A 61,602-nucleotide genomic window follows, 5' to 3' on the forward strand; every position below is an offset into this window, starting at 1 on the left:
ATCGGTGAGAATATTTGCAGAATGTCGGCCAAAATCCATCTCGTTCCATCTTTTCCCACTGCCGGCCAGTGGGCTTCCTCTCACTACCATATTTGGTATATTTGGTAGCGAGTGGAAACGCCATGCGGATGCTTCACATTTAAACATCCAGTGAATATCTGCCTCATTGTTCTATCTTAGCCCCCGGCCCTAAACCCTCAGCCCTTGAATGACGTTTTACATCGTCACATCCGAGTCTACCTTATTAAATGTCCCTTGCCCAAGGGAGGGAGAATGATGATCAGAGAGGAAACATCCTTGTAAACCTTGAAGTTGAGTTTAAAAACAACCAACCTAAAGCTATTAATGTACCTAGCAAGCTAAGATAGTTAGCCAGCTATGGGTAACTGTAGCTATCTAGATTCATAGTTTGGTCATTTATTCCAATACATTTTATAATTCCCCCCAAAAATGTATGAAGCTAGTTACGTTTTATAGGCTCCTCACTACGAGACTAAGCCAATTTGCCAACTCTAAAATCAATGTAATTTATATTTTTTAGCAAGCTAGCATTATAATTTTAACTGACATGCCGAAAATGCAGCCCTGTTGATTAAATTTAACACTTCGTGTCCACCGGAGTTTGACACGTGACTAGAGTTTGCGTTGAATTGTGGGTCATATCAACCCCACAAGTGATCAAAGTTCTTCATTCGCTCCTTCAAGCTAAATCAAGGGTCGAGGGGGCAATGTTTTTGAATTGGAACTCCACTTAAAATGGTAATCAAACTGCATCCAATTCGATGGGGATTCCCCTGAGAGAAAGTGGCTAGGGCTGAGGGGGTCAAAATAACGTTTTTGTACTGTAGCCCAAGGATGTCCACTAGTTACCACAGCCACAAAGTCAAAATTGTCTATATCTTTAAACATTTACGAAACCTAACATTTGTTTTTCAGTCTTAATTTAAGTTTAGGCATAAGTTTAGGATTGTTGTTAAGGTTATGTTTAAAATCACATGCTGAGATGATAAATTGTAGGGTTGGGGAGTACATGTAAAGGATTACAAAAACCAGTAACTGTAATCCGTTACTTTACCAACAAAAATATTGTAATCCGATTACAGATACTTTTGAGAAACTAGATGATTACTTCTATGATTACTTTTACATTCAGAAAGTATGTTTGCGAAAAAAAAATCTTTGACACTTCTCTGTTTTCTCAATGACATTCAAATCAGCATTGAAAAAAGTTTAAAGTTTGTTCCAACTGAGCGAGTCTGACCACATGTCAGAGATCACTATGATGACACACTGAATGTGTAATGGGAAAATATTATGAAAAGGCTTTTGTAGGCTACAGTCCAAGCTATGTCTTCTAATGGTCCGACCGCTGTCGGCATCCAAAGATTATCCAATTTGAATAAATGCTTGGAGGTAAGGATGACAGCAGTTGTGTAGTCTCTACGGCGGTACGGATATCACTTATAATTGATATCTACATAGCGCATTGATGATGTGTATCACACTGCTGCTCTCTCATTCATCTATTTGCGCCTACGGATTGTGGTTGTTGTGGATGGCTGTTAACAAATATAAATGTGTATTTGAACCCAATAATGGTTGAATTCAAGAAGTTTAAGCTGCTTATCAATCATTGTTTTTGAAACCAGTTGAGATGCCTGTGAAACATGCCCTCTTGCAACAGCTGCAAAATGCGGATCCCAGCCTATGGAATAAAAGTGGGGCTTTTATTTCTCAATCTAATTCATGTTGATTAAAAAAAAAAAATCCATAGGCCTAATGGTCACATGCTCAATCTCGCACACTTTAGATAGACTTAAAAGGGCAATCTGTAGTTGCTACATCCATTTTTGGATTTATATATATCTATCCATTGATTCTTGAAGAATATAACTTATAAATGCCTCATGAACTTAGTTCAATTGGCCCACTCCATGAGAACCCAAAATATAAACTAGTTTTACTCCAATGTTTGTAAACATTGTGAATGTAAACAAACACTGTACAGCCTCATCATGGATGGTCAGTACATAGCTCTGCCTATTAATCCCATTTCTCCAGGCCCATCCCTCAGCTTTTTACCAAAACAGAGGCGGGGCAACCGTTTTGTTATTGTTTCATCTGTTATTGTTTCATTGTTTTATCTGTGGATTTGCTCCTGAGTGGCGCAGCGGACTAAGGCACTGCATCTCAGTGCTAGAGGCGTCACTACAGACACTGGTTTGATTCCAGGCTGTATCACAACCGTCTGTGATGTGGACTCCCAAATAAAGGTTAAATAATAAAATGTATATTATCAAGATATCAAGTTGTCACCAACAAAAAGGTAAACAATAGGCCTATAGCAAATGCAGCACATGGCATTCATTTTCCTCATGTAAATATCACTTTTCAGTATTGCTCAAAGCATGCCTTTCCATTAGCGCAGCATTTATTTTTCAACATGAATCAATGAGCCCAATCAGTCCTCGGGCTCCTGATTGGCACAGTGGTCTAAGACACTGCATCTCAGTGCAAGAGGTGTCACTGCAGTACCTGGTTCGAATCACATCTGGCCATGATTGGGAGTCCCATAGGGTGGCGCACAATTGGCCCAGTGTCGTCTGGGGTAGGCTGTCATTGTAAATAAGAATTTGTTCTTAACTGACATCCCTAGTTAAATAAAGGTTCAATAAAAAAAATGACAACAAAGTCATAAACAACAGAGTTAAGTCCTTAGTTTTGGGGTCATGCTCAGGTAAAACAATTTGGCTAATCTATACTTCCATATTTCCAGTCCTAATCTTGAAGATCAAGGGGTATAAGATTTATTGGAATGACTGGAATTCTGATAGACTTTGGTTTTTCAGTAGTAGAAGTCGATAGGTTAGAAGAAGCCTACATACATACCCATAAAGTATAATTTAACATCCATATGGCCAGCTATGTAAACTTTAACATTGATTTATCCTGCAATGATGTCGTTCAATTGGTAACATACATTTTTTGCTTCTTCTAATGCCTCTTAAGGAGAAAGTAATCTAAAAGTAACAAGATGTAATCGGATTATGTTACTGAGTTTGGGTAATCCAAAAGTTACATTACCGATTACAGTTTTGGACAGGTAACTAGTAACCGTAATGGATTGCAACATTTTCTGCAATGTTGCAAACTAGCGTATGGAACAAATCGCTGCAAAATGTGTCCTACCCGGTCTGAAAACAGTGATGAACACACACAGCACGCAAGGGTTTCCACTAATCACCACAGCCACAACTTCAAAATTGTCTATATCATAAAAGTTCATGAAAAAAAAAGAAATGCTTTTTGGTCTTAATTTAGGGTTAGGCATATGGTTAGCAGTGTGGTTAAAGTTTCTTGAAATGTAACATCCAATAAGCGGTACATTCAAACCTTTTTGGTAATACAACTCCAAGGAGGCGTGATGTGATTTTGGCTATGACTGTTAGACATGACTTTGTAAACCTATAATGTTAGCCAACTAGCTAGCTAGAGGTGCAAGATAGCTGATCTGTTATATGTACGTGTTTACGGATGAGATACCGTGACAGACAGAACATCTTTGGTGTCGAGGTGGTGGAATGGGAATGCGCCTCAACCAATGAAAACGTGTGATGGGCAGGGCCGACTACGCCAGGTTCTGTGTGCGTGGGGTGCATGGAGACATTTCTCGCTGTCCAGGACAGACAGGAAAATATGGACGCATATTTTCTCCCTCCAACAAATTGAAATTATGTCCAATTAATTAAATAGAAGGTTTGGATGGCCGAAGCGACAGTAAATTTGTAACGTCATAGATCAACAGAGAAATGTCATTTGTAATACAACAAACAAATGCTTGTAAATTGCGCATTCATGAAAATCCATCATGGGAAATGACAGACTACAATTTTTATTTTTATTTAAGTAGGCAAGTCACTTAAGAACAAATTCTTATTTACAACGACGGCCTACTAGGGGACAGTGGGTTAACTGCCTTGTTATGGGGCAGAACGACAGATTTTTACCGTGTCAGCTCTGGGATTCAAACCAGCAACCTTTTGGTTACTGGCCCAATACTCTAACCATAAGGCAGTTAACCTGCCACCCCAAAAACTACTGACAAAGATACATTATGCCCCATATCCTTCCGCAATTGTTTATTTTGTAGAACTAAAATAAGTCAATAGTTGATTCATTTGATAAGACAATAACAAATATATGAGTGCTTTCTGTGTCCTTCACAACATGGAGGGTGTTGGAGCAGTGAGGTATATTAAGTGCTGGAGAGACAGTTCGCTCGGTCCGTTGCTGGGGGTCGGAGGTGTCGGGTGCGAGAGAAGCAGGTTGATGTGGCCAGGGTCAGAGTAGTGTAGAAGATGTCGCATGCTGAGGAAGTGAAGGAAGTAGAGGAAGGTGGGTCAAGGGTGAGGGATTCTGAGAGGAGCCCTGTGAATAGTAGATCTGTGACAGAGCAGAGGGATAGGCCAATGAATGATATATGTTTCAGTAAGGTTGGCTTCTTAGTGTTCCTAGTAATGGTTATCAACTGTACCACAGAGATGGAACCTAAATGACAGAAAATATATGTTGTGGTGGCAGCTGCAGAGAAGTACTTGGGGGTATGAGATTTGACTTTAGAAGAGTTACATGGTGTGTTGAGTGGTAGTGTCCTGTCCTCTCAGGTCGTTGGCCTGGGGTAGGTTCAGATAGGGTAAAGTAGTGGAATAAGGTGGTGGGTTTTAATGAGTGTAGGGTTAGTTGGTAGGGTAATTAAAAATACATTTATTTAATTTTTTTCCATTTCCCCATTTGTATCACAAAGTGTAATGGATTTATACTATTAATGCAACATTGGATGCCAACGGCCGTTAAACTCCACCGAAGAAGAAGAAGAAGAACAAATCGTTCGGTCCTACCCCTACTTCTGGTCCCTTTTCCTGCCTTGATTCAACATGCTGAGTTGTCCTTGAAAAACAACTCACATTGTCAAATGTACAGTTCCCCCCTATTGACATCCATTCAGTTTATGTTCTGAAGTGTAAAATTTTTTATTAATTAAGTTTATGCAATTAACTATTGCACAACTCTGGACCAACTAACTAGCTACCTACCTGTTCTGGCAAAGACCACTGGACTGCTAGGAAACGCTCAGGCAGGAAATGTAAATATGAACGCATTTTATGTAGGCTGAATAATGCTTGAGGCTGCTTGAAACATGGGTTTTGTCTTTTGGTTTTGGTTTCTCAAGAGAGAGTCGGTACATTGCAGGTTGGTTATTTTTCTGCACTCTAGGTTTGTGTGTAACAAAGTATTTTATACTGAGATTACTGACACAGCACTTAAGTGAAATTGGAGTACCTAATTGACTAGAATGAACCTGCACACACAGTGGGGTCACCAGGACTGGAGTTGAAAAACCCTTGTGAATAATTTGACAGTGAGCCTCTGTGCTCATGTTTCAAGACATCCATTGTGCCTTTGTTTAGACTAAGAAGAGAAGGAACTGCGGTCGTGCCCAGAAGGGCCGTGGGCATGTGCAGCCCATCCGCTGCAGCAACTGTGCTCGCCGTATGCCCAAGGACAAGGCCATCAAAAAGTTTGTCATCAGGAACATTGTTGAGGCTGCTGCTGTCAGGGACATCTCCGAGGCTAGCTTGTTTGATTGTGAGTAGATTGGTCTGAGGGTAACTCATCATATATATATATATACACACACACACACACACACACACACACACACACACACACACACACACACACACACACACACACACACACACACACACACAGTACCAGTCAAAAGTTTGGACACACCAACTCATTCAAGGCTTTTTCTTTATTTTTACTATTTTCTACATTGTAGAATAATAGTGAAGACATCAAAACTATGAAATAACACATTATTAAGTAGTAACCAAAAAAGCATTAAACAAATCAAAATATCTTTTATATTCTTCAAAGTAGCCACCCTTTGATGACAGCGTTGCACACTCTTGGCATTCTCTTAACCAGCTTCACCTGGAATGCTTTTCCAAAAGTCTTGAAGGAGTTCCCACATGAGCTGTGCACATGTTGGCTGCATTTCCTTCCCTCTGCGGTCCAACTCATCCTAAACCATCTCAATTGGGTTGAGGTCGGGTGATTGTGGAGGCCAAATCATCTGATGCAGCACTCCATCACTCTCCTTCTTGGTCAAATAGCCCTTAAACAGCCTGGAGGTGTGTTGGGTCATTGTCCTGTTGAAAAACAAATGATAGTCCCAAAAAGCGCAAACCATATGGGATGGCGTATCAATGCAAAATGCTGTGGTAGCCATGCTGGTTAAGTGTGCCTTGAATTCTAAATAAAGCAGCGACAGTGTCACCAGCAAAGCACCATCACACCTTCTCCTCCATGCTTCACGGTGGGAACCACAAATGCTGAGATCATCCATTCACCTACTCAGCATCTCACAAAGACACAGCAGTTGGAACCAACAATCTCACATTTGGACTCATCAAACCAAAGGACAGATTTCCACCGGTCTAATTTCCATTGCTCGTGTTTCTTGGTCCAAGCAAGTCTCTTCTTCCTATTGGTGTTCTTTAGTAGTGGTTTCTTTGCAGCAATTCGACCATGAAGGCCTGATTCAAGCAGTCTCCTCTGAACAGTTGATGTTGAGATGTCTGTTACTTGAACTCTGTGAAGCGTTTATTTGGACTGCAATTTCTGAGGCTGGTAACTCTTATTAACATATCCTCTGCAGCAGAGGTAACTCTGGGTCTTCCTTTCCTGTGGCAGTCCTCATGAAAGCCAGTTTCATCATAGCGCTTGATAGCTTTTGCGACTGCACTTGAAGAAACTTTAAAAGTTTTTAGTTTTCCGGATTGATTGACCTTCATGTCTTTAAGTAATGATGGACTGTCGTTTCTCTTCGTTTATTTGAGCTGTTCTTGCCATAATATGGACTTGGTCTTTTACCAAATAGGGCTATCTTCTGTATACCCCCCTACACTGTCACAACACAACTGATTGGCTCAAACGCATTAAGGAAAGAAATTCCACAAATTCACAAGGCACACCTGTTATTTGAAAAACATTCCAGGTGACTACCTCATGAATCTGTTTGAGAGAATGCCAAGACACTCAGCAAAGCTGTCATCAAGGCAAAGGGTGGCTACTTTTAAGAATCTCAAATATATAATATTTAGATTTATTTAACACTTTGGTTACTTACATGTGTTTTTTCATAGTTTGTCTTCACTATTATTCTACAATGTAGAACATAGTAAAAATAAAGAACCCTTGAATGAATTGCCAAACTTGACTGGTACTGTATATATTTTTATTTTACCTTTATTTAAATAGGAAAGTCAGTTAAGAACAAATTCTTACTTTCAATGACGGTCTAGGAACAGTGGGTTAACTGCCTTGTTCGGGGGCAGAATGTCAGATTTTTACCTTGTCAGCTCGGGGATTCGATCTTGCAACCTTTCGGTTACTAGTCCAACTCTCTAACCACTAGGCTACCTGCCGCCTACACGTTCTTGTTCTGAACTTCTAACACGAGTGGGAGGGTGTGGTTTTGTGACAATGATCAAGAGCAGCTGCGCACCGATTTCACAGTTAACGCATTTACACCTCAGACGCCGCCAAGACATCAGCAATGCGGGTGTTGGCTATCGCGGGTTAACTCTTGATCTGCTTGAAACTAGGCCTTAAGTACAAGGGAGGAGTGAAAACCCGCAGACACTGCCCTCCATGGGATGAGTTTGACATCTGTGACCTGGACAAAGCCTTCTGTCAGGCTATCTGCATGCATTTAAGAGAATACTCAACCAAATCCAGAAATTAACATTGCCATTCCTGTTTTTCCTCTGTTGGCTGTTATTACATGGTGTGATTGTGGACTACTGTTCTGATGGCATATGTTATCTTTTTACAGGGTGGCCCACCCAGAACTCCTCCTCCTCTTTATAAATATCTGACTCTTATTTAGCAATGTAGGAAATATCAGCCAGCCAAGTAAAGTTTATTTATTTGGAATAGACTCTCCAATACAGTACAAAACTTACAGTAGTTTTAATCTTGATTACACATACTTAATTACATTATGGTACATGTAAAAAGGCTCTGCAGTAGTTAAAGCGAATCCACACCATTCACAGGGGCAGGAGGAGAAAAGGTGACAGAGCAGATAGTCAAGTCAAAGGGAACACAAACACAGTGCAATAGAGAAACCTTGAAAAATAAAACATTCAAACAAGGGCAAAATGCAACCACAAAAACAAGAGCACATCAGTAATAAAATGTTCTCTCTGAAGCTGGGGTGGCTGTTAAGGAGAAATACAAAATAAGCTTGAGTCATTTATCCTCAAGACTATTTGGAGAAAGCTGAGTAAGGAAAGGTTGCAAACAGCATTGTTACCTCATGCACCAGATTTTAAAAGCATAACTGTAATCCAAATAATCAAATCCAGGATTACCTTTTCAGGGATTTTCTGCTGAACTTCTGGTCTAAGTGGATTTCATGTGAAAGAAATGGCACTGGTCACAGCCAGGGCAAGTATGAAATACATACTGTCCAATTACCCTTGTCGAGTTAGGTTAACTGAATTTGCCTTTTCACACTATTACCAAAGCCCAGACATATCTGCTATAAATTCAGCTAAACTCTTTAATATAGCTCTGTTCAAAAACTGTACATGCCATTTGGTTTACAGAACAAAGATGTTTTTGCATCATAATTCACAGATCTGAGTAAAGTCCTAGGCACATTTTAAATTAAAGCTAAAACTGTGAGATGAGTCAATTACAAGCTACAGAGTTCTGTGCTGTGCCATCAGCCTGATTTGTCGAATGACAGTCAATGAGGGAGTGTTATTACGCTGGCCCGGGTGCATCGTACATCTCTTTTGCAAAAAATAAATATTTGAATTTTCAAACTAGTTCATTGGTAAGGCGGACAAAGCGTTATCAAAAGCAATCACTTTCGCATGTGAAAACATAGAATCCTACTCGTTAATTACGTAACTTTTGTTTTGAGCCGACTTTGCCGTCGGACCGGTCGGGACACCTGGCTCATGCCCGAGAGGCAGCCCGGTTCCAAATCGAATGCAGTCAACTTTCAGCCGGTGCAAAACATGACTGCACAGGCACAATTCATCGAACCCCCCCATTGTCACTGGGAGAACCTCAATTGCATACTCCTTGCGTTCCCTCCCCTCTGACCTCCTCCAATGAATTTTGAGGACGGGAGAGGTATGCAATTATGATTCTCCCGTAGGCTGCGTTTACACAGGCAGCCCTATTCTGATCTTTTCACTAATTGGCCTTTTGATTGGTTTGATTGGGCTGCCTGTGTAGCTAGTTGTCAGATCGGTGACTGATGTGAAATGGCTAGAACTAACACTGATAATTAAAAAACAAAAAATTCCAAATGTATCTAACCACGTTTCCATCCAGTTATTATATGAGTAAATCATACAGTATAAAGAAAAATCACAACAGCTGTGATGGAAACAAGTTTCAGTACAATTTTATAAATGGCGAAAGAATTTGTTCTTTTGACATGGTGGGATCTTTTTGTGTTGGTAAAATGTAGTATGCGAAAAATGGCGGTGGAAACACCTTTTATGCGCAAATATTGATATAACTATCATATGGAAGTAAACTTGGGAGTCACGTGATGACATGGTGTGTGGTCCTCCCACTACGACTCTGGAAACCATGCAGTTTTGGCTACAGTTGAAATAAGTTCTGAACTTCACAGGGTGGTGGAAGTGAGCCTTCGGGTCTTATTCTGGTGACATGATCGATGCTTGACTGCCGTTTGACAAACACAAATATTGTAACTCTTAATCATAATAATCTCATGTTTGTAGACTAACCTACCTGAACTGTATCGGCAAGCTGTTGGCTAGGGCGCACGTGCTAAAACCAGAATAAGCACATTAGCTATTTAATGCAACAGTTTGTGATAAAACTATCAGTAGAATTGAAAATGCGATGGAAACACATTGAACATTGGATTTTTATTCGGTACATAAACTTAAGCGAAAAAGTACATTGTGCACTACGTCATCACGCACTGATTTTTATCTGCAATAAGTCAGTTTGGTGGAAACGCACCACTGGCGGGTAAATTCACATTTTCTTTATGCGGATTTTTGAATATTCACATTAAAATCTTTCACCAATTTGATGGAAACCTAGCATATGACATCAATTTGTGTTGCCGTTTATTGAGCTTTCAAGACCCATGGCCAAGCGTTCTGTCCTCAGATCTGATGTAGCCAACATCAAACAGTGAAAACCTAAGGGGGGGGGGGGGGCGGAAAAGGCACAATAGCAAGAGTTACACACAGAAACGTATCTGGAGACACCTAAACCTGCTCTTCCAAGAACTGCCGTCAAACGATCAATGCAGAACTTCCACGTCAATTCAATAATCCAACCATTTCGGATTACATTAGATATATAATTTCTCTACTTTGAACAGTAATTACATATCCGTTCATAAGGCATTACGTTTAGAACAGCATTACCGATTAAATTTAATGCAACTGATTAAGTGCAACTATGCCCTGTAATTCAGTACAATTTCAGTGCTATGTAATTGTTTTAGAAGATTGTGTCTTTTCTGACATTGGGATGAGGCATTTTCTTGTATACAACCCACTTCAAAGCACATTCCTTTTTTTGTAAGATTAATTAAATATTAAATGAAGTGAAGATACAGGGCTGCCAAAACCAACTTAAAAACTTTCAAATTAACCACAGAAAAATTCAATCACCAAACCCATACTCCCGACAGAGGCAATTATCATTTGAGGTAAAGAGTTTCACATTTATTTAAAAAAATAAATCCCATAGCCACAGCAGATATTCCTGTCTCTCATACTTAATCTGTGTCATGAGTAGGGCCAGGAGTTTTGCTTGACCATGGGAAACTCTGGGCCCTAATCAAGAACTATAAATCCTACAGGCTTCCGAGTTCATTCAATGTGAAGACTAAGAGATTGGGTAAAAGAGTAGGACCACAACTGCCCAAACTGTTTCTTTTCATTCACAAAGTGTGTATTCATCACGTTCCCTTGATCAAAGCATTGTTAAGTCAAAGTTGCCTGAAGGGATCTGAATGCTTCATGATTCCAAGGAAAATGTTTACCAACGTCAGTGCGCTCTACAAAAACAACAATTACAAGTCCGATGAGAAAGAAAGAAAATCATTGAACGAAAATAAGCATTTCAAACTTCTGAAGAATCACCTTCTCAATCTTAACCACCGACAACTGTGGTCAACCACACACACACACACACACACATTCATGCCTTAGCAGCAGGTCACAAACAATCTCATGCACATGTACTTATTTCTAAACCTTTCATAAATGAAAAGTTCTTCTCTTTTTAACATGTCTTTGTCTCTTTCCTTTTGGGACGATGTTATACAATTTATATCTACATTAGGCCACTTCAAAAATTAGTGACTTCAAATTAAAATGTGTGATTAGTAGAGGGAAATGTAGGATTCAGTGTGGGCATTTAGCAGAGCCAGCTGGGATATTTCATGTAATGTCAAAGATATCTTTATGGATGGAAAAATGTATGTTGGCAAGAATTGTCAGCAAGGTCAATGTCATGAAAGGCACAATACAATGAATATACAACAATTGTTTTAGGTCTCAAATAAATAATATTGGTTTTGGTTTGTTTCATAGTAAGCAACACATTGGGATATCAGGGACCTTCTAAAATTGCCAACAATCTCCACCCTTTGTTGAAGTCAACTCCAAAATAGTGGCAGTAGCTCTCCTTTTGTGGAGTTGAGTTTAAAAAAAAACAACAATTCTTTCAACACACTCCACAGAGAAATGTGCAGGCCATAAATAACCTCTTCTATAAAATAGTTTAATATAATTATATCTCAGTGCAACAAAAGCAATCAAATGAAACAAAAACAAACATACTGTACCCCATTCCACCCCACAACATTCACACTGATAAAAGCCTTCAACTCGATCTCTCTCATTTAATTTACTAAACTTCCAAAAGAACCAACACACACACACAAACTGAAATTGGAAAGTGCACTCATTTGAGGCCAACCCCTCAAATCCTTCTTACTATTTGACTTGGGATCCTGGGCCTGGCCTGCACCGCAACTGTTATTAAAATACATTACCTACTATACATCAAATACACAATCTTACACAACACTGTCTGCCACACCCCTAGGGACTAAGCATGTTAGGGAATGGAATGGATTTTTTAAAAGTGCTTTTCAAAATAGGGCTTTGTTAAACGGACAAATTCCTAGGAAGCCTAATGGCATCTAAAGACGACGACTACTGATGTCTGACTGCAGCTTGCAAGCGCAACGAAGTGCACATTGACAACTGTTTGTTTGTTTTCTTGCATTATAAATTTTAGTTAAAATCTTGATTAAAGTGCAGTAGAGGAAAACAAAGTCAGATATAAATCACATTGTCTTGCTAGTAGCATCACTTTTTGTGCGCCCGGTTTTTTTACCCGGATAAGAGAGGAAAGGTAGACAGACCACACCAGAGAAAGGCACTTCTGAGGATAGAAAAGTGCATTTACTCTTCATCTTAGCATTTTCTGGCAAGAATTCATACATTTTGAAAAGTGTATTCAGAGTAGTGAGGATTCTCCCCTTTTTTTTTTTTGTGACGCAATTGAGCTAATCTAATGTGCCTATTTGAAGTTGAGGTTTATGTGATATCAGTATCAATGCTTGTGTACAAATCATTTACAAAAAGCAGTTTTTTTTTTTTACTACCCTTCCCCTTCTACCCCCTCTTGTGATGCAGTGCAGACCAAACCCAAGCAGGCCCTTCTCTCAGAGTAAAAACAGCCCTAAGTACAGAGGCCCATCCAGCCAGCCTCAGCCTGGCAGGTGCTCTCCGCGGACAATGTGGGAAGAGAACTCATAGCGGTCCTGGCTGCGATGGCCACAGATGTTGCACTCGAAGGGCTGGCGGAAGCCGTGGCAGCCCATGTGGATGGTGAACATAACGTGGTCCAGGAAGAGCACACGGCAGTGCTCACAGCGGAAAGAGCGCACTGTGTGCCCCTCTCCGTCCACCACCCGAAACATCTGCCTTGAGGTGGGGGAGCCTGGGGCCAGTGCAGAGGGTGGGGGGAAAGCAGGGTGGCCACCCTCCTCCCTGTCCCTCTCTCCATCCCTGTCTTTGGCATGGCTTGGGCTGTCCATGCCCCTGTGGTGCAGTAGGGGTGGAGGGGGAGGGTGGTGGTTGGAGTGGAGCTGGTGGAGGTTGAGGTGATTGTTGTTGTTGTGGAGCGGCAGGGCAGGCGCTACACCGCTAAACACTTCATCCGGCATGCTCTCTGTGTCCGTGGAGTCCTGGCAACCGTTGCAAGGTGACGGGCCGTGGCTGCGGCCAGGGGGCAGGTCCTCGTGGCCCTCTGCAGCCTCCCTGCCCCCCACACCTGTGGACCCTAGGCCAGCCCCGGCCCCAGTGCAGTCTAGCCTCGGCCCCAGCGTAGCCATGGGGGTGTGAGCCGAGCTGATGACCGGCCGGAGCTCCGACAGGCAGGAGGGGTGAGGGAGAGGCAAGCGTAGGGGTCGGAGGCCTTCAGATCCACCACCACTTCCAACTCCCTGTCCCCCCAGGTACCCTCCTCCCAGGCTAGTGTAGTGTGGCTGCTCCAGACCACCGTGGTGCGTAACCCCGTCCTTGTCGAAGGCGGTTCTGAGCTCGTAAGGCGTGTCGGCCAGACTGAGGCGCATGTGCTTCTGTCCTGCAGGGCAGATAGGCATGGAATCACACTGTACCACAATTCATTGGGAGGAACTAGTGATGTGCAGGTCTTCATTTTTAAACTGACACCTGATCTCATTAATGATCTTGTACCCTTTTTGTGTTACCTGTGTGTGAGCGGTGTCTTTGCTCACCTCCCCATAAAGAAATTCCAATTAACTGCTTACCTACAAATTTCTGTGGTGTGGATCTCTTGCGTTTGGTGATGCTGTGGGCTAGCCGATCGATGAACGCCATCTTGTCTGAGGAAGGTTGCAGCAGGTTGTCAGGCATGAACTCCAGGTCCCTCAGCTCCTCTTCTATAAAATATATAATCACACCATAGATAGAAGCAGTAACATGCAGTGTGTGAGTATGTGTATGTGTTATTTCTCCACTACCTTGAGTCTGAGCGCTGGCTGGCTGCTGTGTCTCCAGGCTCTGCAAGTAGCTGTGGCAGCGTTCACGGTGCTCTTCCAGGGTGCTCTGCTGCTTGTAGCTGCGGCCACAGTAACTACACTTATAGGGCTTCCCCACTGTGGGAGACGACACTGGGGACAAAGTCAACATACCTTGAATACATACAGAACTCTAGGTCTGTGTCTTTTGCTCAGGAACTGACATGCTCAACTCAGACCCTCTTTTCCTCACCCAAGTGTGTGTGTGTACAGTATGTATATCCCTCTCACCCGAGTGAGTGCGGAGGTGGCCTGTAAGAGCGTCCCGTCTGCGGCATGCGTAGCTGCAGAAGGGACATTTAAAAGGCTTCTCCCCAGAGTGCAGCTTAATGTGACGCAGCAGGTTCCCCTTCTGGGTGAAAGAGGCCCCACACTGATTACACTGGAATGGCCGCTCACCTGGAGGAGGCACATACCAGTTTACACACCCGACTCCGTACAAACCAGTTTGAAATCAGTTTCACTCCCAGTCACGTGCCCAAATTACAATGTCAACCTGGTTTCGGGCAGATCTGCGCAACAAACTAACCTCATCTTTTTGTATAAAGGACTAATCAATCAATCACTCAATCAATTGATCAGTCACCTGTGTGGCTGCGTTTGTGCACCATGAGGACGTTGGGCCCGATGCAGATCATCCCACAGATGTCACACTTGAGTTTTCCGTTGGGCAGCCGGATGGCACCTCCTGGTGACATGGGCTCTGGACTGGCCTGCTCCCTGTAGCCCCCTCCTCCGGCCTCTCCTCCCTGCTCAGAACCCCCCTCCTCCACCCTGTCCCCTCTCTCATCCTCTGGCCCCGTGCCGCGGCCCGGCTCCTCATCACTGTACAGCTCCACTTTGATGGAGTTGGCTGGAGAGAGACAGGGTTTAGACCAGGAGAGGGACATATGATGTGAGCAGAGACACGGATGTGCTGGCTAAAGTAAAATAAAAACATCTGAGCCATAAAACCAACTACCATACTCTCCCTTGGAATAATAAAGTTCAGTACTTGTAAGTCAAAGACAAAAGAATTGACAAATTGGAACTGACCACTAAGAGAGCGGCTGGGAGAAGTGTGCTGGCTGTTGGGGGTGCTCACTGTGGGGCCTCCAAGGGCCCCTGAAAACTCCCTCTCCATCGAAGAGTCTCCACTGCCTGCTGTCCACACACAAAATTATGTAGACCTACTGACAGTTCATTCAGCCATCTCGATAATGTCACAACCATAAGGTCAGTAAGTCAGCTAATAAACTCAGCAAAAAAAGAAACGTCCTCACTGTCAACTGCATTTATTTTCAGCAAACTTAACATGTGTAAATATTTGTATGAACATAAGATTCAACAACAGACAAACTGAACAAGTTCCACAGACATGTGACTAACAGAAATTGAATAATGTGTCCCTCAACAAAGGGGATGTGGGGGGGTCAAAATCAAAAGTAGCAGTCCGTATCTGGTGTGGCCACCAGCTGCATTAAGTACTGCAGTGCATCTCCTCCTCATGGACTGCACCAGATTGCCAGTTCTTGCTGTGAGATGTTACCCCACTCTTCCACCAAGGCACCTGCAAGTTCCCAGACATTTCTGGGGGAAATGGCCCTAGCCCTCACCCTCTGATCCAACAGGTCCCAGACATGCTCAATGGGATTGAGCTCTGGGCTCTTCGCTGGCCATGGCAGAACACTGACGTTCCTGTCTTGCAGGAAATCACGCACAGAATGAGCAGTATGGCTGGTGGCATTGTCATGCTGGAGGGTCATGTCAGGATGAGCCTGCAGGAAGGGTACCACATGAGGGAGGAGGATGTCTTCCCTGTAACGCACAGCGTTGAGATTGCCTGCAATGACAACAAGCTCAGTCCAATGATGCTGTGACACACCGCCCCAGACCACGATGGACCCTCCACCTCGATCCCGCTCCAGAGTACAGGCCTCGGTGTAACGCTCATTCCCTCGACGATAAACGTGAATCCGACCATCACCCCTGGTGAGACAAAACCGCGACTCGTCAGAGAAGAGCACTTTTTGCCAGTCCTATCTGGTCCAGCAATGGTGAGTTTGTGCCCATAGGCAACGTTGTTGCCGGTGATGTCTGGTGAGGACCTGCCTTACAACAGGCCTACAAGCCCTCAGTCCAGCCTCTCTCAGCCTATTGCGGACAGTCTGAGCACTGATGGAGGGATTGTGCGTTCCTGGTGTAACTCGGGAAGTTGTTGTTGCCATCCTGTATCTGTCCCGCAGTTGTGATGTTCGGATGTACCGATCCTGTGCAGGTGTTGTTACACGTTGTCTGCCACTACGAGGACGATCAGCTGTCCGTCCTGTCTCCCTGTAGCGCTGTCTTAGGCGTCTCACAGTACGGACATTGCAATTTATTGCCCTGGCAACATCTGCAGTCCTCATGCCTCCTTGCAGCATGCCTAGGGCACGTTCACGCAGAGGAGCAGGGACCCTGGGCATCTTTCTTTTGGTGTTTTTCAGAGTCAGTAGAAAGGACACTGAAGAGGCCTACGTTTTCATACCTCTGACCTTAATTGCCTACCGTCTGTAAGCTGTTAGTGTCTTAACGACCGTTCCACAGGTGCATGTTCATTAATTGTTTATGGTTCATTGAACAAGCATGGGAAACAGTGTTTAAACCCTTTACAATGAAGATCTGTGAAGTTATTTGGATTTTTACAAATTATCTTTGAAAGACAAGGTCCTGAAAAAGCAGCGTTTCTTTTTTTGCTGAGTTTACAAAGGACTGTCCATGCCCTGCCCTCCGTACACTTACCTGACATGTAGGGACGGCCATTGCAGTCGTCATCCATTCTAACACCAGTTAACTGAAGGAAAAACAAACAGGTAGAGGAGAGCCTCTTTAAAAATCTCAGTTCTTCACTCTGTAAACACAACGACACAGTTCCAGGAAATGCATAGTAGCTTAAAATTCATGAAGTGCAACTGACCCTCATTGAGCGAAGTCCAGCAATTTCAGCAGACGGGTATCAAATTGAGTTAGAAAACCCATGATGCATCTGCAACTATCATTCTGAAGACAAAGATGCCTAGTTTATGGCACAGTGGCTTATTTAAAAATATATATTTTACATTTCCGGCTGAATTTTTTACATTTTCACCCCAAATTCACATTACCGAAATGCATCCAGATTAGGTCATTTTATCCAATTTTACTTGAGGTTTTTCTAACTTATTTGAATAAAACACAGTTTGTCCATAAATCATAAAAATGGTATACTAGAAGTTTACATTAAACTATATTTATTACATAAAAACAGTATGTGGACGTGTTTCTTATTACTGCATCACTTTTTAAAGTTGCTGTAAAAACGCCAATAATTTAAGTAAAGTTTTATTCACCCATGATGCACTGTCTAGAGGAGTAATCCTTAGATGAGCACAAGTTCATTTAATTTCTTAATTTATATGCCTTCAGAATGAGGATCTTATTCTCAAACAACGCCTGACCTTCTCATTACCGAAATGGCTAAAAAAGCTCAAAATGGGAGAAACGTAGCGTTCCATTAATTACCTAAATGGAGGCCTGAATGGACTTTAGTGATGTGGTCAATTATTTGCTGACTTATAATGGCTGTCTCCGATTACTTGCAGGCTGAGCTAAGGGGCTCTCATTACCAAAACACAAATTTCTCATTACCGCATAATTTTTAGGTCTGTTTTGGTCATGAGACCCTTCATTTAGGTATTGATAATAAGCTAATTTTAATGTAGTCAATGAGTGTGCTAGTAACTTTAATTACTTACTAGGACCACTGCTTACACCTATTATATCGATTTTTTGTAAAACATTAGTTATTTGATTAAGTAGGAGTTGTCAAGAAATTTGTGTATAAACCACATTTAATTTACATAAAGCCACAATCTGGAATTTGTGTTTCAGCAAAGAGCAACCCCACCACTTAAAAATGAGGAAATCCACCATTTTGATGTGTACCTGTTTTAGCACATACAGTGCCTTGCAAAAGTATTCATCCTATTTTGTTTTCTAACGTATTTTTCCTATTTTGTTGCATTACAACCTGTAATTTAAAGTTATTTTTATTTGGACTTCATGTAATGGACATACACAAAAGTCCAAATTGGTGAAGTGAAATGAAAAAAATTACTTGTTTAAAAAAATAAATTAAAAAAACAGTAAAGTGGTGCGTGCATATGTATTCACCACCTTTGCTATGAAGCCCCTGAATAAGATATGGTGCAACCAATTACCTTCAGAAGTCACATAATTAGTTAAATAAAGTACACCTGTGTGCAATTTAAGTGTCACATGATCTCATAGATATAAATTAAAACTCATTTTTCAAACACAAATTTCTTGTTAACAAAGTATAATTTTGGCAATTTGGTTAGCACATTACTTTGTGCATGACACAAGTCATTTTTCCAACTATTGTTTACAGACTGATTATTTCACTTATTCACTGTATCACAATTCCAGTGGGTCAGAAGTTTACATACACTAATAGGCTGACCGCGTCGCGTATGCAAGCTTGCAAAATAAATGTAGCAATATATGTTATTCAATTATTGCACCCACACTGCTCGCGCGCCATCGAGCATCTGCGTTGCCAAGGGCTAAAATAGCAGTAATTCCTATTTCTGACGCAGATCGCGCTGCAAGTCCTGCCTCTCCCATCTCCTCATTGGTTTATAGAAGCAGGTACTATCTCATTGGTTATACCCACGTGGGTGATTGAAAGACGAACTGTTTTGCCGGTTGTCGTGGTAATACTATGAAAGTGTAGATAACAATCACCATATAAGTTCAAACAAGAAAAAGCCTGGAAGGAGGAGAGATGACTAGAAACGATTCAGTTGACCGTTTTATGTGTGGATTAATTGTCGGAATAGAAGACCTTGTGCATTTCAGATAAAATAACAACTCAATGTTTATATCCCAGGACAAATTAGCTAGCAACAGCAAGCTAGCTAAATAGGACAAAGTAGCTAGCAAGTGCAAGCTAACTAGCTAAATTGCCATATATGTTGAATGCTTTTCGACCTGTCCCCAAATTAATGTCATTGGTTCAGAGTTTGTTTTGATATATTAACCTGCGTGTCGTGATCGCGGTTGGTGTAGGGGGACAAAATAAATGTATGCACGATAGAGCACGCGTGCAGCCGGTTTGGGTTCCATGTAAGTTGATTGTGCCTTTAAAAAGCTTGGAAAATTCCAGAAAATTATGTTATGGGTTTAAAAGCTTCTGATAGGCTAATTGCCATCATTTGAGTCAATTGGAGGTGTACCTGTTGATGTATGTCAAGGCCTACTTTCAAACTCAGTGCCTCTTTGCTTGACATCAGGGGAAAATCTAAAGAAATCAGCCAAGACCTCAGAAAATAAATTGTAGACCTCCACAAGTCTGGTTCATCCTTGGGAGCAATTTCCAAACACCTGAAGGTAACACGTTCATCTGTACAAACAATAGTACGCAAGTATAAACATGGGACCGCGCAGCCGTCATACCGCTCAGGAAGGAGACGCGTTCTCTCTACTAGAGATGAACGTACTTTGGTGCAAAAGTGCAAATCAATCCCAGAACAACAGCAAAGGACCTTGTGAAAATGCTGGAGGAAACAGGTACAGAAGTATCTATATCCACAGTAAAACGAGTCCTATATCGACACAACCTGAAAGGCCACTCAGCAAGGAAGGAGACACTGCTCCAAAACCTCCATAAAAAAAGCCAGACTACGGTTTGCAACTGCACATGGGGACAAAGATCGTACTTTTTGTAGAAATGTCCTCTGGTCTGATGACATTTTTTGGCCATAATGACCATCGTTTCGTTTGGAGGAAAAAGGGGAAGGCTTGTACGCCGAAGAAAGCCATCCCAATTGTGAAGCATGGGGGTGGCAGCATCATGTTGTGGGGGTGCTTTACTGCAGGAGGGACTGGTGCACTTCACAAAATAGATGGCATCATGAGGTAGGATAATTATGTGGATATATTGAAGCAACATCAAGACATCAGTCAGGAAGTTAAAGCTTGGTCACAAATGGGTCTTCCAAATGGACAATGACCCCAAGCATGCTTCCAAAGTTGTGGAAAATGGCTTAAGGACAACAAAGTCAAGGTATTGGAGTGGCCATCACAAAGCCCTGACCTCAGTCCTATAGAAAATGTTTGGGTAGAACTGAAAAAGTGTGTGCAAGCAAGGAGGCCTACAAACCTGACTCAGTTACACCAGTTCTGTCAGGAGGAATGGGCCAAAATTCACCCAACTTATTGTGGGAAGCTTGTGGAAGGCTACCCAAAATGTTTGACCCAAGTTCAACAATTTAAAAGGCAATGCTACCAAATACTAATTGAGTGCATGTAAACTTCTGGCCCACTGGGAATGTGATGAAAGAAATAAAAGCTGAAATAAATCACTCTCTACTATTATTCTGACATTTCACATTCTTAAAATAAAGTGGTGATCCTAACTGACCTAAAACAGGGAATTTTTACTGGGATTAAATGTCAGGAATTGTGAAAAACTGAGTTTAAATGTATTTGGCTAAGGTGTATGTAAACTTCCGAATTCAACTGTATGTATGTATGTATGTATGTATATATGTATATATATATATATATATAACACACACACACACACACACCTGTTCTGAAAGGCCCCAGAGTCTGCAACACCACAAAGCAAGGGGCACCACCAAGCAAGCGGCACCATGAAGACCAAGGAGCTCTCTAAACAGGTCAGGGACAAAGTTGTGGAGAAGTACAGATCAGGGTTGGGTTATAAAAAAAATATCTAATTTTGAACATCCCACGGAGCACCATTAAATCCATTATTCAAAAATGGAAAGAATATGGCACCACAACAAACCTGCCAAGAGAGGGCCGCCCACCAAAACTCACGGACCAGGCAAGGAGGGCAAAGTGACCAAAAATAACCCTGAAGGAGCTGCAAAGCTCCACAGCAGAGATTGGAGTATCTGTCCATAGGACCACTTTAAGCTGTACACTCCACAGAGCTGGACTTTATGGAAGAGTGGCCAGAAAAAAGCCATTGCTTAAAGAAAAAAAAAATCAAATGCAAGACTCCCCCAACATATTGAAGAAGGTACTGTGGTCAGATGAGACTAAAATTGAGCTTTTTGGCCATCAAGGAAAACGCTATGTCTGGTGCAAACCCAACATCCCTCATCACTCCGAGAACACCACACCAGCTGTGGGGAAGTTTTTCCATCAGCAGGGACTGAGAAACTGGTCAGAATTGAAGGAATGATGGATGGCGCTAAATACAGGGAAATTCTTGAGGGAAACCTGTTTCAGTCTTCCAGATTTGAGACTGGGACGGACGTTCACCTTCCAGCGGGACAATGACCCTAAGCATACTGCTAAAGCAACACTCGAGTGGTTTAAGAGGAAACATTTAAATGTCTTGGAATGGCCTAGTCAAAGCCCAGACCTCAATCCAATTGAGAATCTGTGTGACTTAAAGATTGCTGTACACCAGCGGAACCCATCCAACTTGAAGGAGCTGGAGCAGTTTTGCCTTGAAGAATGGGGGAAAAAAATCCCAGTGGCTAGATGTGGCAAGTTTATAGAGACATACCCCAAGAGACTTGCAGCTGTAATTGCTGCTAAAGGTGACTCTACAAAGTATTGACTTTGGGGGGTGAATAGTTATGCACGCTCAAGTTCTGTTTTTTAATCTTATTTCCTGTTTGTTTCATAAGGAAAAATATTTTGCATCTTCAAAGTAGTAGGCATGTTGTGTAAATCAAATGATACAACCCCCCCAAAAAAAATCTATTTTAATTCCAGGTTGTAAGGCAAAATAAATAGGAAAAATGCCAAGGGGGGTGAATATTTTGGCAAGCCACAGTACCTATACTGTTGTTTGATAACCCAAAACAGTATACTTAGATACTTTATAGGCATATCATGTTAGGCCATTTGCCCACAGGATCCCATCTATAATACCTTAGAACCACACATATCCACATCCTAATACAGCAATATTAACTGTGAAGACCTGGGAGAATTTACTTTTTCAAAAGAAGTCACTTTATGCTTAAGTCTACTTTTGAAAATACTGTACTTGCCCGTAATTACAGTACTTATATTTATGCTAAAATAAGGGGTATTTTAGTCAGTTGCATTAAGATCAGTGATTTTAGTATTATGCAACTCGTTTGAGATGATCAAATGACAGTTTGATGATGTTTTGGGTTAATGAATCTCTAATAGAGCCCAGTACAGTTTTTCAATGGCAAACTATCAATACAGAAACATACTTAATTACTGTAATGCACTAATTTTGGGGAAATAATAGGAAAAATAAAACGTATACTTTAATAATGTTGGCTTAATCTGACAGTCTGATATAATAACAAGTAATGAAGAAAAAAATAAACATTCAGAAAAGGTTGTTGTGGTAATGAGAAATTACAAAATAAATAGTAATTTAATTTTAAATATACTTGTTTTTTAGTGTTGTTTAATTAAGGCCTTTGCATTAGGTGAGCAATGTAAAGAAATATTAGAAATTGATTTTCTTAATAGTTTTTTTTAAACTGTTGCAATAAAGTAATGAGTAGTTCTGGAGATTGTGATAAAATGCATAATATCTGATCAATAAACATAATTATGAAAAATAAATACAGATCCTAATATTAGTATTCCAAGAGGATTTTTTGACAAGTGGCAGTTTCGTGAGAATCACCAATGAAATGGAGTGAGAGGCAATGGCCTTTTGTTTAACACTTGAACACTTCGCTATCAAGTCCTTCAAGACCATGGACTAAGCCTATACTGTCTGTGGCTTAAGGATAGTTGGTTGTTGAAATACCACGGTAACAGAATGCTAACTAGCTAGCCATCTGACTAAAGTCAAAGATATAGCTAGCTAGCTAACACGTTCATAGGTGCCAACCAAAGAATATCTGTGTTAATGTAGTACATGTTACAACCCCCACCAAAAGTGTGAGCATATAACTAGCTAGCTACATTAGCTCTAGGGCAATTCCATGATAACAGAATGATGCTGAGACTCAGATTTGACACTTTTCAGATGCAAAGTTTGGTAACAGAATGAGTTGTTTTAATCCCCAAAAACAAACAACTGACAATCTTCTTGGGGGTTGTAACCTGCACTAACGTTACGTTAGCGCAGATAATCTTTGGTTAGCACAAATGAAAGTGTTAGCTAGCTACAGTAGTTATCATGATCATTGACGTTAGTCGGATGGCTAGCTACTTAGTTAGCTAGCTTGTTTGCACATGCTAGCTAACTGAGCTCAGCAAGTCAGCTAGCTAGCTAGCTATGCTAAAGTTACCAGTATTTTTGGCTAACTAACCCTTCTTCTATCTTTGAGATAGCTGTCTGACCAGCCTGGCAACTGACAAGCTAACTATTAGCCAATTGCTTTTAAGTAGCGTTAGCTACCCAAGGCAGACAGTGACAGTTGGATAACATCAACAAAATAGTAAGGAACATAAAATATTACTACTAACGATGCTTTTCTAAATCATATCGGTTGCAAACATTGTAGATGCAAGTGTTTAATCTCAATGCCACGTCTTGGTTAGCATGTCTGGCTGCTAGTTACATGAATAATGCCTGTTTCTTAAGCGGTTGCTATGGTACCCACCGCCCAGTAAAATGCGCTAGGCTAGACAGCTAACGTTAATCAGTTGGCTAGCATCTCTGGTTGATGGCATCGTCAGCTACCAACTTTACATTAAAAGCACTTCAACAAACTCCAACCTCTATAAAAACAGCATCTACACAAACATTTTTGCAAATCTTCCTTACCTGTCACGATAGGCCTCGATTCTGGGATTTTATGTTTCTGCTGCTCTGCTTGTTTTCTCTTGCGACGAGAGCATCTCCCGGCACTCGGGTCGTCACTAGTTACCACAGCTACAAAGTCATAAACCCCGCCTATTTCCACAATTTATCTTATTAAAATGTGATTTTAAACCTAACCTTAACCATACTGGAAACATTATGCCTAACCTTAAATTAAGACCAAAAGCACATTTTTGTTTTCATGAATTCTTACATATAGACATTTTGACTTTGTGGCTCTGCTATCTAGTGGAACCCGGCACTCCGCAGCATTTACATCGCGTTCTAAACAATTTCCGGTCCGTCAAATACCGGGATAAAGACCCGCTTCCAACTCCCATGGATTTTCATCAATAGAATGTCGAGTGTGTCGAGCTTGAATTCTCAGCTACCTTCATCTCTCTGAAATTACCCACTTGTTGCACATTAGGCTACATGTTATGTCACATACATTGTCCACCTTTTTCATTTAGATGAAAAAGTTTATAGCCAGGAAAAACTTTCTTTCTTTCTTGCACTAATTAGTTCCACCCTCTTGCCAATTTCCTTTTCATCAGTATTTTTTTCTTCACAAAACTTTCTGTAGGGATAGGCTTGTCCTGTACTCATCCAAGAGAGAATTGTATATAGGCTACAGCCCACTAGCAGTATAATTTCTGTGTGGAGGCTTGATGAAAATTCAGTGGTTGGGAAGAAGTCTAGTAACAATTGTTTTATTTAGGCAAGTCAGTTAAGAACACATTCTTCTTAACAATGACGGCCTACACCCAGGGGAGAAAATCTGATATCAACTTTGGAGGGGACAATTACATGAAATTTTCTCAAGAGCAATTCCTGAGGGGGACACCAAAAGTAGTGCTGTAACACATAGCCGACATTGTAATATGGTAAATGTATATTGAGGAACTTAAGAAATAAGGTGTTTGCCGTACTCCTAACTACCGGTACCCAAAACTACACAACTAATCACAACAGCAATACCATTGCCTTTAACAAATCTTAGTTCAGTCACCAGTTTAAGTTGAGAGTGGGGGTATCCATGGCATTTTCCAATTATGTTCCTATTTTACAAGTCAAAAAAATTGAGAACCTTTCATAATGTTGCCAAACAAAGACTCAACAAACTTACCTGTGACTCCCTGTCTCTGCCAGTCTGTCCCTGCATATCTGTCCCCAACTCTGCTGTCTGTGTGCCATCTGTTGCCTGCTCTGCCTAATGACATCATTGTGAAACATTTCCATTAGAATTTCATTTCTTTCTTATGAACATTTTATCAACTAGTCTTTGAGATATTAGGCTACTAGGGTTCTTACTATGCGTTTTGGTGTATTGAAAAATACTCTGATGTCCGTCTTTTATTTTTCTGCCATTTTTCTACCTGGCTGGCTGGCTGGCTACACACACAGTGTGTAGGTTATTTACAGTAGGAGATGGGCTTCTATCATCTTCAATCATTCTATTTGGGCTTCGATCTAAAAGGTAGCTAGCAAATGTGAAACGGATTAAAATGACAAGAGTTGACAGCTGTATGAGTTCACCATTTACACAACATATGCTGCAACCTTTTGTCATTTTAATAGTTTGTTTCATATTGGCTGGCTTCCAACAATAGCTGAATTTGCAAAGCTAGCAAGCACCAATTCAGTTTCAGTGGTGTTTGCTATAATCTTTGCTACCCGGGTTAAATAAAGGTGAAATAAAATAAATAAATAAAAGTTCCCTTGCGACAATTTAGCTTTTGCAATGAGACCATTAAATATATTTAAGACAAGGGTAGAAGAGAGTGTAGTTCTGTTCAGTTTGGATTTCAGTTTATCGCTAACCTTATCACAGGGACTTTGAAGCACTAACTTACATCATCTGCATGCTGATCTTGGAATAAATTGACGATAGCAAAGATTCCATCTTTGACGACGCCACATAAATGGAATAGGTACTAGTTAGCTTAAGAGTTAATATTTGCGCGCTAGCTCTGCATATTCAGCTAGTGTGTGTGCGCGATTGACTGGATTAACCTCACATCAATTATGTGCATTGAGTGCCTTTCAGACAGTAGATACGACCTCTCTGTTACCGAGCAAGCTAAGGAACTGGCAGTGGATCAAACCATTGTGAGGCAAAGGGTGGGGGGGTCGCAATCTTTTGAAACTTAAAATCGCACTATTAAGTGTCTATAATCAGCACAATTGCTTTCATTGCGTATTATTAATATTATTTAAATTACATAGTTATGTTTCAGTGATATATTGGGGGGGACAAATCATATTTTTCCCAGGATGGGGGGGTCGTGTCCCCCCCGTCCCCCCCGGGATTTCCGCCCCTGCCTACACCAGCCAAACTCGAACAACCCTTGGCCAATTGTGTGCTGCCCTATGAGACTCCCAATCACGGCCAGTTGTGATACAGCCTGGAATCGAACCAACAGGGTCTGTAGTGACACTTATAGCACTGAGATGCAGTGCCTTAGACCGCTGTGCCACACGGGAGCCAGGAGCATTGATTGAATGATACAATCTCAATCATAAGACTGCAAAAGACAATAGGGAACAATCACAGGAAATGTTTAATAATGCAGATTGACATTAATTAACCATTTGTACTGACCTGGGTGAAACACCAGCAAACACATCATTATTTGTATTCCCAAAACTAGAAACTTGGCAGTGTTATGTAGCAATGTTACAGACACAGTATAGAAAACTGCCAGAGGGTGGCACTGCTGCTGTACAGTGTGTGTGTTTGTGTGTGTGTCCTTCACAAGAGAAAGAGTGATTGCAAGGCACATCCAGGTAAGCCCATGTAGAGCCTGTGAAATATCATGATATGTATGGGTTAGGCTATGTGTGCTGTGAGATCTCAGGATGACAGTGATCTATCCCCAGAACAGTACCTGTCAGTTAAAGAGTAACTGTAGGACACAGCAGAGAGAGCACGCCCCCATACACATCTACAGGGCTGCAGTGGAGAGGGTAAAATATTTCAAGTTCCTCACTGAGGACCTGAAATGGTCCCTCCACACTAACACTATGGTGAAGAAGGCGCAAGAGCACCTCTTCAACCTCAGGAAGCTGAAGACCCCCAAGACCCTCACAAACTTCTACAGATGCACCATCGAGATACTTCTGACGGGCTGTATCACCGCCTGGCACGGCAACTGCACCACCCGCAAACACAGGGCTCTCCAGGGGCACACTGCCTGCCCTCCATGACATCTACAGCACCCGGTGTCATAGAAGGCCAAGAATAACATGAAGGACAGCCACCCAATTCAGATCCCTCATGATAAAGTACTACTGAATTACTATACAAAACCTAGGAATTGTAGGAATTGTGTAGTAAATGTATAATATATGCACTACTCAAGATGCACTACTCAAGTAGAGTTTTGTAGTGTTCAGTAGGAAAACAGTAGTGCTCCCAGTAGTAATCAGGTAGAGATTCTACTACTTGATGTTGGTAGTAAATAAGTAGCCAAAACACTACAGGCAAACTGCACCGACTTTTCAGTAGTGAGCAGTAGAGTTTTGCAGCTTGTGGCTGCACATCCTGTGCTCGTGACCGCAGAAGAAGAGTTGAAGAAAAGTTGGTTGTTGTTAGCTAGCTAGTGTTTGACAATCCCAAATATAATCATCTTCCATCCTTCCATCCTGTCTTTTATACCCCTTAGGCTGACACCATCTGTAGGATTAATTTTCCTTTATGTTTTATGAGTACTTACATGTCATTGTTTAGCTGATTATATAACTTTTTACGACATCAAAAAAATTGCTAGCCAAAACGGTCTTAGCCATTGTCATAGAGATGTATTGTGTTTAGCCTAGCAGCTTGCTAGCCCTATTGAAATATAACATTAGCTATGTAGCCTCTGTTTTCATCATGCTAGCTAATAAGTATGTGTTTACATGCAAATGTATAGTATTTTCATATTAGTATACTTCCCCATTCTACTTACATTTTTTTAACCTGTTGCCAAGGAGGCCCTCAACAGGGGCCTCCTGTTGAGTTTTGTAGTGTTCAGTAGGAAAACAGTAGTGCTTCCAGTAGTAATCAGGTATAGATTATACTACTTGATCTCTCTCTCCACAGATGATGCAATCTCTATTGCACTCCACACTGCCCTTTCCCACCTGAACAAAAGGAACACTTATGTGAGAATGCTATTCATTGACTACAACTCAGTGTTCAACACCATAGTACCCTCAAAGCTCATCACTAAGCTAAGGATCCTGGGACTAAACATCTCCCTATGCAACTGGATCCTGGACTTCCTGACGGGCCGCCCCCAGGTGGTGAGGGTAGGTAGCAACACATCTGCCACGCTGATCCTCAACACTGGAGCTCCCCAGGGGTGCGTGCTCAGTCCCCTCCTGTACTCCCTGTTCACCCACAACTGTATGGCCAAGCACGACTCCAACACCATCATTAAGTTTGCAGACGACACAACAGTGGTAGGCCTGATCACCGACAACGACGAGACAGCCTATAGGGAGGAGGTCAGAGACCTGGCTGGGTGGTACCAGAATAACAACCTATCCCTCAATGTAACCAAGACTAAGGAGATGATTGTGGACTACAGGAAAAGGAGGACCGAGCATTCTCATCGACGGGGCTGAAGTGGAGCAGGTTGAGAGCTTCAAGTTCCTTGGTGTCCACATCAACAACAAACTAGAATGGTCCAAACACACCAAGACAGTCATGAAGAGGGCATGACAAAGCCTATTCCCCCTCAGGAAACTAAAAAGATTTGGCAGGGGCCTGAGATCCTCAAAAGTAAACCTACCATTAAAATTATAGACTGATAATTTCTTTGTCAGTGGGCAAACGTACAAAATCAGCAGGGGATCAAATACTTTTTTCCCTCACTGTATATACTATGGTAATTAATGTAGTGTTTTTGCTGATTGTAGTATTCTTAAGCAATAAGGCACGAGGGGGTGTGGTATATGGCCAATATATCACGGCTAAGGGCGGTTCTTAGGCACGACGTAACGCAATTAGATCAGTAAAAATAAATGTTTTGTCATACCCGTGGTATACGGTCTGATACACCACGGCTGTCAGCCAATCAGCATTCAGGACTCAAACCACCCAGTTTATAATGTAGTATTACTATAGTGTTTTTGCAGACATGACTGTAGTATTTACTATAGTGTTTTTGTATTATTATTTTTTACAAAGAAGTGGAGGCTTCAGGAAACCTACTGGAGAATTACAAAAATAACACATTTTCCATGACCAGTGAGTACAGAAATTTGCATCCTGTAGCTCTAACTCCAAAAGGTTTTGGGACACTGTAAAGTCCATGGAGAACAAAAGCACCTCCTCCCAGCTGCCCACTGCACTGAGGCTAGGTAACACTGTCACCACCGATAAATCCACGATAATCGAGAATTTCAATAAGCATTTCTCTACGGCTGGCCATGCTTTCCTCCTGGCTACCCCAACCCCGGCCAACAGCTCCGCAACCCCCGCAGCTACTTGCCCAAACCTCCCCAGCTTCTCCTTCACCCAAATCCAGATAGCAGATGTTCTGAAAGAGCTGCAAAACCTGGACCCATACAAATCAGCTGGGCCAGACAATCTGGACCCTCTCTTTTTAAAATTATCCGTCGCCATTGTTGCAACCCCTATTACCAGTCTGTTCAACCTCTCTTTCGTATCGTCCGAGATCCCTAAAGATTGGAAAGCTGCCGCGGTCATCCCCCTCTTCAAAGGGGGTGACACTCTAGACCCAAACTGTTATAGAACTATTGTCATAAGTTTCGTCTTCTGAGGAGGAAGAAATATTGGACCAATACGCAGCGTGGTAAGTGTCCATACTTACACTTTTATTTAAACGTGAACACTGAAACAAAACAAGACCATGAACGACAGTCCTGTAAGGTAACCTAACTATACATTGAGACAACCACCCACAAACACAAGAGAAAATAAACCCACTTAAATATGGCCTCCAATTAAAGGCAACGAAGAACAGCTGCCTTCAATTGATGGCCAAACCAAAACCCTGAACATAGAAATAGAAATACTAGAAAATCAAATATAGAAATACATAACATAGAAGTAACCCAAAGAACCCAACAACACAAAACAAACACACCCCTGCCACGTCCTGACCAACTACAATAACAAAATGATCCCTTTACTGGTCAGGACGTGACACCTATATCCATCCTGCCCTGCCTTTCTAAAGTCTTCGAAAGCCAAGTTAATAAACAGATCACTGACCATTTCGAATCCCACCGTACGTTCTCCGCTGTGCAATCCAGTTTCCGAGCTGGTCACGGGTGCACCTCAGCCACACTCAAGGTACTAAACGATATCATAACCGCCATCGATAAAAGATTGTACTGTGCAGCCGTCTTTATCGACCTGGCCAAGGCTTTCGACTCTGTCAATCACTTTATTCTTATCGGCAGACTCATCAGCCTTGGTTTCTCAAATGACTGCGTCGCCTGGTTCACCAACTACTTCTCAGACAGAGTTCAGTGTGTCAAATCGGAGGGCCTGTTGTCCGGACCTCTGGCAGTCTCTATGGGGTACCACAGGGTTCAATTCTCGGGCCGACTCTTTTCTCTGTATATATCAACGATGTCGCTCTTGCTGCGGGTGATTCCCTGATCCACCTCAACTCAGACGACACCATTCTGTATACATTTGGTCCTTCTTTGGACACTGTGTTAACAAACCTTCAAACGAGCTTCAATGCCATACAACACTCCTTCCGTGGCCTCCAACTGCTCTAAAACAGTAGTAAAACTAAATGCATGCTTTTCAACCATTCGCTGCCCGCATCCGCCCGCCCGACTAGCATCACTACTCTGGACGGTTCTGACTTAGAATATGTGGACAACTACAAATACCTAGATGTCTGGCTAGACTGTAAACTCTCCTTCCAGACTCAAATTAAACATCTCAAATCCAAAATGAAATCTACAATCGGCTTTCTATTTTGCAACAAAGCCTCCTTCACTCACGCCGCCAAACATACCCTAGTAAAACTGACTATCCTACCGATCCTCGACTTCGGCGATGTCATTTACAAAATAGCCTCCAACACTCTACTCAGCAAACTGGACGCAGTCTATCACAGTGCCATCTGTTATGTAACCAAAGCCCCATATACCACCCACCACTGCGACCTGTATGCTCTAGTCGGCTGGCCCTCGCTACATATTCATCGCCAGACTCACTGGCTCCAGGTCATCTATAAGTCTTTGCTATGTAAAGCTCCGCCTTATCTCAGCTCACTGGTCACGATAACAACACCAGCAGGTATATCTCAATGGTCATCCCTAAAGCCAACACCTATTTGGTCGCCTTTCCTTCCAGTTCTCTGCTGCCAATGAGTGGAACGAATTACAAAAATCACTGAAGCTGGAGGCTTATATTTCCCTCACTAACTTTAAACATCAGCTATCTGAGCAGCTAACCGATCGCTGCAGCTGTACATAGCTCATCTGTAAATAGCCCATCCAATCTACCTATCTCACCCCCATATTATTTTTATTTACTTTTCTGCTCTTTTGCACACCAGTATTTTTACTTGCACATCCTCATCTGCACATCTATCACTCCAGTGTTAATTTGCTAAATTGTAATTACTTCACTACTATGGCCTATTTATTGCCTTACCTCCTCACGCCATTTGCACACACTGTATATAGACTTTCTTTTTTAAAATTCTATTGTGTTATTGACTGTACATTTGTTTATGCCATGTGTAACTCTGTGTTGTTGTTTGTGTCACACTGCTTTGCTTTATCTTGGCCAGGTCACAGTTGTAAATGAGAACTTGTTCTCAACTGGCCTACCTGGTTAAATAAAGGTGAAAAAGAAAATACCAAAAAAATAAGTTGTGAATAAGTAAGCCTAAATGAATAGTTCAGTTCTTTATATTTTCTGTAACATGCATGGAACACAATATATGCTATATACTTGGTATGTAACTTTTCACTTATGGTTGGCACAAATTTGCGATATGGGGGAGGGGAATGGTCAGGGTATATGCATATGTAATACTGTAGTTTTTACTATAGTTTAAAAAGTGTAGTATTTACTACAGTGTTTTTTTGCGGATAATACTGTATAATTTTCTATAGTATTCTACAGTATAATACACCATTCTATAGTAAGTACTACACATGATAGAGGGATACTACAGTGTGGAGTATAGTATTCTACAGTATACTGCAGTTTACTATAGCATTCTATTGTAAGTACTGTAGTACTCTATAGTAAACTGCAGTATTTTTTCATGTGGGTATACTATATACAGTAATTGATACCAGCTAATTTTTGGAAACCGCACCGCGACAACTGCACGCCCATTGTGGCGCAGAGGGACAGTCTGTTCGCACAAGAGCTGAGAGGCAGCGACACGACTCATTTGCATGAGCCAGCCTAGGAACGAGGACAAGCTGCGCTGCGGTGCTGGTCTGATGAGGCAGCAACAAGGACCAGAAAACATATACATTTGAGCCACATAAAGGGCGAACAATCCGCGATATGGTTGTCGGAGTATGGAAGCTCCAGAAGACGTATCGGTCCGGGAACAGCTTTTCCACGACCGAGTCAGAGAGACCATAGTAAGTACAGTCTATACTCGTCGACTGCGGTGAAATTGAGAGCTTGCCTGTTGATTGGAGTGCTCTCGCTGCACTGCTGATATCATCAGCCAGCTGCAAATGCAATTGTATCTCATAACATTTACTATTTGCTGAATATGTGTGGCTGTAGGCTATTCCAGGGACTTGCTGTTAGAATTTGTGTATCTGTATCATATTTCTCAATTACCTTTTGCCCTACCATTACTACAGTATACCTTCAGCGTCCCTCCTGTGTTTTTTGTAAAGAAAAATGTGAGGTCATGTTGCTGCTATTCAACCCCAAAATATGCCCCTACTGTAGACTACTTAAGAATATTGTGCAGCAGCATGCACTTTTATCTTTCACCTGTCTACAATGTAACAACAAACATCAGCCAATAATTAGATAGTTCACCAAGTAGGCCTGATGCAGGATAGTTATTGCATTCTTGATTATATAAATTACATTTACTATAATTATTAACACCATTGTCTGTGTACTGGTAGATCCAGATGTTGAAGCATCAACATCTCAGCATCAATGAAGTGTACAATGTAGCCTAACTTGAATTTAACCAAATGTTCAGCTCTAAAAACCGAGTCGCAATGAGAACCTGGGTATTTGTGGTAAAGATTGGTTATTGCTGCACAAGTATGTGCTCAAAGCACATTATGTTATGGGATGTCAAACCTGTTGCCATTTTTATGTAGTGTAAAATGTAGTTGGACCAGTATTTGTTACATTTGAAACACATTAAATGTTGTACTGTATGTGCTCATGTAATCCTGGCATGATGGCTCTATCACCACAGCAGCACAGGGAAGTGACCTATGACCCTGCTTAGCACAGTAGATCTCTGTCTCTCTTCTGCCTGTCTGACTCACTGATACAGATGACATTAAGTCATTCCAGACTCCCTTCCTCTTTCTCTATTTTCTAACGCCCATTCCTGTGAGTGCATTATAGGCTGCTAATAGCGTTTATCTTTGTGTGTTTATGTGGGCAATTGTGTTTCTATCCACATGCACGTGTGTCCTACGTGCCTTCGGCTGGACAGTGTGTGCAGCCTTTTAATCAAGTAGTGGTAGTGCTAGTTACATTTTTCATGACCTACATCAGCCCTTTGAAAGGCTGTTCAGTCTTAACAGGTACCGTGGCATGCATAGTTATCAATAATACCATTCCTCCACTTCTATTTTCCGGTAGGGCAGAATGGACACAACATGGTCTCAATGACAGAGCCATGCATTAGTAGCACAACCCGTCATCACAAAGGCGTGCTTTTTCTCACATAAATATTCAGCAAATACCTGTTGTGTACAGCACTAACAAGCAAAATATTTGTATGATATGATGTTTTACCTTTACTTCCAAACTTTTAACAACATGCCTGAGACGGTTATCTTTTGTTCTGTCTTTACGACATCAGTGTCCAGCCCACTGACTAATAGGAAATACTGGAGAAATCTTTCAGCACATAGGATTTGAGTTTGTCTAGTGGGCTGGCAGCCTAACCTGAAAGTGTTTACACAACTGCAGAGAAGAGGATAGAGCCAGACTGAGAGAGGGAGGAAACATTTCTGATGTGAAAGTCAGAAAGACAAAGAAACATACAGAGAAATACAAGACAGAATGACAGACAGGCAGGTGGGGACAGACAGACAGATAGGGAGTGTGCGTCAGAGCTGAGACAGGGAACACTGTTGTCCTCTGGACTAGAGCAGGTGAAGGTGCCCTCAGACAGCCCCATTATCTGTCTCTAGGAGGAGGAAAAATATAACAGGCCTGTGGTGTTTTGTCCTTCACAAAGGACAGTCTTGCTGTGACCGAACATGATGGCTGTGTTTGTTGGGATTGGAGGCTCAACTTAAAGTGCATCTATATACAGTATTATGCTGCTTGTATATGCTGTGAACCCACAATGGTGCTCCATATTCTCTGTCTGCCATTTATTGGCAGTTTGCTCTGATACAGAGTGGGGCTTTTGTTTGGGGCATTAGCGTGCTGGGCATTAGCTGTTGGGGCTGTGAGCTGTTGGGCATAAGCTGGTTAGCATTGTGACATGGGCTATGTTTGCCTTCTCCCCCACACGCCCACATCTCTCTATCAAACGGTGGATTTACATCAGTAAAATGTGTGTAGTAAGATCTATCTCTCTTCAACATCAGATGTGCAACTTTTCTGTTTACACCTTACTTTAGCCTTGGATGTGGTTTGGCCAAAGCCACAGTCCTGCTTCATGTGTGAGTGCAGCTATTACCATACCGTAAATACCATAGTATATAGACAAACAAAATGTTTTTAAACGTATTTTATTTAACTAGGCAAGTAAGTTAAGAACAAATTCGTATTTGCAATGACGGCCTAAGGATAGCAATTCAAACTGTACAGGAGCTTCTCATCTAAACCATATTCTACATAATGTTGCACATTTGATTAATGCAACAAAACTCAATTCACAAATGAGTGGATAATTTATAAGCCTTTAATTTTCAATTTAGCTAACAGAGCAAGAACTCTGTCTACTGATATTAAGGTAATTCTTACAGGGACAGGTGGTGTGGGAAAGCCATTGTCTTTACACTATAACACCCAGAGGTAGTGTGGGAGACATCTCTAAAAGACAGATTTGAATCTAGATCTGTCTTTTTACACTACAATATCATCTTTCCTGGAACTAGTATCGATCGTCAAAGTATTGTAGTGTAAAGAGGCCCAAAGTACAAAGCTGTAAGGTCTATGAGAAGTCTGTGGATTTAAAACCCCTCTCTCCCATAATCATCAAACTGCCCAGCATGGGCTCCATTCTCTTTGAGCTGTCTGAATGCCTAGGCTGTTTCAGTCCAGCCTAGTTTATTATTCTTCAGCCTGTATCTTAGTACTGGCCAAGGACTGGTTTTAGATAGCTTGCTTTATTACAGAGCAAGTCACACATAATGAACTTTAAGCATCTGAATATCTCATTTGGCTATTTGGAGCACTGTGTCACTCTGTAGCATCATCTTTCAGTTTGAGAATGGGAAATGAATAGTTGTCATTAGGCATTTTCTGCAGTTGCGTATTTATATTGTAGTCCATTGCTCTAACAAAGCTTTTACTTGTATACAGCTAAGCCTGCAACTCAACTCTGGTATAATTGCAGTGACATCACCACATTTCCATCAGTAGATTTATTAGACTCCAAAAAACACTGGCAAGCTGGCAAGGACATGACGTCAATCCACACTTAATAAAGAAACAAACATTAGGTGAAAATGGTTTAGAAACTAACAGTATACAGTATTTTGCATGTGTGAGGTATGGTAGTTCTTAATGCTAAACATTATCTCTTACAACTACTGAGCTCTGACCTAGTTCATTGGATGTTGGTGTCACTGGGCAGGCTATGAGGTGGGGTATCCAATTCTGCCTTGTCGTTCATCCACTCACTAGGTAAATCTGTGGTGGCTGCCATTTGTAGGTCAAGCTTATCAAATGTACATGATTATACAAGTCAGCAGGCGCATCATGTCCAAGTATACATTAAGGGCATCATCACAGACACAGATTCTCTCCCTGTAACAATGATGAAATTCAGATAGGAGTGCCCACATTGCTAACATTTACAGTTATAGGATGTAGCCCTGTTTTTATTTACCTTCATAACATGTTATATTGGAGTATTTTTTTATTAGACCACCGGAATATTCTGGAACAGAACATTTACTTATCTGCGGGATCAGCGGTAGCTATCTCCTTATGTGATATTTATGATATTATGATGTTTTTCTTTCTCTGTTATTCGTTAACCTGATTGCGTCATCTTTTTCAGACCAGGGTGGGGATATGTTGCTTTGAAACTGGCACAGAACTGCTGCCATTCCTAGTTCCCTAAATTGGAAGAGTAGTGTCCTCCATTTTAGAAAATGTCTGGTCATTTCTGTTTTATAAGGGATCGGTGGGGATGTGAGTATTTAGTTTATGTTGTTGGCTTTTTTTGTAATCCCAGCCGGTCTCCTCTCCACTCTCTCGTTGCTTAATCTGGTAATCCTGATAATCTGACCCCCTCTCATCTATCTACTACATAACTAACCCCGATGACCCTGTTTATAAAACCAGGGGCTCAATCACAGTCACAGATTGCCAAAACCATCATTTGGTAAATAGAAATCCACTCCAATTATGTAATTCAGCATCTGTAATACAGTTAGGCTACCTACAGACAGTACAGTATCACTAACCTGGGGATCTTCCATTTTCCAATAATAAACGAGAACTTAATTTTGTTGTAAAGGGAGAGAATGCAGAGTTCAACTTGATTCTACTTATCAGTGATTGATTCACATACATTAGGATGTGCCTCCTGGAATGCAGGCTTGAGGGTAAACTATTGTTTTGAAGGTAGAACCACAAGTGATGATCTGCATTCATCTCGCCACAAATGCAACAATAAATCACTCTATTCTGAGTTATGTGGTTAAACGGGTTCATAGCATGCGTCTATTGGCTTTTGTTCAGAAGTCTTCAAACAAACAGCAAGATATACAGTTTGACGTGGATGAGAAAATTGACTTTCCACTCCCTAGAATGTGCATGTTCAGTCTTATCCATGTTTTCTCTTTGAAAGTATGAAGACACCCAGCTTTGACAATGTTCTATTAATTAAGCAGAGGGCATGCATGATGTTGCTCGGGCAACCACAGCAAAAATAAACACAGTGCAGGTAACAGAGAGGGAGATGATTGACTCTCCTGTGTGTTCCTGGGTTCAGTCATCTCTAAGATCATTGTGGTGATGTCTTGATGAACCAGCTGGAGGTTGAAAAGCCTGCCTGTATATTATCTGCATTAGTGTGAGGACTTGAAGACTTTGTTTGGTGTTTGTTTGCCCTGTGCGAATCTGCTCACCTCTGTTATGCAGCAACACTCGGGGTCTACAGCAGCGTTGTGTGGATTTTCTCTATAGAGTGAACAAACAACAAACAACTAGCATGTCCCCGCCCATATGTCTTTTTCAGCCATCTATTTCCTGTGTGAGGGGTGCAAAATCCACTTGTCACTTAAATCTCGCTGGATTGATTGCTTTTATTTTACTCCTGCGACTCTTTCATGCTTTTGCGTGTGCCTGTTGTTTTTTCCTGTTAACGTTACGACTGCGGATATATTTGTAATGACCTGTCAAACACAACCCAGTATTGGCTGAAATGGACTCAATGGAATACATTGTCTTTCCATTGCATCTATAAGAACACAAAAGTTTGTTGAGGATTTAACACATCACCTCGACACTTGCATCATAAGAAAGAGAGGAAAGATAACTTTATTTTGATTGGTGTACTTTTTTTGTTTTTTGTGGAATTAAAAAAAGTAATCATTTGCTACAGTTGAAATGTTAACAAATGAAATGCGCTGAAATGAAAGCATCTCCTGAAAATGAACAGTTGGATTCCAGTGATATTATGTCTGATTTCGCAAACAATGGAAAGCATGTATAGATAGGTGTAATCTAAAGCCAAGGATGTTGATTTCTAATTCCAGCGTATCCTGCTATTGACACACTTGTTGAATTATTGAACAGAACGTGACAACAACATGAATTAATGAGTGCAGGGAGGCATAGACTAGGGATGGCCAACTTTGATGGGGTTGGGGGCCACAACATCTGAACTCATATGGGGGGGCCGCAGTTGCTTGCGGGTCTGTGTACCCACATCCATACCCCCCTCCCCCCACATTACGAGCAAAACGTTTTAGCGGGCCTCCCTCTTGACAGCAGAGAGAACCATCATTTCGTGCAATTCCACACATTTTTGCCATTTTGCATTTATTAGAATTGTTTTTAATATTTTAATCAATTTTGATGACCCGTTGCAACAATAACCAAATAATAAAAGATTGTTGACTTATTCCCACAATTAGCATGGATTAATCATAGGAAGTTTGATCCTAAACGTTGATCTCAGTGTTTTTATCTCCACAGATCTGTGTCCTGCTTTTCATATGTCTCTACATTGTCTCCTATCTGGTCATTACCCACTACAAGAGGAATGCTGAGTTTACCATAGGTACGTGTGAGTCTGAGAGGTTAAAGGTCAGTGGAGTGGAGTGGAGGCCAGGTCACAGTGGACTGCAAGGTCTGCTGGGTTTCTGTGGCTCAACACTCTACTGATTTAACTCTAAAAGTAATTAATTGGACTGTTGATAGTTCTGTATGCCTCTGAATGTCCTCCTTTGGTCCTGTACGTGTAGGTGTTATATTACAGCCAGGACGGCCGTATATATGTATACAGTGCCTTCGGAAAGTATTCAGACCCCTTGACTTTATCCACATTTTGTTACTTTACATCCTTATTCTTTAGTTTTTTCCCTCTTCAATCTAGACACAATACCCAATAATGACACCCCAGAAACAGGTTTTTAGACATTTTTGCTAATTTATTAAAAAAATACAAAACGAAATATTATGTTTACATAATTATTCAGACCCTTTACTCAATATTTTTTTTGAAGCACCTTTGGCAGTGAGTCCTAATGAGTATGACGCTACAAGCTTGGCACACTTGTATTTGGGGAGTTTCTCCCATTCTTCTCTGCAGATCCTCTCAAGCGCTGTCAGGTTGTATAGGGAGCGTTGCTGCACAGCTATTTTCAGGTCTCTCCAGAAATGTTTGTTCTGGTTCAAGTCCGGGCTCTCGCTCGGCCACTCAAGGACATTCAGAGACTTGTCTCGAAGCCACTCTTGCGTTGTCTTGGCTGTGTGCTTAGGGTCGTTGTCCTGTTGGAAGGGGAACCGTCGCCCCAGTCTGAGGTCCTGAGCGTTCTGGAGCAGGTTTTCATCAAGGATCTCTCTTTACTTTGCTCTGTTTATCTTTCCCTTGATCCTGACTAGTCTTCCAGTCCCTGCCACTGAAAAACAACCCCACAGCATGATGCTGCCACCACCATGCTTCACCATAGGGATGGTGCCAGGTTTCCTCCAGACGTGATTCTTGGTATTCAGGCCAAAAAGTTCAATCTTGGTTTCATCAGACCAGAGAATCTTGTTTCTCATGGACTGAGAGTCTTTAGGTGCCTTTTGGCAAACTCCAAGCTGGCTGTCATGTGCCTTTTACTGAGGAGTGGCTTCTGTCTGGACATTCTACCATAAAGGCCTGATTGGTGAAGTGCTGCAGAGATGGTTGTCCTTCTGGAAGGTTCTCCCATCTCCACAGGGAAACTCTAGAACTCTGTCAGAGTGACCATCAGGTTCTCGGTCACCTCCCTGACCAAGGCCCTTCTCCCCCGATTGCTCAGTTTGACCAGGCGGCCAGCTCTAGGAAGAGCCTTGGTTGTTCCAAACTTCATCCATTTCAGAATGATGGAGGCCACTGTGTTCTTGGGGACCTTCAACGCTGCAGAACTATTTTCGTACCCTTCCCCAGATTTGTCTGTCCTCTCAGCTCTCTACGGACACTTCTTTCGACCTCATGGCTTGGTTTTTGCTCCGACATGCACTGTCAACTGTGGGACCTTATATAGACAGGTGTGTGTCTTTCCAAATGATGTCCAGTCTATTGAATTTACCACCGGTGGACTCAAGGATGATCAATGGAAACAGGGTACACCTGAGCTCAACTTCGAGTCTCATAGCAAAGGGTCTGAATACTTATGTAAATAAGCTATTTCTCTTTTTTATACTTGTTTTTGTTTTGCCGTTATGGGGTATTGTGTGTAGATTGCAGAGGATTTTTTTATTTATTTAATCCATTTTAGAATAAGGCTGTAACGTAACAATGTGGAAAAAGTCAAGGGGTCTGAATACTTTTCCGAAGGCACTGTAAATGCATATATCAGCATATGTTTGCCCTTGCTTCACACTGCTGTGTATAGATGTTGTATGTCTGCATAAACAACTTGTTGTTTACTATGAAGGAGCCATAATAACTTTAATTTATGTGTGCAGGCATGAGCTAGGGTGTTTTTCACTGCAGCAGCCCCTACCTCACTTGTGAGTGTATGTTTCCATCAGGAATTTACAGCAAGCATTGGTATGGCGGACAGGATGCTTTCCAAAATCCACTCTGGTACAAATTACAGCCAGAGCCTGTTATGCAACCTTCCTTGGTCTCCCGGATCCTCTGTCCTGTTAGACTGGGCGAGGGGCGCAAGGAATGTTCCCCTGGGATAATAATACGCTCCGTAGGGCATACACAGTGCACAACAACCCCCACACAAAACACTTGGACACACACTTGGACAGACGCGCACACATACACACACACACACACACACACACACACACACACACACACAGAACCAGCGCCCACGTAGTCAGGAATGTACGGTCTGCAGCACCCCTTGGACAGCCAATATGGGTGTGTGGACTGGGGTTTTTCACAAACCAGATGTTTCTGGCTATGGTTCCGATCTAGTAATATCTCTTGTGAAGTGTGTAAACCATGTAGGACGCCAGAGATAGAAAAGTAAGGGGGAAATGGAGAGCTCCATGGGTTTTACTTTAACCAACAAATGACTCTGCACTTAGGCTGTCTATCCAGTCTTAATTTGCTGGTACAAAACAATGGGGTATGAAATAAGCCTCAACTTCGAAGCCTGTGCCAAATATGATAATTCCGTTTTTATGACAAAATTCTTCATCGTAAGGGGTCGGGTTAGCAATTTGTTCAATACCACCCCCACCCCTTTTCCCAAAACTTGCACATGGATACTACACTGATTTGTTCAGTTGTTGGAAATAGCTGACCGATCTGATCAATTCCATGATCAGTCACGGATCAGGGCCATACACATATGGGGCACAGAGATATTCAAACATTGTATTAGTGTTCTTTGATAAGGATTAGCGTTTTGCTTTTGGGCAATTTAATTTCCTGCTTTCGGAAAGAACGTATTATTTCCAATTCCTGGATTGTAGCCTGCAGCATAAACACACGTGTGCACACACACACACACACACACACACACACACACACACACATACACACACACACACACAGCCATACACACACTGTACGTAGGCCTACACAAGAATTTGCTTTGATTGATCACACACAAACACTCTTCCACACATGTGCAAACATGTTTGTCGTTTATAATTGTTACTACAAGAACAGTTTTAGCCTGTAGGTGTTTGTTAGAATCAGTGGTGTAGTGGTGCCTGGAGAAGTGGGTATTTTGCCAACATTTTTCCAAACGGCCTGAAGGAAACGCACCGTGTGAAAACTTCTATGAGAAACAGTGACATACTCTCTGAATGACCTAAAATGATGAATCCCATATTGGTCTTTCACAGTCAGGCCAACCCAAGCTGTACTGTTCATATTGGTCTTTCACAGTCAGGCCAACCCAAGCTGTACTGTTCATATTGGTCTTTCACAGTCAGGCCAACCCAAGCTGTACTGTTCATATTGGTCTTTCACAGTGAGGCCAACCCAAGCTGTACTGTTCATATTGGTCTTTCACAGTCAGGCCAACCCAAGCTGTACTGTTCATATTGGTCTTTCACAGTCAGGCCAACCCAAGCTGTACTGTTCATATTGGTCTTTCACAGTCAGGCCAACCCAAGCTGTACTGTTCATATTGGTCTTTCACAGTGAGGCCAACCCAAGCTGTACTGTTCATATTGGTCTTTCACAGTGAGGCCAACCCAAGCTGTACTGTTCATATTGGTCTTTCACAGTGAGGCCTACTATTGAAACAGATCAACTGAGTCAGTAATTCACCGGTTTCAGATTGTCCCCCCCAAAAATTCAGGTATTCGTTCTCAATGTCACACTTTTTTTTTAACAGAAAATCAACAAAAGTGTATGTTCTAAGTCTATAACAATGCTTAAACCACATGGTCTTGGAAAAATCTAAGAAATGTAGATTTTTTTAGAGTAGTTGACCTTTAATTCAAGTGTGCAGGCACCTAGCACTATTGTTTTATAAGCAGCGTTTCTGTAGCACATGAGATGGAGTTTGCAAACGAAATGGCACTAGATTGATTAAAATAATCATCATGATATCATTCTGACAGGTAGGCATGGGCTACTATGTAGCTAGTTAACATTTAATAGAGCAGGTTTTTGGGAAAGGCTTTCCATCTACTAGAAGACAGTTAGGCCTGTCATTCGCATCACTATATTTTCCTATTCCTTAATTAGTTTGAAACCTGGACATTTTGCTTCATATTATGAGGCGTGTCTTACCTTGCTTCAAAATAGCCTATGGCCAAAATCCCACCATATAAACGTGGAGGCAATTATTCTTATGAAGACTTAATCAAATGCCTTCTCCTGTTCTATTGGTTTTCTTTCAAAGTTCTTTCATTGTCTAGCAGCCAAAGGCATTATCCTAATGCCTTTGGCTGCATCTTTAAATCCCCCTCTTTCTAACAGATCTTTCCATCTCTGTCCATGAAATCGCTTGCATGTGCGGTGAGCATTTTGGAACAGTGTTTTCACACAAATTGAATTTTGGATCATTCACGCGTAGGCCTACTGCCCTGTGTATGTTGCTGGGCCTAAAAAGGTATACCTGCGTATACCCTCCACTACACCACTGGTGAGAATTGAGCAATGTGTGCTTGTTGCCCTTCAGGAATTTAGGGGAAGGAGGTCTTGTCTTTGATCAGGTTCCCAGCTTCTTGCCCAGCCTGTCTATCCCCTCACCCCCAAACACTTTTTCCTCTTTCTGTAAGCCATACTAACAATTGCGTTGTGTTCTTTAAATTGTAGATAACAGTGAAGATGCAACAGTCAACAAAATTGCGTGAGTAACTTTGAACAATAGAGGCTTTATTACCACCAATCTCATCTATTCTGCCACAGAATGTCAGAAAACCAATATACTGAACCTACCTACATATTTGATATTTCTATGTATCATATGGGACTGCTGCTTCTTTTGTAAAAAATCAATTTTTCTCTCTGTCTTTCTCTAGGCTGTGGCTCTGTACGTTCACTCTCTCAGTCTCTGTGGGTGCTGTTCTACTCCTACCGCTCTCCATCTTGTCCAACGAGGTCCTGCTCTCCTTCCCACAGAGCTACTACATGCAGTGGCTTAATGGATCCCTTATACACGGTAAACACACACACAAGCAGCTACATTAACATACACACACCTGACTGACACACCTAATGCACACAGAGATTTTGTTTGTGCGAAGCATGAATGACAGTTTAAAGTCATGTGCCATTGAAAGATTTTCTCAGCAGGTAGTTGGTTCAGTGCATATGCTTCACATATTTGCTTTCCCATTTAATTTGTTCAGAGAATTTGCAGTCCACCACATGTTGCTAAGGGTGTAGCTATTACCTTTACTCAGTGGTGATGATAAGACTACAGATACGAGCTCCTCAGAGCGTTGAACTTTTAAAACGAACGTTTATGAAACTCCATTAGAGACCTCACTCTTAGAACAACAGGTTCCATAAGGGTTCTTCGGCTGTCCCCATAGGAGAAGCCTTTTTGGTTCCAGGTATAACCCTTTTGGGTTCCATGTAGGACCCTCTGTGGAAAGGGTTCTACCTGGAACCCAAAGGGTTCTAGTTGGAACAAAAATGTTTTCTTCAAAGGGTTCTCCTATGGGGATAGCCGAAGAACCCTTTTAGATTCTAGATGGCGCCTTTTCTGAGTGTATAGCATGTAGAGAGTGAACCTCTCATTGTCTGTAACGCTGTCTGTAACGCTGTCTGTAACGCTGTCTGTCTCCATCTCTCAATGCAGGACTGTGGAATATAGTCTTCCTCTTCTCCAACCTATCCCTGGTCTTCCTCCTGCCCTTTGCCTACTTCTTCACTGAGTCTGAGGGCTTCGCTGGATCCAAAAAGGTACCTGCTTCAGTGACAGAGCAGACTGGTAGCAGATGAGCCAAATCCACTGAGTATTGTGATGACATGATGATTGGGATGAGTTGGCTGAAGCACAAACAGACCTTGGACCAGGCTAATGAAAGAGCATCATGTATATGTACACTGAGTGCTCTTTCCATGACACAGACTGACCAGGTGAATCCAGGTGAAAGCTAAAATCCCTTATTGATATTGTTAAATCCAGTTCAATCAGTGTAGATGAAGGGGAGGAGACTTAAAGAAGGATTTTTAAGCCTTGAGCCAATTGACACATGGATAGGCGGTAGGTGCCAGGTGCACCGGTTTGAGTGTGTCAAGAACTGCAACGCTGCTGGGTTTTTCACACTCAGTTTGCTGTGTGTATCAAGAATGGTCCACCACTCAAAGGACATCCAGCCAACTTGACACAACTGTGGGGAAACATTGGAGTCAACATGGACCAGGATCCCTGTGGAACGCTTTCGACACCTTGTAGAGTCCATGCCCCAACGAATTGAGGCTGTTTTTAGGGAAAAGGGGGGTCCAACTCAATATTAGAAGGGTGTTCCTAGTGTTTTTGTACACTCAGTGTATATAACATGTGGTATAACGTTTGTATACCCTCTGTACACAGGGTGTGATGGCCCGTCTGTATGAGACAGCAGTAGTCCTCTTCCTCCTGACCCTGCTCGTGTTGGGGATGGTGTGGGTGGCATCGGCCATCCTTGATGACAACATGGCCAGACAGAGTCTTTACGGTAAAACAACCCCTCTTCTCCTTCTCCCCTCTCTCTCTCTCGATCTATCCCCCTTTTCTCTCACTTTCACATCCTTAAAACTGTTTTATGTGCTTTTCGTCTTTTACCTTCCACCTCTTCTCATATTTCGTCTGCTTCCCTGTGGCTCAGTTGGTAGAGCATGGTGTTTGCAACGCCAGCATGGTGTGTGCAACACCAGGGTTGTGGGTTTGATTCCCATGGGGGGCCAGTACAAAAAGAAAAAAAAAAAAATATATATATATATATATATATATATATATATATATATATATATATATATATATATATATATATATATATATATATATATATATATATATTTTTTTTTTATATATATATATATATATATTAAAAAAGTGTGTGTGTGTGTATGAAATGTATGCATTCACTACTGTAAGTCGCTCTGGATAAGAGCGTCTGCTAAATGACTAAAAATGTAAATGTGAAATGTCTGTTGCTGTTGTTAACTGCAAATGTGAAATGTAAGTTTAATTACTAAATTTATCTGTAATGTGTTAAATCGTTTATCTCTCAGATCTGTGGGAGTATTACCTGCCTTATCTCTACTCCTGCATATCCTTGTTCGGAGTCCTGCTGCTGTTGTGTAAGTACAGTACATGTTTACCCAGCCCTGGGCCGGGGGCATTTCATAAATATGAGGATGACTGTATTTCTATATTATATGATTGTATCCCCTGTGTCTCCCACAGTATGCACTCCTCTGGGACTATCACGTATGTTCAGCGTCACAGGAAGGCTACTGGTCAAACCAAGGGTGAGTGTGTCTGTGTAAGACTCATGTCGGTGTGTTTTTGTCCTTTAGCTGAGCTGTCTGTACAGCTCTGGAAAAAATTAAGAGACCACTGCAAAATGATCAGTTTCTCTGGTTTTACTATTTATAGGTATGTGTTTGGGTAAAATTAACATTTTGGTTTCATTCTATAAACTACTGACAACATTTCTCCTAAACTCCAAATAAAAATATTGTCATTGAGAGCATTTATTTGCAGAAAATGATAACTGGTCAAAATAACAAAAAAGATGCAGTGTTCTCAGACCTCGAATAATGCAAAGAAAATAAGTTCATATTCATTTTTAAACGACACAATACTAATGTTTTAACTTAGGAAGAGTTCAGAAATTAATATTTGGTGGAATAACCCTGATTTTCAATCACAGCTTTGCGTCTTGGCATGCTCTCCACCAGTCTTAATCACATTCCAGAGGTTTTCAATGGGGTTCAGGTCTGGAGATTGGGCTGGCCATGACAGGGTCTTGATCTGGTGGTCCTACATCCATACCTTGATTTACCTGGCTGTGTGGCATGGAGCATTGTCCTGCTGGAAAAACTAATCCTCAGAGTTGGGGAACATTGTCAGAGCAGAAGGAAGCAAGTTTTAGTAAAACCAGAGGAATTGATAATTTTGCAGTTCAATTATTTTCTTTGTATAGGTGTACCCTATTGTATGTGTGTGGTGTTGGTATGTACTGTATGTGTGTGTGTGGTGTTGGTATGTACTGTGTGTGTGTGTGTGTGTGTGTGGTGTTGGTATGTACTGTATGTATGTGTGTGGTGTTGGTATGTACTGTATGTATGTGTGTGGTGTTGGTATGTACTGTATGTGTGTGCTGGTCTGACTCCCTTAATGTCTTCCATCATCAGTTGCTGGAGGACCTTGATGAGACAATGAGTTGTGCTGAGTTTGAAGAGGCCTCTCTATCCAGGAACCTCACTAGTAAGTCTCATGACATAACGTACTGTATATCCATGATATAACATATGTCAGTTTTATGCCATAATTTGTCGCTTTCATGCATAATTAAAGTGATGCTATTTCTCTTTAAAGGGAATGAATAGAAGCTTATCACAAAATTACAGCTCTCTCTCATTCCTCTGTAGGTGGGACCTCGTTATGGATTAATGTGAATACAGAGGTTCTGAGGAACCGGTTCCTCAACATTCAGGCCCGGCGGATTGCTCTGGGTAAGAATTAAAGGTCGACCGAATATGATTTTTCAATGCCGATACCGATTATTGGAGGACCAAAAAAAGCAGATGCCGATTAATCGGACGTTTTTTAAATATTTTTTTAATATATATTTGTAATAATGACAATTACAACAATACTGAATGAACAATGAACACTTTTTTATTTTGACTTAATATAATACATAAATAAAATCAATTTAGTCTAAAATAAATAATGAAACATGTTCAATTTGGTTTAAATAATGCAAAAACCCAGTGTTGGAGAAGAAAGTAAAAGTGCAATATGTGCCATGTAAAAAAGCTAACGTTTAAGTTCCTTGCTCAGAACATGAGAACATATGAAAGCTGGTGGTTCCTTTTTAACATGAGTCTTCAATATTCCCAGTTAAGAAGTTTTAGGTTGAAGTTATTATAGGACTATTTCTCTAACATTTGTATTTCATAGACCTTTGACTATTGGATGTTCTTATAGTATTGCCAGCCTAATCTCGGGAGTTGATAGGCCTGAAGTCATAAACAGCGCTGTGCTTCAAGCATTGCCAAAAGTTGCTGGCAAACGGAGGAAAGTTCGGTTTGAATAAATGCTTATGAGCCTGCTGCTGCCTACCACCGCTCAGTCAGACTGCTCTATCAAATCATAGACTTAATTGTAATATAATAACACACAGAAATACGAGCTTTAGGTCATTAATATGGTCATATCCGAAAACTATAATTTCGAAAAAACAAAACGTTTATTCTTTCAGTGAAATACAGAACCGTTCGGTATTTTATTGAACGGGTGGCAACCCCAAGTCTAAATATTGCTGTTACATTGCACAACCTTCAAAGTTATGTCATAATTATGTAAAATTCTGGCAAATGAATGATGGTCTTTGTTAGGAAGAAATGGTCTTCACACAGTTCACAACGAGCCAGGCGACCCAAACTGCTGCATATACCCTGATTCTGCTTACACTGAACGCAAGAGAAGTGACACAATTTCAGGCACCGCAATGATTATATGCAACGCAGGACAAGCTAGTTAAACTAGTAATATCATCAACCATGTGTAGTTAACTAGTGATTATGTTAAGATTGATTGTTTTTTATAAGATAAGTTTAATGCTAGCTAGCAGCTGCACTCGCATAACAGGTGGTCAGCCTGCCATGCAGTTTCCTCGTAGATTGCAATATAATCGGCCATAATTGGAGTCCAAAAAATGCAAATTACCAATTGTTATGAAAACTTGAAATCAGCCCTAATTAATCGGCCATTTCGATTAATCGGTCGACCTCTAGTAAGAACCATTGACTTTCCTAGAAACACAGAACATGTCCTACGCTACTAGGCCTGGCCAGGAAAACTGGCTATAATTAGGGCCTGGAGTTTGTCCCGTCAGGTCACGTGGTCAGGAAAAACTCCAAACGATAAAAAGACTGGGATTCTCAGACACTAACTCTGGATTTCTGTTTTTGCCTTCAGAGATACGGAAGAGAGCGTCACCATGGCAGCGTAACCTAGGATACCCATTGGCCATGCTGTTGCTGCTGGCTGTAACGGTGAGGAGAGGCAGACTCACCACTCACCTCGCCTGCTGGCACACACCTGACATCACATCCTCATTCAAAATGTTGTGTGTGTTTTGATTGGCTGTGAGTGTTGTTCTCTTTCCCAGGTGGTGTGTGTGCTCATTGTGTGCTACCATGTGGTGGAGTTGCTGTTTGACGATACAGCTATGCCTCGAGGGATGGAGGTGAGGGGATGCTTTCCTATACAAGCAATAACTAATAATTCCCCAAATATCTAATTTAATTCAAACAAAGATATGTTGTCGCTACTAGTTCTTGCCTAGTAACTTTTTAAGGGACACTGTAGAGCTATACTAGACCTGTATACACTATGAAACAGAGTTTATATAATGAAACAGAGTTTGTATAATGTGTGTACTACTGACATTTTAATTGTATTATCACAGGATGTAAATGGTATTAACTTTCTTTCTCTCTCCTCTTGAAGGACCCTCTCCTGGGCGCTGCCTCGTTCTCCATGTTTGGTTCGTTAGGGGCTGCAGTGCAGGTGATCCTCATCCTGTATCTCATGATCTCCTCAGTAGTGGGTTTCTACAGCTCCCCACTGTTCACTGGACTACGCCCCCGCGCACAGGACACCACACTGACACAGGTACACACACACACACATACTGGCACACACACACTGCTCGCTCTCTCTTCCATGGGGCATTCTCATAATAACCCAACTTTCTTGCTCTCTTTTCTCAGATTATTGGGAACTGTGTGTCTCTATTGGTGCTCAGCTCAGCTCTGCCTGTATTTTCTAGGACTTTGGGTAAGTCTGCAGTGGAGGACTTGGTGTCAGGTGCTCTTGTATGACAGACTGACATGCATATAAAATACCGACAAATAGATGCTTTTTCTAAACATTAACCATTGAATGGTTTGGTCCTTTGGTCTTGATTCAGGGATCACCCGGTTTGATCTGCTGGGAGACTTTGGTCGGTTTAACTGGCTGGGAAACTTCCACATCGTCTTCCTGTATAACATACTGTTTGCCGGGCTGACCTCTGCCTGTCTTATCAACACTCTCACATGGACTGTACAGAGGGAACTCATCAGAGCATTCGGTATGTTGGGGTCACACACACATACACAATTCCGCACGCATGTACGCATGCTCACACACGTTGTGATCGGCTGATTCCCTAATCTGGTCCTCTATCTCTTCACAGGGCTGCATAAACTGCCGTCGACTGTGTCTCGCTCCACCATCCCACTCAGGCTCCTATTGGCTAATGGACTCTCAAAGATTCAGTGACACTTGAACAAGCCAATGACCTTGGCTAACCAAAGTGAGTTTACCAAAAATCAGTGTCCCCAAATATTGAGCTGAAGTAAACTGTCATTGAAAGAGAGAAGAGATTGACCTGTTTGCTGATGGACGACTGGTGATCCTGTCACCACTGATATGAGAAGAGGAGGAAACTTGGTTAGATGAAACATATCGTCTGATCAGGAATGGACATGGACCTCAGACATGATCATACTTACAGAGAATAGGTACAGGTACTGCGCCAAAGGGGACCAATGCAATTTGTCTCCTTTTCTGTCAGGTCTATAACAGAGTAAGTGAGAAATAAAATAAAAAACAAGAGAACTAAATGAACAGAAAGGGAGCAAGAATGTAGGTTTATATGCGTAGACTATGGAGATGGTCATCTTCGAGTCCCAAGGTCATTCCCAATATATGAACCCTTCATAGACATCCAAAGTGACTTCTGCTGAAATGTCTGCCAATCTCAAAACATCTTGATCCCTGACTCTTTGATGGGAAGGAACTCCACAAGAACTTCAGCTCTATGTACTTCCTTAGATCTGGCTTTTCCTCTCTAGCACTTATGACCTTATTTATTATTCAAATGATTTATTCTGCTGTGTCATCTTGTGAACATCATATCACTTCTTTCTGTTGTCCTTTAATGGAAGGTTTTGGAAAGAAGAAGATGTCTGCATGGTGTCAAAGAATAACAGTAAATCGGTTAACAGTAATGAAAGTAAGGGACGGGTACAGTAACTCTACTTCTATGCATATGGCCAATTCTACTATACTCCTTTTTAGTATATCATTCTCATTTACACATTTGTATCACAACCTTGTGTAATAGGGATGGTTTATTGTTGGACTGAAAAGTTGGACAGCTGCCTTTTGTGAAGAGAACAGCAACATGCAATGCTTAGCACCATGGCGCTAAAGGAAATTTAAGGTAGAGACCGGAAACAATGGCCTGGAAGTTAAGACCAAGTTAAACTGTGATGTGTTTACAGTGTGTGTTTGTGTGCCTGTGTTTGAGTAAAAGAGTGCCTGTGTTTGTGTCCGTCAGCATACATTCATTTTTTGTGCAATGTTGCATTAATGCATGGAGATTTTTCTCCAATATCTCAAGTTCCTTTCATTTTTTTAAATCACGTTTTTGTTTTTTAATTATGAGTTTGTGTCAATAGATTTATTTTGACATCAAGTGAATGTTCATGTGTTTGTCTCACAGGGGTAAAACACTCCTCAACCTCTCCTGAATTGTCCAAATGTATTTAATTAAAATGCCAGAACAGTAGGCTACTACATGTTAAATTGTCTGTATGTCTTGTAAAACTGTATGCTTTACTATGATGTATGATTGTTAGCTAGCTATACATTTGAACTCTGGTTAAAAGTATATGAAAATAGTTTTTGTAAGGACTCTTTACTGGAATAATAAATATTTTCAGTCTATTTCTTATACCATTGTTGCTTTTTTTTTGCATAGTATACTAAGAAAATGTATTGATTTGGAAACCCTGTTTCATTCCAATCTGGAAGATTGCCTGATGTTTTTAGAGCCTCAAATTGGCTAATCTTTATGTCGAGACAAATCCATGTCCCACGCCATCTGTTATGTGTCTAAGTACCACATGGTATGGTAAAGATAAGTCTGTCATCAATTTTACCTTCTTCAATTTCGTCATTGAGGTGTTGCTGGATCTACATAAAGATGGCGTAAGTGCACTCAACCTAACATAAACATTTCATAGCTGCCTAAAGTGGTCTAACAGACAAATTTTGGAGTGATCACTTTCCAAATCATAACAGGGCCCACCATACACATAGGCCTATTTAAAACAGATTTTTAAAAAGCATGTTTCAGTAAAGGTGTGTATATGATAATCTTGTATGGTCATTGAGCATTTAATAATAAAAACAGATGAACGTGTTTTGCAATATTAACGTGTTAAAAAGGCCTAGCTTGTGTCTATCTCTCACATTTGTAGATAACTAATTCAGGTTCAGAGTGACATCTGCTGTACAAAATGGGGCACACTCCTTATACCTCAATACCACTGTCGTCCCTAGCTACCACAGCCACAAAGTCATAAACCCCGCCTATTTCTACAATTTCTCTTCTTAAAATATGATTTTAAACCTAACCCTAAGCTTAACCACACTGCTAAGTTTATGCCTTCCCTAACCTTAAATTAAGACCAAAAGGCACATTTTTATTTTCATGAATGACGATATATTGACTTTGTGGCTGTTGTAACGAGTGGAAACCCAATGGCACCCTCATGTCAAGCTCTGACGTGTGTCTTTTTACGACGGTGTGCTTGTCCAGTTTCCGACAGTGTGACTCGCAAAGCGTAACCGCTGTGAATAAGCTGTTTTAGTTTGCTTTTTTACATTCTAAAAACTAATCTTTAGATACTTTCAAACTAATTATCAACAAACATAACTGTACCGATAACCGATATATTGCAATTATCAGTCGATAATACGTGTTCAACCAGCTTCGGTTCTGAAGTTGCAACTCGAGGCCCCTGCGGAGTGTTAGCTCTAGCGGCACTGTAAAGTTTGTTGTTGTCACGTGACGTGATACGAATGTGGCGATAAAGTTTTTGTTTCGTTATTAAAACTACCATACATTTCAACATTGGCTATCTATTGAAGTAACTATTTTAACACAATGCCTCAACCAAAATACAGGAAGATTGCTGTGATTGGGTACAGATCTGTAGGTGAGTCAAATAAGAAGCTAGCTAACTAACGCGTTAGCCAGCTTTTGTTTTTGTTTGCATAGCTACGCTATTGCTAGCTAAGCTAGCCAATGTTAGCTAGTTAATACCAAAACACAATGCCATAGCTGTGTAACTTAATTGTGTACATGTTAGTTTGTATAGACGTTGTCGACAAATACGAAATGTTGTCGTCGATATCATTATTTCTATTCACCATGCCAAAGTTGTGTGCTAACTTTGCCACAACGGCAGCCAAGTAACTAGTTACTCGATGTGGCACTGTAACGCGCCTACCTTACACTCTACTTACAGTTAGATATTTGTATTGTGAAATATCTCCTGTCACAGCTAACGTTAGGCAATTACAATTTATAACTGTTGTTCAGAGTCCGATAACTTTCAGTTTCTTACTTAACAAATGGTAATTTTCTATGATTTTGGAAATTGTTGCTCATCGGCCACCACAACAATACTTTATTCCTTTACTTCTACAGGAAAGTCTTCTCTCACAATACAGTTCGTGGAAGGACAGTTCGTAGATTCATATGACCCTACCATTGAAAACAGTAAGTCCTTAAAAAAAAAAAATATATATATATATATATTTTTAAATGTGTTGGATCAGTTTAGTTTTTCTAATTGCACCCATTGTACGGTGTCTTTGAGGATCAAATAATATGCATGGATGAAAATACGTTATAGGTGGTTGTATCCAGAATGTATTCTCATTTCATGACCATGTTATATCCAGCAATTACCATTTTCTCCTGTATGTTGCCTGTGATGTAGGCCTATTCATTAGTCAGATTCCGTTGCTAAACATTTAGCAACTGAAACCTTTTATTGTTTACTCTAGGGACCTACCACAATTTGTCCAATAGAAACTTGTTTTCGTTGCAGTACGTTGTACATTTAGGGTAAACGGCTTCTGTTACAAAACATTTTGAAACGGAATTTCACTAATGAATACACCCCTGGCTTGGGCTTGACCACTGTCTCTTCACCTCTTTCCAGCCTTCAACAAAATGGTGTCTGTCAACGGTCAAGACTTCAATCTTCAGTTGGTCGATACTGCGGGTCAGGTATGTATGCTTTACATTGCACTACATTACTCATTTTATTTATTTACCTCAGTTTCTCTGCTCTCTGAAATAAAAACACTATATACATACTAAAATGTAACCACCTGCTGGGTTCCGGTGATCAGTGGCAGTTTGAGCCGATGCAATGTAGAATTGTTTGGATATTGACAAAAAACAATGGTCGATATTTATTTCAGAAGCACTTGTCTGTTGTTTTTGTTTTTCATCTCTAACCGATTTCTCCCCTTATCACTACAGGACGAGTACTCTATTTTCCCTCAGTCTCATTCAATGGATATCCATGGTTATGTCTTGGTCTACGCAGTGACTTCCATGAAAAGGTGAGTAGTCACGGTTACATTTCATTCTGGGTTTATCCATCAGAGATTCAGTGTTCAATAGTCACTTGTACAGGGTTGCAGGTGTGATTGCAGGGTACAGTGAAAATCTTAGGGTCCAAGCTCCGACATGCACGATGAAGTGAAATTAAATAATGAAAATGGTAATAAAAAAAACAATAGAAATAGCACAATATACATCATAACTGTAGTAGGGGGGGAACATCTTTGTCCTTGTGACTACTGTGTGTATAGATGGTTGTCTGAGTATCAATGCACACATGGACCCTAGTAACCTGTCTCTTTTTGTCTTTCACTTTTTGCAGTTTTGAAGTTGTTCAGGTTCTTCATGACAAGCTTCTAGATATGGTTGGGAAAATACAGTAAGTTAACCAAAATTATGAAAGGTTTAATGCTGCTTTTGATGATTTGTGTGTCTTAAACATTTGTTTTTCACGTAAGAAATATCAATGGATGTTTTCTTTTAGGGTGCCAACTGTTCTTGTTGGGAACAAAAAAGATCTCCACATGGAAAGGTAAACTTACTTGATCTGAATGAAGGTGGAGAGCAATGGTGCTCCCACTCACATGCATGGCTGGTACAGTATGTGTAGAACCATGACACTACCTGATATATGGTTTCAACTTGGTTATCCAGCCAAGGCCTTGGACCTTGTGACTATAGAGGTACATAAGTGCCCCCTGAAGATACTGTATGGGATTTCATTACATCATGCTCAGTGTGTCCTTTTTCCCCTCAGGGTGATCAAGCCAGAAGAAGGGAAGAAGCTGGCCGACTCATGGGGAGCAGCGTTCATGGAGTCTTCTGCCAAGGAGAACGAGGTAGACAAATATACATTTTCTGCAGACAGAGCTACTCACCAAAATTGTGTGTTTATTCAAAATAATTAAGGTATTTATTGATTTGTTTTCATCTCTCTGCATTGCAGACCGCTGTAGAGTTATTCAAGCGGATCATTCTGGAGATGGAAAGGGCGGATGGGAACGTTGCCTCAGAAGATAAGAAGTGTGCTGTGATGTAAGAAGGTCTAACCAGGACAGCAGTAAGCTCATTGGCCGAAACCAGGAGACACATCACCACCAGCCTGCCAATCATGACCTCCCCAGCACCAAGGAGCTGCAGTCGCAATGTGGCCATTTATAATTCAATAGTGTTTTGCAAAGGCAGCCAATCACACTCGAGGCTGAGTAAGGAGAACTCTGAGACGTGTCACACAAGGGTTTCACTGTCAGTTTTACTGAACTCTGTCAAGTTTGGTTGGCTTAAACCAAACCTCATGAAAAACAAAACATATGAAAATGCCAAATGTAATGTATGAGCCACAAGCTCAAACTTTACAAAAAAAAAACGTCTCCCTGATAATCTGATAATTGCAATCAACTAGCTAGCCATGCATCAACAGATGGAGCAGTGACTGGCCAGTGTCCCCGACTCTCACTGGCTAGCTTCACCTTGTACACCTTGACTCCTTTTCTCAGGTCATCTGTATACTTCAATGAATACGCCGGCCATGGCAGAGAGCCACAGTTCACATTGCTGTTGTAGCGACGTTGGAAAGTTGCTATGATTTACAACTGATTAATGTCTTAGTTACAGTATCTTGGAATGAGTTTTCTTTCACACAATACGTGTGTTGCGGAAATACATTTCCTCTTGCATTGGTCTTGGCTAACATTGTTTCACTGTAAAACTTTCAGCAAGTCAACTTCAGGTTACACTTCATCCTTGAACTGTAAATCATGTCTTTTAGAAAACAACGATTTTTATTTTCTAGAATACATTTTGATGTTCTTCAGCACTTCTGGTTGGCAGATTGGTCCTCGCTCCCTTCCTCTCTATGATTTACCTGTCATCTGAATTTAATAATTGAGCTGTAATTATCCAGTGGATGAGGCACCCTTGAATGAAGTTTCAGATTAGAAGAGTGGAAGGGATCAGTTATATTTAAAAGTTGTGGCCTTTTGATCCCAGAGAACTAGAATCCTATACACAGGTTCGATAGTGTTGTTGGTTATATCCTGAGATAATACAAGTTTGTTTATTCAGCAGCATATTTAATAAAATGTCTGCATATAATTACACTATAATTAAGAATATTATGGACTTGCAGTTTTTGCATTCACTGATAATTCCTTACCACTGTGGACTGCAAACCAGTTCATGGGGACCACAGGATCTGCTGGTTTAGTTTTGGGGTTTTGATTCCAGAAGTGATGTAGGCTTGGTCAAGCTAAATAAGGATGCTGTATGATCCATTATGACTTATACATTTAGTGTTGAGTCAGGGAATAGCAGCGGACACATAGTGCTCACCATAACCTGATTTGCGTGTCCACTTTAGCCTTACAAACAAAAGATCAATTAGAAGCCAATGGGTTTTACTGACATTACTTTCATTTATCCACCCCCTAGTATCTATTATTTGTTATTTTGATGTTTTTTTGGGATAGAGTGCTTCTCTTTGAGTAAGTAGTAGGTTGATTGATTGATAGGTGATTTGATGGTCAAAGAGAAGCTGGTGATGCTGTGTCTTGTGCCTTACCTTACCCTTCAATATCCCCTTTATTCAACCCACCTGCTTCCCTACCTGACTCAAGGTGCTCTCTAGTTTTTTTTCTTTCTTCTGTTGCCTTGATCCAATGGGCAAAAACCAGGTGGTGTTGTGCACCTGAATACCAATATCCCCACGGTCAATGTTAACTCAGAAATCTTGCTGTAAACAGTTTTGTATATATAAATAAATCCTTTACTCCTTTAAAAGTCTGTCATTTTTTTATTGATTAGTTGTGCTGTAGATGCTCAATAACTCTGCGGCTAAGAATTCCACAAGTCTCTCAGGAAATTAGTAATTATTTGTTTGACAAAACCGAGCAAAGATGAATTATGACGCTAACAATTATGTAATTGTCCCTGTACTAAACCTAAACTATCATAAGGTGACAATGGCGTCTTTTTGTAGACACTAACTCTGCCATGGCTTGTTGGCCAAAGCTTATGGGGAAATTAATGGAGATTTAGTTTTTTGGATCAACACTGAAAATGAGGTCTCTGCTAAACAGGCTTAGGAGATCTTATATGTTTTGTTCTATGAGATCATCTTCATCAGCAAATGTCACTTTTTGGAATTTTGAAGCATTTAAATAATCTAAAAAGCACTTAAAGGCTTCATAATTCATAAAGGTAATGTTAACTGACATCTCAGAACAAAATGTATAAGATTGCCTAAGCCTGTGTTAACCTCAGACCTTATTCTTGGCTTTTATACCAAAACCCTATTCTTTCCCCATTCATTTTCCCAATAATAATGATGGCTAGAAGGAACCAGAGGTAAATCATTTCCAGTTTTAGGACTACAAGCTGGCACGCACCTTGAGGGGACAACGAGTGGATAAGAGGCAATCCGTAATTTTGATTAAGACATTCATGAGTGAGCTAGGATAGACGTAGTCAATATAACTGTTCAGCACTTTTGAAATGTACAGGGACAGAATTCAGAACATGGGCCATTCTTACAGTATTCTCACTGTACACCAAGTCAGACCCGTAGGATAAATAAAGGGAGCATTTACAGTTGAAGTCGGAAGTTTACATACACCTTAGCCAAATACATTTAAACTCAGTTTTTCACAATTCCTGACATTTAATTCTAATAAAAATTCCCTGTCTTAGGTCAGTTAAGATCACCAGTTTATTTTAAGAATGTGAAATGTCAGAATAATAGTAGAGAGAATGATTTATTTCAGCTTTTAATTCTTTCATCACATTCCCAGTGGGTCAGAAGTTTACATACACTCAATTAGTATTTGGTAGCATTGCCTTCAAATTGTTTAACTTGGGTCAAACATTTCAAGTAGCCTTCCACAAGCTTCCCACAATAAGTTGGGTGAATTTTGGCCCATTCCTCCTGACATAGCTGGTGTAACTGAGTCAGGTTTTTAGGCCTCCTTGCTCGCACACAGTTTTTCAGTTCTGCTCACAAATTTTCTATAGGACTGAGGTTAGGGCTTTGTGATGGCCACTCCAATACCTTGACTTTGTTGTCCTTAAGCCGTTTTGCCACAACTTTGGAAGTATGCTTGGGGTCATTGTCCATTTGGAAGATCCATTTGCGACCAAGCTTTAACTTCCTGACTGATGTCTTGAGATGTTGCTTCAATATATCCACATAATTGTCCTTCCTCATGTAGCCATCTATTTTGTGAAGTGCCCCGGTCCCTCCTGCAGCAAATGTCAGGAATTGTGAAAAACTGAGTTTAAATGTATTTGGCTAAGGTGTATGTAAACTTCCATAATTTTCCATCCACATAATTTTCCTACCTCATGATGCCATCTATTTTGTGAAGTGCACCAGTCCCTCCTGCAGCAAAGCACCCCCACAACATGATGCTGCCACCCCCGTGCTTCACGGTTGGGATGGTGTTCTTCGGCTTGCAAGCTTCCCCATTTTTCCTCCAAACATAACAATGGTCATTATGACCAAACAGTTCTATTTTTGTTTCATCAGACCAGAGGACATTTCTCCAAAAAGTACAATCTTTGTCCCCATGTGCAGTTGCAAACCGTAGTCTGGATTTAATATGGCGGTTTTGGAGCAGTGGCTTCATCTTTTCTGAGCGGCCTTTCAGGTTATGTCAATATAGGACTCGTTTTACTGTGGATATAGATACTTTTGTACCTGTTTCCTCCAGCATCGTCACAAGGTCCTTTGCTGTTGTTCTGGGATTGATTTGTACTTTTCGCACCAAAGTATGTTCATCTCTAGGAGACAGAACGCGTCTCCTTCCTGAGCGGTATGACGGCTGCGTGGTCGCATGGTGTTTATACTTGCGTACTATTGTTTGTACAGATGAACATGGTACCTTCAGGCATTTGGAAATTGCTCCCAAGGATGAACCAGACTTGTGGATGTCTACAATTGTTTTTCTGAGGTTTCGGCTGATTTCTTTTGATTTCCCCATGATGTCAAGCAAAGAGGCACTGAGTTTGAAGGTAGGCCTTGAAATACATCCACAGGTACACCTCCAATTGACTCAAATTATGTCAATTAGCCTATCAGAAGCTTCTAAAGCTGTGACATAATTTTCTGGAATTTTCCAAGCTGTTTAAAGGCACAGTCAACTTAGTGTATGTAAACTTCTGACCCACTGGAATTGTGATAAAGTGAATTATAAGTGAAATAATCTGTCTACAAACAATTGTTGGAAAAATTACTTGTGTAATGCACAAAGTAGATGTCCTAACCGACTTGCCAAAACTCTAGTTTGTTAACAAGAAATTTGTGGAGTGGTTGAAAAACAAGTTTTAATGACTCCAACCTAACTGTATGTAAACTTCTGACTTCAACTGTAAGCAGACAATGACATCTCTTACAATATTCACTGATGACATTTCTCTAAAACAGGCTATAGGTTACATGTGCACCACCAAGTCAGAACAGTAGGCTAAATTATTAGAGTTAGGCACATGGGCTACTAACAGCTTACTACACAACATACACTTAGTATTACTTTCTTAGCTTCAGTATACATATCTCCCTGGCATATTACATAATTTATGCAGCAGCATACAATACATTTTTGGACTCACATTGATGTGCTGTGCTCACTTGAACAGGAAGGTGGCGCGGCGGTCCTTGTGCAAATTTTGTCATCAAACTTTGTCATCCAATTCTGGCATTCTCTGGATTTATGGTGCTTTCAAGACAACTGGGAGCTCTAAGAAAAAACAAGGTCAAATCATGATGATGTCAGTGATCTTCAGGTCGAAGCTCTAGAAAGAGGCCCGAGTTTCTGACAATTCTGAAATGGATGACCGTTCAAAATTTATTTTCCCAGTCGGAGCTCGTTCCTAACTCACTAAACTCTGACATTTCCCAGTTTCCAGTTTCCAGTTGTTTTGAGCGCGGCTGAAGTCATGGTGGATTGACAGCATGGCCAATGTTGAATGTTTATCCTTTTAAGCTTGGAAAAGAGACCCTTAAATCCAGAAATCGACCACACCCACTACACTGAATAGCAGGCTAGTGATTGCTTTGCAATGCTTGCAGTTAGCCACTGATTCCTTCCAAACAAGTTATTGTTGAATTTGCAATTTACAACTTGTTATGGCCGATGAGCACCGGTACATTTTATCTATAATTTCTCTTCATTATTTCCCTTCATTTGAAAAGGATTTGCCAGTAGATTGTCGACTTGATTCATGATGATGACTGCTAGCTTGCTAGCTAAGATTTTTAAAGTATGATGTTGACATGATCAGTCCAATCAAAGCTACGGTAGATATAATGTGATTTGACGTCATTTCATCTGTGGCCAATGACCTTGAGCCTTCTTTGATGGGCTCTTCTAATGTAACTCTATGGCAGTACACAAGGGGCTTGAATTTTCGAGCTCTACCCGTATATTTTGCGGTGACGTAGTGTCCACGTGAATGACAGAACACTGAGCAAATCGCGGCGCAACTAGAGAACATTACCAACCCCTACACGTCGTATTTTCCGTTGGCTGCCCCACCACCACAGAAAGCACTGAGCTAGTCTGAAACACCTGCATTTTGGAGCTGACTTACTCAAGAAAGCAAAAATGAGGCCATGTTTGTGTGCCGCTTCATTAACTCAATAATTGTTTTTACATTGTTTTCAAACTGATATGTGACATGTATAAATGCCAAAATAACATTGCAAAACAGGTGGGGCTAAAAAAAACGGGTCGCCATTCACCACAGTTCCTTGCACATACACCCAATCCCACCCCTTACCCTAAACTCCCAATCCTACCATTCCCATACACAGATACGTCCCACTCTTTCCCTTCTTTGAGCCCACCCCTCTCTTTACTCACGTATTGTTTAGTTTGATGTTGTGTTTTGAATCCTGTTTTGTTGTTTTCCTTTTTCATTTCTATAACTTTGGGTCCTTGAAAAGCTCTATATAAATCCCATGTATTATTATTATTATCTGCTGCTGATCAACATGACTTGCTTACATTTTTACAATTTGTTATGCTCATTTCCGTTATATTTATCCCTCCTCTCTTATTAGGAGATGAAGTCCAGACAGGCTTTGTGAATGGACATAGAGAGAATTAGCAAACTCACACACACCCTAAAACAGGGGTGGGCAAACTTTTTGGCTTGAGGGCCACATCGGGATTTCGAAATTCATTGGAGAGCCGCATTTTTTGGGGGACCAATTGTTTGTTAAAATCGATTTGCAGGAGCCTCCTGAGTGGCACAGCGGTCTAAGGCACTGCATCGCAGTGTTTGAGGCGTCACTACAGACCCGGGTTCTGTGACTGGGAGACCCATGAGGAGGCGCACAATTGGCCCAGCATTGTCCGGGTTAGGAGAGGGTTTGTCAGGCTGAGATTTCCTTGTCCCATCGTGCTCTAGCGACTCCTGTGGCGGGCCGGGCACATTCACGCTGACACGGTCGCCAGGTGTGCAGTGTTTCCT

General features: G+C 41.2%; 3 protein-coding genes across 7 annotated transcripts; 2 read left to right on the top strand and 1 right to left on the bottom strand.

Annotated features, from left to right (window-relative positions):
* Window positions 1–9,980: 9,980 nt before the first annotated feature.
* On the bottom strand, window positions 9,981–24,075 carry LOC106565533 (zinc finger protein Eos). 4 transcript variants are annotated; one of them, XM_014132775.3, is made up of 8 exons: window positions 23,979–24,075; window positions 16,967–17,018; window positions 15,242–15,346; window positions 14,793–15,059; window positions 14,438–14,605; window positions 14,150–14,299; window positions 13,937–14,068; window positions 9,981–13,749 (listed from the first exon to the last, which is right to left on the bottom strand). In XM_014132775.3, the coding sequence occupies exons 2-8, from the start codon at window positions 17,001–17,003 to the stop codon at window positions 12,872–12,874; spliced, it is 1,737 nt and encodes a 578-aa protein (XP_013988250.1). In that variant the 5' UTR covers window positions 17,004–17,018; window positions 23,979–24,075; the 3' UTR covers window positions 9,981–12,871. The 4 variants fall into 4 exon arrangements, with proteins under 4 accessions (XP_013988250.1, XP_013988249.1, XP_082815377.1 ...); XM_014132774.3 differs by having other exon boundaries at window positions 15,242–15,349; XM_082959251.1 differs by lacking the exon at window positions 14,438–14,605 and having other exon boundaries at window positions 15,242–15,349.
* An 8,276-nt stretch (window positions 24,076–32,351) lies between these two features.
* LOC106565532 (limb region 1 homolog-like protein) lies at window positions 32,352–51,438 on the top strand. Of its 2 annotated transcripts, XM_014132770.3 has the most exons (16): window positions 32,352–32,603; window positions 38,563–38,647; window positions 43,301–43,334; window positions 43,507–43,646; window positions 44,292–44,395; window positions 45,030–45,153; window positions 45,710–45,778; window positions 45,885–45,949; window positions 46,838–46,910; window positions 47,075–47,158; window positions 48,630–48,706; window positions 48,823–48,900; window positions 49,164–49,328; window positions 49,427–49,493; window positions 49,627–49,788; window positions 49,894–51,438. In XM_014132770.3, the coding sequence occupies exons 1-16, from the start codon at window positions 32,538–32,540 to the stop codon at window positions 49,977–49,979; spliced, it is 1,479 nt and encodes a 492-aa protein (XP_013988245.1). In that variant the 5' UTR covers window positions 32,352–32,537; the 3' UTR covers window positions 49,980–51,438. The 2 variants fall into 2 exon arrangements, with proteins under 2 accessions (XP_013988245.1, XP_045547616.1); XM_045691660.2 differs by lacking the exon at window positions 38,563–38,647.
* Window positions 51,439–52,332: 894 nt separating this feature from the next.
* On the top strand, window positions 52,333–56,910 carry rheb (ras homolog enriched in brain). Its single transcript, NM_001140207.1, has 8 exons — window positions 52,333–52,708; window positions 53,203–53,274; window positions 53,723–53,790; window positions 54,049–54,131; window positions 54,455–54,511; window positions 54,617–54,664; window positions 54,890–54,971; window positions 55,079–56,910. The coding sequence occupies exons 1-8, from the start codon at window positions 52,657–52,659 to the stop codon at window positions 55,169–55,171; spliced, it is 555 nt and encodes a 184-aa protein (NP_001133679.1). The 5' UTR covers window positions 52,333–52,656; the 3' UTR covers window positions 55,172–56,910.
* Window positions 56,911–61,602: the final 4,692 nt, after the last annotated feature.

Source organism: Salmo salar, chromosome 12 (genome assembly GCF_965601325.2).
Source record: "Salmo salar chromosome 12, fSalSal1, whole genome shotgun sequence".
Classification (NCBI taxonomy): domain Eukaryota; kingdom Metazoa; phylum Chordata; class Actinopteri; order Salmoniformes; family Salmonidae; genus Salmo; species Salmo salar.

Coding starts and splice junctions, on each gene's coding strand:
- LOC106565533 (XM_014132774.3), bottom strand. CDS start 17,003: ATGGATGACGACTGCAATGGCCGTCCCTACATGTCAG. Junction 15,060..15,241: donor TCCCAGCCGCTCTCTTAGTG/GTCAGTTCCAAT, acceptor GTCTCTCTCCAG/CCAACTCCATCAAAGTGGAG. Junction 13,750..13,936: donor CACACCACAGAAATTTGTAG/GTAAGCAGTTAA, acceptor TCTGCCCTGCAG/GACAGAAGCACATGCGCCTC.
- LOC106565532 (XM_014132770.3), top strand. CDS start 32,538: ATGGAAGCTCCAGAAGACGTATCGGTCCGGGAACAGCTTTTCCACGAC. Junction 38,648..43,300: donor GAATGCTGAGTTTACCATAG/GTACGTGTGAGT, acceptor TTTAAATTGTAG/ATAACAGTGAAGATGCAACA. Junction 49,789..49,893: donor GGAACTCATCAGAGCATTCG/GTATGTTGGGGT, acceptor ATCTCTTCACAG/GGCTGCATAAACTGCCGTCG.
- rheb (NM_001140207.1), top strand. CDS start 52,657: ATGCCTCAACCAAAATACAGGAAGATTGCTGTGATTGGGTACAGATCT. Junction 53,275..53,722: donor TGACCCTACCATTGAAAACA/GTAAGTCCTTAA, acceptor ACCTCTTTCCAG/CCTTCAACAAAATGGTGTCT. Junction 53,791..54,048: donor TGGTCGATACTGCGGGTCAG/GTATGTATGCTT, acceptor TTATCACTACAG/GACGAGTACTCTATTTTCCC.